This window comes from Entelurus aequoreus, linkage group LG24 (assembly GCF_033978785.1).
Source record: "Entelurus aequoreus isolate RoL-2023_Sb linkage group LG24, RoL_Eaeq_v1.1, whole genome shotgun sequence".
Lineage (NCBI taxonomy): Eukaryota > Metazoa > Chordata > Actinopteri > Syngnathiformes > Syngnathidae > Entelurus > Entelurus aequoreus.
Window position 1 is genome coordinate 793143 of NC_084754.1, and position 72089 is coordinate 865231.

General features: G+C 38.4%; 4 protein-coding genes across 6 annotated transcripts in view; 2 read left to right on the forward strand and 2 right to left on the reverse strand.

Moving 5' to 3' along the window:
• parp16 (poly (ADP-ribose) polymerase family, member 16) overlaps positions 1-801 on the reverse strand; it is a 22263-nt gene extending 21462 nt beyond the window's left edge. The window contains exon 1 of the mRNA XM_062036038.1: positions 717-801. The gene's annotated coding sequence lies outside the window, so the exon portion shown is untranslated. The remainder of the gene's footprint in view (positions 1-716) is intronic.
• Positions 802-3861: 3060 nt separating this feature from the next.
• scamp5a (secretory carrier membrane protein 5a) lies at positions 3862-19385 on the forward strand. The gene is made up of 7 exons (XM_062035757.1): positions 3862-4027; positions 9893-9966; positions 10036-10155; positions 13739-13895; positions 13954-14055; positions 18638-18755; positions 18829-19385. The coding sequence occupies exons 2-7, from the start codon at positions 9960-9962 to the stop codon at positions 19015-19017; spliced, it is 693 nt and encodes a 230-aa protein (XP_061891741.1). The 5' UTR covers positions 3862-4027; positions 9893-9959; the 3' UTR covers positions 19018-19385.
• A 21396-nt stretch (positions 19386-40781) lies between these two features.
• On the reverse strand, positions 40782-59514 carry LOC133641973 (ubiquitin-conjugating enzyme E2 Q2-like). Of its 2 annotated transcripts, none has more exons than XM_062036147.1 (13): positions 59201-59514; positions 56066-56170; positions 51876-51998; positions 51749-51805; positions 51510-51659; positions 46794-46878; positions 45100-45160; positions 44928-45018; positions 44794-44852; positions 44680-44728; positions 44491-44586; positions 41977-42043; positions 40782-41891 (listed from the first exon to the last, which is right to left on the reverse strand). In XM_062036147.1, exons 1-13 carry the CDS (start codon positions 59357-59359, stop codon positions 41860-41862), a joined length of 1134 nt encoding a protein of 377 aa, XP_061892131.1. In that variant the 5' UTR covers positions 59360-59514; the 3' UTR covers positions 40782-41859. The 2 variants fall into 2 exon arrangements, with proteins under 2 accessions (XP_061892131.1, XP_061892130.1); XM_062036146.1 differs by having other exon boundaries at positions 51510-51662; positions 59201-59511.
• A 9751-nt stretch (positions 59515-69265) lies between these two features.
• Positions 69266-72089, forward strand: part of LOC133641485 (UDP-glucuronosyltransferase 2C1-like) — a 6225-nt gene continuing 3401 nt past the window's right edge. The window contains exon 1 of one of the 2 annotated variants that reach the window (XM_062035243.1): positions 69266-69386. The gene's annotated coding sequence lies outside the window, so the exon portion shown is untranslated. The remainder of the gene's footprint in view (positions 69387-72089) is intronic. The other variant, XM_062035242.1, reaches the window with a different exon arrangement.

Sequence of the window (72089 nt, forward strand, 5' to 3'; positions counted from 1 at the left end):
CCCGCTGTTTCAGACATCTACAAAGCAATTAGCTACCTGCTGCCACCTACTGATATGGAAGAGTATTACACGGTTACTCTGCCAAGCCCTAGACAGCACCGACACTCAACCACAACACATCATTTGCAGACTATAATGACTGGTTTGCAAAAAATATTTTTAACCCAAATAGGTGAAATTAGATAATTTCCCACGGCACACCAGACTGTATCTCACCGCACACTAGTGTGCCGCGGCACAGTGGTTGAAAAACACTGGGTTACATTAAAACAATGCGCCTTATAAGGTAATACTGTCATTAGAAAATACATTTAGCTATACTCATTTAGCAGCTATGAACATAAACTGTCTATTTGTAACAACCATGTTGTGTTATGATAAAGCAGTCCAGTTTGCTAACAACTGTTTCCTCCATCACACCACTTTTTTACGAGCAGCTGACCCTACTGTTAATACACAACAGAGCTCGGTATACACATATATACACATTATATACATACATACACATTATATTTGGGTTAACTCACACTTTGGATCCATCCATGTCATGTTTAGAGTGATATTGGGTTAGCTTACAGCTAATGCTAACTACCGCGACAAGTGACTCGCTGCTAATCTAAAAGCTGCCTAAACAACGACTACTACTGGAATGCTGTTACAATGCGGCACCTCGATTTGTTCTCGCCGACAAAGAAAAGTTATTTCGTCCGCCTTACCTTAAGTTTGCTCAACTCATGGTAACGAAGGGGAAAACAAACGTCAGCCAAAGGCACTGCTGCGTTCAAAGGCGATCTGAAAAATATGCACTCGCGTAATACATCGTACATTTGAAACTTTTGTATTGATACTACATGTATAGTTGTCATAATAAGTGAAGTAATTTGTATGTATTTTGAATATTTATTGTTAAAAATACTTGGTTTACAATGACTCGTTTTTTCTCCGCTTATACAATGTACAAATCTTCTGAAATCCTACTTAGAAAGCATAAACGCAACCCGAATGTCCAGTAGCCTAAACAACATTTTCTTTCTGAACGTTGGAATTGTTATTTGACGATGACAGTGGCCTATCTAATAAATAAACAACATTTATTAGATTTTTGCTGGATTCAGACAACTTCTATTGCAGACTGGTCAAACTAACCAGCGTAACTGATTGATACACTTTTTTTTTTTACTAACTTCCGTTTAAAAGTAAGGCCTACATTTCCTAATTGGCTTAATGGTTTACAATTGTCAATCAAATCTTGGAGAATTATTAAAAGTAAAAAAGCCCTTAAATTGATATCTCTGTTAAAAACATTTAAAGTGATTTAGGTAGCCCTTTTCGTCTTTTTTTGTTGTTGTCATATCATGTAGTATTATTATTTTTTATTATATTTAATACTCTATCTGTATTTGATTTTGTTTTCTTTCCTTGATGTTGAAAGTGCCTAGACTTTTGTGTGAATTATAAATGTATGTTTGTTGTTCAATAAAAAAAAAAAAAAAATAAAAAAAAAATACTAACTTCCGTTTATTTTCCGCTTCACTACACAACTCATTACGCGATCATGTTGCTCCGTTGTATTTTAATGACAATATTTTGGTTTAATTGCAACTCAGTAATAATGTCATGACTACTTCAGTCAGATAATATGTTAATTTAGCTAATGTCATTGTTACAAATACAAACAAATAAGTTTTTCCTCCTTATTTTATGGCGGGTCGCAACTAACGTTAGTAGGTACATACCGCCACCTGCTGTAGTGGCGTGTATATACAGAGCAAGACATGTATTTACAAAAAAAAACTACAGCTTTCGTATTAAACATGTGGCCTTAAGATATCATATAAGAGCGTTGTTGCATTACTTAGTTGTTGTTTTTTAAATTTCAACCTTTTTATAAATAAAAAAAAACAGCATATACGACAATATACAAACAAACCAAGGCACTTCCAATACATCTCAATGTTACATGTATTCACTAGGTTGGTTGAGCAATGAATATCTTTCTACAAACAAAAAGTTTACAAAAAGTAAAGAAAGGAACAGTATACAAAAATAAAAAAGACAAATACAAAATAATAATATAATAATTATTAATTTAATTTATTAATAATATAATAATATTTTAAAAAGTGAGCTTATCTAAAACAACTTAAATTCATCCAATAAAGACAATAACTTAAGAGCTTTTCTATTTTTAACCATTTTCCAAGATGTGGGTTTTCCTTTCGGAAATCGACTTTTATTCATAAAAATGTTGCTACATTCTTTATTGTTGAAACCATAGACAATTTATAAGTAGATGCAGCATTGGCTGCTGTGACGCGAGAAATTGGGCCGCCATCTTGAAGTGGTGATGAGGAGCCGGCGAGCAGCCTAAACTGACAGTTGACAGGTAGAAAACAAAGATGGTTTTCCTGCTCAAATGAGCGGACTGTTGAAAATAGCAATCGGGGGATTACTTTTCACAAGTAAGATTTAACATTAACGTACTATTGGTTGTATTTTGTGAAAAGAATATTACCACAGAGTTGAGAAGGCGCAAGATCTTCAATAGTACTGAAATCGTAGCCGCTAGCAAACAAGAGTATGACCATAATAGAATTGCTTGTCAATGAAATGAATTACATTTTAAAATGTCATACTTGAATAACATAAAGTTGAAATAGATGATGAAGATAAAGATTGTAAAAGTTAGGACCACAGTCCAGATTGTGTAGGGGGGATATAAAGATATAAAGACTTTCAGGTGTTTATATATGTTTATGTTTAAGTATTTGGCAGACGCTTTTATACAAAGCGACGTACATAAAAAATACATATGAAACAATCACTGTAAACATGATCATTTAAGGGAAGAATGTAATACAAAATATCAATACAAGTGGTTAAGACAGAATAAACTCTCTGCTGCTGCAGCAACAGAGATACAGTCTATAGGTCCCTAAGATATATAGATATCTAATGTATTCATACATTGTTTATGTAGGATATATGCATGTATATATAACCTAATCATATTGTTTCTTCAATATAAAAATAGTTGACCGTTTTTTTCCTCCTTCTCTGTGATTATATTCCCAGTTTTGATCTCGGACGTCTGGTCACTTATAGCAGTGGTCCCCAACCTTTTTGTAGCTGGGGGCCGGTCAACGCTTGAAAATTTGTCCCACGGACCGGGGGGGGTTTTTTTCTTTTTTTTTTTCATAAAGAAATACAATCATGTGTGCTTACGGACTGTATCCCTGCAGACGGTATTGATTTATATTGACATACACATACACAATATGTATATATTGTGTTTTTTATCTTGATTTAATTAAAAAAAAAAAAAAAAAAATTTTATTGCGCGGCCCGGTACCAATCGGTCCGCAGACCGGTAGTTGAAGACCACTGACTTATAGCATATAAGAATATTCTATTACTGTTAAGCAAACTATGAATAATAAAACATGTGTCCTTTATCATAGCTACACGTATGAGAAAAAAGCGCGTGAAAATCAGTGGCATTCAGTGAGGTCAAATGAATTGAATTTGCTCCTGCCAAATGAATTGCACTGAGTGGAGCGGATCACCACTCCAAGATGGCGGCCCCGCGTCCCGTCAGCGCAAGTAGGCTGTAGCGCTCGATGCTGCGTGCCCTTACAACATGTCTATGGTTGAAACAAATGAGTGAGCTTGCTAGCCAGCTCGACCAAAGATTTGCTGGACTTGCAGCAGTGACGTCACCGGCTAGCGTTCAGTCCGATTGGATTGTGTAACCATCGCCAGCAGTTGAGCATCCTGGCTTGTGATTGGTTGATTCCGTCCAGCAGCAAATCCAGTGTCCAGTAGCCCCGCCCACGCGAGTGAAAACCCATTCGCGAAAAAAACAGAGCCTTCCATCACGTGACCGCCTCTTCCTCCCCGAACCCATCATTCGAAGACCGACGGTGCATTTTGTCTTTGTGGCGGAATCGCTCCGTTCCATGAAGATTCATCTCAAAAATGCTTTTTTGAACAATCCGCCGGTTTTTAGCCACGCACTACACGCCAGGTAAGATCTCTTTCATTCATCCGCCCTGACAAATCAAACCGGACTCCATCGCGGCGGGGAAGCGCCGATGGAGCCGTGACGTGACGTGACGTGACGGCTGAAGGACGCCAGATACTGCACAGGGGAAAAAACACATTTAGGACACATTTGTGCGAAAATGAGCCTTGTAGGCGGGTTCATCCTGCACGAATAATAGCTTCAATTGGAGAGGCGTAATAATGTCCTTCGAGGCTGTGCCCTCTAAAACGGTCACGTGACGTAAATAACGCTTCAAATTAAATGTCGCATTTGTGCGAGTGGTTCAATAGCTGCACGATATAATATAATATATGTCATCCGTGTTGCGGCTCCAATGCGCAAGGCCACACTGCCGCCATCTGTCTCCATTGTACATGCTTATTCATCATCTGCACGAATAACAAGGAAATAGGATTTATTAGGGACAGAGGACCAAATAGTATTTCTAGCCTTTTATTATCATACCGCCGCCTCTTTGAGCTGTAATTTGACCCCCTTAAAGGCCTACTGAAGTGATTTTTTTTTAAATTTAAACGGGGATAGCAGATCCATTCTATGTGTCATACTTGATCATTTCGCGATATTGCCATATTTTTGCTGAAAGGATTTAGTAGAGAACATCGACGATAAAGTTCGCAACTTTTGGTCGCTGATAAAAAAAAGCCTTGCCTGTAGCGGAAGTAGCGTGACGTCACAGGTTGAAAAGCTCCTCACATCTGCACATTGTTTACACCAGCAGCAAGAGCGATTCGGACCGAGAAAGCGACAATTACTCCATTAATTTGAGCGAGGATGAAAGATTCGTGGATGAGGAACGTGAGAGTGACGGACTAGAGTGCAGTGCAGGACGTATCTTTTTTCGCTCTGACCGTAACTTAGGTACAAGCTGGCTCATTGGATTCCACACTTTCTCCTTTTTCTATTGTGGATCACGGATTTGTATTTTAAACCACCTGGGATACTATATCCTCTTGAAAATGAGAGTCGAGAACGCGAAATGGACATTCACAGTGACTTTTATCTCCACGACAATACATCGGCAAAGCTCTTTAGCTACGGAGCTAACGTGATAGCATCTGGCTTAACTGCAGATAGAAACAAAAGAAATAAACCCCTGACTGGAAGGATAGACAGAAGATCAACAATACTACCAAACACTGGACATGTAAATACACGGTTAATGCTTTCCAGCCTGGCGAAGCTTAACAATGCTGTTGCTAACGACGCCATTGAAGCTAACTTAGCTACGGGACCTCATAGAGCTATGCTAAAAACATTAGCTATCCACTTACGCCAGCCCTCATCTGCTCATCAACACCCGTGCTCACCTGCGTTCCAGCGATCGACGGAGCGACGAAGGACTTCACCTGATCATAGATGCGGTCGGCAGCTAGCGTTGGATAGCGCGTCTGCTATCCAACTCAAAGTCCTCCTGGTTGTGTTGCTGCAGCCAGCCGCTAATACACCGATCCCACCTACAACTTTCTTCTTTGCAGTCTCCATTGTTCATTAAACAAATTGCAAAAGATTCACCAACACAGATGTCCAGAATACTGTGGAATTATGAGATGAAAACAGAGCTTTTTTGTTTTGGATACAATGGTGTCCGAAATACTTCCGTTTCAACCATTGACGTCACGCGCATACGTCATCATACATAGACGTTTTCAACCGGAAGTTTAGCGGGAAATGTAAAATGTCACTTTATAAGTTAACCCGGCCGTATTGGCATGTGTTGCAATGTTAAGATTTCATCATTGATATATAAACTATCAGACTGCGTGGTCGCTAGTAGTGGCTTTCAGTAGGCCTTTAACATGCTTCAAAACTCACCAAATTGGACACACACATCAGGACTGGCGAAAATTGCGATCTAATAAAAAAAAACAAAAAAAACCCGAAACTCAAAATAGCGCTCTAGCGCCCCCTAGGAAAAAAAGACAGACAAAACTGCCTGTAACTCCCAGTAGGAATGTCGTAGAGACATGAAACAAAAACCTCTATGTAGGTCTCACTTAGACCTATATTTCATACACTGACAACCCACAGCAAAAAATCAACAGGAAGTTTGCAATTCCCCCTTCAAAACAAAAGTTGTGTAAAAACAGTCACCTTTTTTTAAACATGATCTCCTCTGAGCGTGTTTGTCGTGTCGGCTTCAAATTAGCACAGGAGAGAGATTGAACCCTTCTGATTAAAAGTTGATGAAAGAGTTTTAATTACTGCTCCGGTTTGGATTTTATGAGCCCTCAAAGTCGGTCCCGTCCATCGCTGCTTGCAGCTTTAATTGATATTATTATTATTGTTGTCATACAAAGTCCAAGACCAGTGAAGTTGTCACGTTGTGTAAATGGTAAATAAAAACAGAATACAATGATTTGCAAATCCTTTTCAACTTATATTCTATAGAATAGACTGCAAAGACAACATATTTCATGTTCACACTGAGAAACTTGTTTTTTTGTGTGCAAAAAATCATGGACTTAGAATTTAATGGCAGCAACACATTGCAAAAAACGTTGTCACTGGGGCATTTTTACCACTGTGTTACATGGCCTTTCCTTTTAACAACACTCAGTAAAGGTTTGGAATCTGAGGAGACATTTTTGAAGCTTCTCAGGTGGAATTCTTTCCAATTCTTGCTTAAGTTGTTCAACAGTCTCCGTTGTGCTATTTTATACTTCATAATGCGCCACACATTTTCAATGGGAGACAGGTCTGGACTGCAGGCAGGCCAGTCTAGTACCCGCACTCTTTTACTACGAAGCCACGCTGTTGTAACACGTGGCTTGGCATTGTCTTGCTGAAATAAGCAGGGGCGTCCATGATAACGTTGCTTGGATGGCAACATATGTTGCTCTAAAGCAGTGGTTCTTAACCTGGGTTGGATGGAACACTAGGGGTTCGGTGAGTCGGCCTCAGGGGTTCGGCGGAGGTCAAGACACACCCGACTCATCGTGTAAATACAAACTTCTCCCTATCGGCGTATTACGGATACGACAACAGCAGACTGGTTTGCAGGTGTGTCATTTGTTGTGAGTTCATGCACTTTGTTGTTTGAACAAGGTGATGTTCATGCACGCTTCATCAAGTGCACCAGTAATAAAACATGGTAACACTTTAGTATGGGGAACATATTCACCATTAATTAGTTGCTTATTAACATGCAAATTAGTAACATATTGGCTCTTAACTAGTCATTGTTAAGTACTTATTAATGCCTTATTCGGCATGGCCTTATTATAACTGTAGCGGTAAAGTCCTATACTCTACTGCTACATGGTTGGCGAATATAAATGAAGCTAGTTCCGACGTGTGCAGCCGGCTAATAATCCATGTCCAGAATGATTTCTGTGTTTAACCAAAATATTTATTAACAGACAGTCATGTAAATTATACTCACTTTGTAACAAAAATGGAAAATAAACGTCAGCAAACAAATCATAGTCTGACACAGTCAAAAACTGTTGCGCCTCCACTCAGCAACACCTTAGCAAGATCCCAGCCCCTCCCTAAGTAGACTGGCCCTTGGCCTTGAGGCAAACCCCTTTAGTGACGTCAAATTGATGACGGACAGAAAGAGTAAATGGCTCTAACAATAACCCTGACCCTAACCAAAAACTCTAAATTAAGTCTTTGTTACTAAGAATATGTTCGTCTAGTGTCCAAATAACTCTAAATTAAGTATTTGTTACTTACAATATGTTCCCCATACTAAAGTGTTACCAAAAATGTTGAGTATTAAACTCTGCGACTGGTTTTTTCGGATATTGACCATGTTGGGGTTCCGGTCAGAGAACACACAGTCATCATTTGGACTCCTCCAACTTTAATGGTGCATATTGGTGTAGGTTCATTTAGTTAGTTAGTTAGTATCTGTAAACCACAAGCAAACACCCATCAACATTTATGTCATTTAACTAAACAACAATATATATATATATGCCTATATATATGCTCAAAGTAAAATACTAGAGACATAATATATTGCATTTCCACAATGGCATATGAGCTAGCCACATTAGCAGCAGCAATGCTATCCTTAACAGGGAGATGTTAGCTCGTAGCATTCTGACAACACAGCATCAATAATATTATTAAAACACCCCTAAATGTTACACAAACACAGTGATGTCTATTAATAAACTAAATTAGTCTTATATAATAATCAACATACTCACATCGTCAAAGACTAGAGCACCGATTAAACGTAGCAGAGAAAACAAGTCAGCACACATTAACACACGTCAAAAGGGAAGCGGAAGTGACCCCTACAGGAAGGAAGCGGAAGTGACACGGTCATGAAATGCTTCAAAATAAAGTATCTGAAACGTAGATAACAAGGGGAATTCTTAACAAAAAACATATAACTTTGTCTTGAAATTGAAAAAAAAAATTGAAAATTGTGTTAGTTTTTGCAAATATTAGCTCATTTGGAATTTGATGCCTGCAACATGTTTCAAAAAAGCTGGCACAAGTGGCAAAAAAGACTGAGAACGTAAGGAATGCTCATCAAACACTTATTTGGAACATCCCACAGGTGAACAAGTTAATTGGGAACAGGTGGGTGCCATGATTGGGTATAAAAGCAGCTTCCATGAAATGCTCAGTCATTCACAAACAAGGATGGGGCGAGGGTCACCACTTTGTCAACAAATGCCTGAGCAAACTGTTTAAGAACAACATTTCTCAAGCAGCTATTGCAAGGAATTTAGGGATTTCACCATCTACGCTCCGTAATATCATCAAAGGGTTCAGAGAATCTGGAGAAATCACTGCACGTAAGCAGCTAAGCCTGTGACCTTCCATCCCTCAGGCGGTACTGCATCAAAGAGCGACATCAGTGTATAAAGGATATCACCACATGGGCTCAGGAACACGTCAGAAACCCACTGTCAGTAACTACAGTTGGTCGCTACATCTGTAAGTGCAAGTTAAAACTCTACTATGCAAAGTGAAAGCCATTTATCAACAACACCCAGAAACGCCGCCGGCTTTGCTGGGCCTGAGCTCATCTAAGATGGACTGATGCAAAGTGGAAAAGTGTTCTGTGGTCTGACGAGTCCACATTTCAAATTGTTTTTGGAAACTGTGGACGTCGTGTCCTTCGGAATAAAGAGGAAAAGAACCATCCAGATTTTTATAGGCGCAAAGTGTAAAAGGCAGCATGTGTGATGGTATGGGGGTGTATTAGTGGCCAAGACATGGGTAACTTACACATTTGTGAAGGCACCATTAATGCTGAAAGGTACATACAGCTTTTGGAGCAACATATGTTGCCATCCAAGCAACGTTATCATGGACGCCCCTGCTTATTTCAGCAAGACAAGTAAAAGAGCTTCATAGTTAGAGAATGTAGTCCAGACATTGAAAATGTGTGGCACCTGCAATGTGAGAAGGGAGACCCCCGGACTGTTGAACAACTTAAGCTGTACATCAAGCAAGAATGGGAAAGAATTCCACTTCAAAAATGTGTCTCCTCACTTCCCAAACCAAAACTGAGTGTTGTTCAAAGGAAAGGCCATGTAACACAGTGGTAAAAATGCCCCTGTGACAACTTTTTTGCAATGTGTTGTTGCCATTAAATTCTAAGTTCATGATTACTTGCAACAAAAAAAAAGAAGTTTCTCAGAGTGAACATGAAATATCTTGTCTTTGCAGTCTATTCAATTGAATATAAGTTGAAAAGGATTTGTTGTATTCTCTTTTTATTTACCATTTACACAACGTGACAACTTCACTGCTTTTGTGTTTTGTAAGTGGATGCACTGATATGACATCTCATAAAAATAAAAAGTGTGTTACAAGAAGGCCATTAAAACTGGAATGTTCTTTCCTGTTTTGCAGTTTTTCCGCCACAAGGCACTGCAACTATTTCTGACAGGGAAGGAAAAGACAAACTGTATCTCTCATCATGGCAGGTAACATATTTACCATGCAGGGTTAATGTTGCTTAGTCTTCATTTGGTTCCTTTATTTGTCTGAGGCAGAAAACAACTTCCCTCCGCTGCCTGGATTCATCCCCCTCAGGCCTTGCTTCTACCAAGACTTCAATGAGATCCCGGACCAGCGCCGCACAATGTGCAAGCGCCTCTACTACTTGTGGATCTGTGAGTCTTCCTGGCATGTCCTCAGTTTGTTGTGCACAAAACATGGTGGTGCAATACCAGAGTGACTCCGCTATGGTGGTGCAATACCAGAGTGACTCCGCTATGGTGGTGCAATACCAGAGTGACTCCGCTATGGTGGTGCAAAACCAGAGTGACTGGTCTCACTGTGGCACTGGACCTGCTAAATAAATGTGTGAACGCTACAATCATTCACACATTTATGCTTCTCTACACCAAAATTCATCTATTTATTCTTATTCTTCTTCTCCAGATTTTGGCGCTCTCTGCCTGCCACATTTTTCACCCCATTCAAAGCGTTCCAACATCAAACTGTTCAGCCTATTCGGGAATCGCGGGCTTTGCCTCGACAAATTCCAAAAATTCCCAGATTTCCCAGAATTCCAGGTTTTCCGGGACATTTTTCCCGTTTAAAATGAATTGGCCATTTTTCAAACTTCCACCATTTCCACATTTTTCAACCAATCCAAATCACACCTGCTTGGATTTCTTTTATTAGTTTTTTTTACCGTTGTAAGGTTTATTTTTCTGTGATACGGATCCCCCTGGGTTTGAAATACAGGGTGACTACCACTACATTCCACCTTCAACATCTTCCCCTCATTCTGCACATTCAAACCATCATTTTTCATAGTTCAAAAGAAATTCCAGGAATTCCCTTTTTTTCAAACCCTTTTTTCTAACCCACATTTTTTAACCCACTCCTACCATTCATCTTAATCAGGACAAAAAACAAAGTTGTTTTTTAAACTGGAAAAATTCCCGGTTTTCCCAAAATCCCAGGAACTCCTTTATACCATTCCTCAATTAAAAATGTTACTACTTCAACATTTCTCGACCGTTTTGAAAAAAAATTCCAACACCAACCATTTCAACTCAATCACAACATTCGAGTCTTTTAGCATTTTCTGAAAAAGTCCCGCTTTTCCAGAAATTCCCAAATTTCCATTGAAATGAATGGGACATTTTTCAAAGTTCCACAATTCCCCACATTTTTCATCCGATTCAAGCCCTTTCCAACTCCAAAATATTCAACCTGTTCAGGAATTGTCTGCTCTACTTCAACAATTGAAAAAAAACCTCCCACATTTCCAAGAATTCCCAGTTTTCAGGGAAATTTTCCCCATTCAAAATGAATTGTCAAATGTTTTAACTTCCACAATTCCCACATCTTTCAACCTATTCAAACCATTCCACCTTCAACTCATCCTGGACATTCAAACTAACACTTTCCCAAGTTCCAAACCAAATTCTGTTATTCCTGGAAATTCAAACCGTTCCAACTACATTCTGTCAGCATTTGACTTCAACTTCAGCATTGGAGCATTCACACGCAATTGCCTCACCTAGTTCCATTTGTTATATGTTGTAAACATCAATATTAGGAATGATGACGCCACACCAATGACCCAATAACTTAAAAAAAACCTCTGATAACCGATTTGAAAAAAACAACAACAACAAAAAACCGCTCAAATGAGGCGAGATTACCCATACTGAGCTGTTGGTGGGTTAAGGTGAACAAATGAAGCGCTCCTACCTCGTAGCATGTTCCAAACTCACCAGACCTAGCAGTGTAAACAAGGGGTGTCAAACGAACGGGTACGGCCCACGAACAGGTTTATTATGGCCCACGGCCCGGAAGAACAGTTTGCTAAATATAACTAGATGAAGGAATTGCGTGTGAACTCTCCAATGCTGAAGTTGAAGTGAAATGCTGACAGAATGTACTTTATTTTTCGGAGTATAAGTCGCTCCGGAGTATAAGTCGCACCGGCCGAAAATGCATAATAACAAGAACTCAAGGAGTCCAAAACTAACAGAAAACACAAAAACATGATCCGGACCACGAATCATGACAAAAGGGTGAAAAGAGGGTTTGGAAAACCGGAAATTTTGGGAATTCCTGGAATTGTTTTATTGCGCCATTACTAGGGAAGGTTGTCTGGATTTGGTCATATAAGTAGGGCTGCAACTAACAACTGATTTGATCATCGATTAATCTGTCAATTATTACTTCAATTAATTGATTGATAATCGGATAAAAGAGACAAATTAAATTTCTATCCTTTCCAGTATTTTATTGGAAAAAAAACAACAGCATACTTATTTGGATGATTGTTTCTCAGCTGTTTGTACATGTTGCAGTTTATAAATAAAGCTTTATAAAAAAATTAAAAAAAATAAAAAATAAAAAGTAGCCTCTGCGCATAGCATAGATCCAAGAATCGATGACTAAATTAATCGCCAACTATTTTTATAATCGATTTAAATCGATTTAATCGATTAGTTGTTGCAGCCCTAGTTGGAATGTTGAAATGGTTTGAATGTTGAAGAGTTTGAATTTCCAGGAAAAGGGGAATTTGGTTTGGAACTTGGGAAAGTGTTAGTTGGATGAGTGGAATGTGTTGATGTTGAAGTAGTTTGAATAGGTTGAAAAATGTGCAAGAAAAATGTCCCATTCATTTCAATAGGAACACCCTGGAAATTTGGGAATTTTGGGAAAAGCGGGTTTAAAAAAAAAAAAAAAGGATTAGGAGCATGAATGTCCTGAATGAGTTGAATTGGTTGCTGTTGGAATTGTTGAAGTACTAACAGTTTTTTAATTAAAAAATCGGAAAAAACAAGAATTTTTCAAGTTCTTAAATTAACTTGATTTTTTTGTCCTGACTAAGGGGAATGTTTTGACAGTGGAACGGTTAAAGTAGGTTGGAAAATGTAGGAGGAATAGTCGACAGAAAAAAGGGTGAAAATAGGGTTTGGAATTGTTTTAATGCGCCATTACTAGGGAAGGTTGTCTGGATTTGGTCATATAAGTAGGGCTGCAACTAACAACTAATTTGATCATCGATTAATCTGTCAATTATTACTTCGATTAATCGATTAATAATCGGATAAAAGAGACAAACTACATTTCTATCCTTTCCAGTATTTTATTGAAAAAAAACCCAGCATACTTATTTGGATGATTGTTTCTCAGCTGTTTGTACATGTTGCAGTTTATAAATAAAGCTTTATAAAAAATAAAAAGTAGCCTCTGCGCATAGCATAGATCCAAGAATCGATGACTAAATTAATCGCAAACTATTTTTATAATCGATTTAAATCTGCAGTCTACCTTGTCTGTATGCACATGTGTTATGTGAGCAAGTTTTAATGTTGTAAATGTGATGTTTGATGTATTTGTTTACTGTTTTTAATGTAACCTTGCTGCTGCCCTCTTGGCCAGGTCTCCCTTGGAAAAGAGATCTTTGATCTCGATGGGATTTGACCTGGTTTTAACTGGAAATTTTGGCAATTCCTGGAATTGTTTTAACGCGCCATTACTAGGGAAGGTTGTCTAGATTTGGTCATATAAGTAAGTGCTGTTTTCACTCCAAAATCAAAATTCATGGTCATTGACCTGATTCTCTTGAGCACATGAGCAGGAACTACTTGGGTGAGAGGTGTAACGTCTGAACCGTACGGTCGGGTTAGGGTTAGGGTTAGGGTTAGGGTTAGGGTTGCAGTCTCCTTTGAAAAGAGTGTGAAATAGACTGAAAGGTGATGATGCTCTCTGTGACAGTGAATAGTGCCACGCTGGCTGTTAACCTGATCGGCTGCCTGGCGTGGATGTGTGGCGGAGGCGGAGCCGCCAACTTCGGCATGGCCTTCCTGTGGCTGATCCTCTTCACGCCTTGCTCCTACGTGTGCTGGTTCCGGCCCATCTACAAGGCCTTCAAGTAAGCCACGTTCTCCTGACAAATGTCTTCCTGTGTGACCCTCAAATGTTCTCCTCAGGACCGACAGCTCCTTCAACTTCATGGCGTTCTTCTTCGTCTTCATGGCTCAGGTGGTGATCAGTATTATCCAGTCCGTCGGCATTCCTGGTTGGGGGGTATGGTAAGTCGGTCCACTTTTCATCCAACAAGGCCCTGAAAGAAAGTTCAGCTGGCTTTTAGGGTCAGAAAGGTACTGATTCAGTAATGGTCGCCGTGGTTTACCGTTTGCCATCATTTCAAAGAAGTCTCAGATAGGGATGTCCGATAATAGCTTTTTGCCGATATTGACCAAACCCTTAATTACCGATACCGATATCAACTGATACCGATGTCTGTGATACGGATCCCCCTGGGTGTGAAATAAAATGACTACCACTACATTCCACCTTCAACATATTCCCCTCATTCTGCACATTCAAACCATCATTTTTCATAGTTCAAAAGAAATTCCAGGAATTCCCTTTTTTCCCAAACCCTTTTTTCTAACCCACATTTTTTAACCCACTCCATCTTAATCAGGACATAAAACAAAGTTGTTTTTTTAACTGGAAAAATTCCCGGTTTTCCCGAAATTCCGTAATACCATTCCTCAATTAAAAATAGGGATGTCCGATAATGGCTTTTTGCAGATATCCGATATTCTGATATTGTCCAACTCTTAATTACCGACACCGATATCAACCGATACCGATGTATACAGTCGTGGGATTAACACGTTATTATGCCTAATTTGGACAACCAGGTATGGTGAAGATAAGGTCCTTTTTAAAAAAAATAAGATAAATAAATTAAAAACATTTTCTTGAATCAAAAAGAAAGTAAAACAATATAAAAACAGTTACATAGAAACTAGTAATTAATAAAATGAGTAAAATGAAGTGTTAAAGGTTAGTACTATTAGTGGAGCAGCAGCACGCACAATCATGTGTGCTTACGGACTGTATCCCTTGCAGACTGTATTGATATATATTGATATATAATGTAGGAAGCAGAATATTAATAACAGAAAGAAACAACCCTTTTGTGTGAATGAGTGTAAATGGGGGAGGGGGGTTTTTTGGGTTGGTGCACTAATTGTAAGTGTATCTTGTGTTTTTTATGTTGATTTAATTGAAAAAAAACAAAAAAAAACAAACGATACCGATAATTTCCGATATTACATTTTAAAGCATTTATCGGCCATGTATCGACATCTCTAGTCTCAGAGCATACTGTTCGAAAATACGGGAGGAAAATAAAGCTCCGAGAAACACTTTTCTACTTTTTACTCTAACTGGTTCTGTGACGGAGCTTTTAACTCAAAACATCCATCCATCCATTTTCTACCGCTTATTCCCTTCGGGGTCGCGGGGGGCGCTGGAGCCTATCCCAGCTACAAACAGTCGTATCTCAAATCAACGTCGCTAATAGAAATTCATTCAAATGAACTTAACGGGGTCTTGAACCTCCCAAGTTAGGGACGTGCCCATCCGTCGTCCACCGAGCAGTATCGGACGATCTTCATTAAAAAGTACAGCAAATGTTGATTCCCTCTGGCTGACACTGTATTTACTCGTTGTCGATACCGCACAACCCTACAACCCCGATACTAGCATAGTACCGGGGTTGTGATAATGAATCATATTTGGTACTATACCGCCTCAAAAAAGTCCCGGGTCCCTCCTGACCCCCCCTTTTTTTAACAAGTATGGCGGCGCGTCAACGTCACGTCATGACATTGCTGCTTTTACGAGCAGAGGAGCATGTTCGGCAGCGCGCACACACGGAGTACTTACAAGCAGACACAGTGTGTAGACAGAAAAGGGAGAATGGATGCATTTTGGCCTAAAAAGTAAAGATAAAGGTGAAGTTATAACACTGAAACGCCCTCAGGAAGACGTGCTTTAAGACATGGCTAGCTGGTTAGCGGCTAAATCACTAATCCTCGCCTCCATGGCGACAAATAATGTAAGTTTCTTACATGTATCATTATCACTGGAGGACGAGGAATAGCTAAACATGCTTCACTACACACCGTAGGAGGATACAATAGCTCACCAGCGTCACAATGTAAACAACCGCCATGGGTGGATATTCACTGTAATGATACCAAGTACGATACAAATCTAGTCGATACTATGATTACATTAAAAAAACCAATCCTTTTTTAAAAATGTATATTATGTTTATAAAGTCTTGAAATACGTCCCTGGACACATGAGGACTTTGAATATGACCAATGTATGATCCTGGAACTACTTGGTATCAAATACCTAAATGTGTGGTATCATCCAAAACTAATGTCAAGTATCAAACAACAGAAGAATAAGTGATTATTACATTTGAACAGAAGTGTAGATAGAACATGTTGAAACAGAAAATAAGCAGATATTAACAGTAAATAAGTAGATTAATAATACATTTTTACAGCTTGTCCTTTATAATGTGTACAAAATAATAGGTGTATAAATGACACAATATGTTACTGCATACGACTAATTAGGAGTCTTTGTTTGTTTACTTCCTACTAAAAGACAAGTTGTCTAGTATGTTCAACATTTTATTGAAGGACAAAATGACAATAATAAACATAAGTTTCATGTACACTAAGACTGTTTGTTCAAATTAAGCCAATAATGCCATTTTTTGTGGTCCCCTTTATTTACAAAATTATCGAAATACATGTTGGTACCGGCACCAGTACCAACATATTGGTATCGACACAACCCTAATACACAGTGTGGAGCCCACACCCAGAGTCAGGGTGTCAAACTGGAGTTTACTGAGGGTCACATGGCAGTTATGAAGCTTTTACCAGTGATTAATACTGTAAATTAATACAATTGTACAAACCCCGTTTCCATAGGAGTTGGGAAATGGTGTTAGATGTAAATATAAACAGAATACAATGATTTGCAAATCCTTTTCAAGCCATATTCAGTTGAATATGCTACAAAGACAACATATTTCATGTTCAAACTCATAAACTTTATTAACTTAGAATTTCATGGCTGCAACACGTGACAAAGTAGTTGTGAAAGGGCATGTTCACCACTGTGTTACATGGCCTTTCCTTTTAACAACACTCAGTAAAGGTTTGGGAAGTGAGGAGACACATTTTTGAAGTGGAATTGTTTCCCATTCTTGCTTGATGTACAGCTTAAGTTGTTCAACAGTCCGGGGGTCTCCCTTCTGCTATTTTAGGTGCCACACATTTTCAATGTCTGGACTACAGGCAGGCCAGTCTAGTACCTGTACTCTTTTACTATGAAGCCACGTTGATGTAACACGTGGCTTGGCATTGTCTTGCTGAAATAAGCAGGGGCGTCCATGGTAACGTTGCTTGGTTGGCAACATATGTTGCTCCAAAAGCTGTATGTACCTTTCAGCATTAATGGTGCCTTCACAGATGTGTAAGTTACCCATGTCTTGGCCACTAATACACCCCCATACCATCACACATGCTGCCTTTTACACTTTCACCCTAGAACAATCCAGATGGTTCTTTTCCTCTTTGGTCCGGAGGACACGACGTCCACAGTTTCCAAAAACAATTTGAAATGTGGACTCGTCAGACCACAGAACACTTTTCCACTTTGTATCAGTCCATCTTAGATGAGCTCAGGCCCAGCGAAGCAGACGGCATTTCTGGGTGTTGTTGATAAACGGTTTTCGCCTTGCATAGGAGAGTTTTAACTTGCACTTACAGATGTAGCCACCAACTGTAGTTACTGACAGTGGCTTTCTGAAGTGTTCCATGTGGTGATATCCTTTACACACTGATGTGGCTTGTTGATGCAGTACAGCCTGAGGGATGGAAGGTCACGGGCTTAGCTGCTTACCTGCAGTGATTTCTCCACATTCCCTGAACCCTTTGATGATATTACGGAGCGTAGATGGTGAAATCCCTAAATTCCTTGCAATAGCTGCTTGAGAAAGGTTGTTCTTAAACTGTTCAACAATTTGCTCAGGCATTTGTTGACAAAGTGGTGACCCTCGCCCCATCCTTGTTTGTGAATGACTGAGCATTTCATGGAATCTACTTTTATAGCCAATCATGGCACCCACCTGTTCCCAATTTGCCTGTTCACCTGTGGGATGTTCCAAATAAGTCTTTGATGAGCATTCCTCAACTTTATCAGTATTTATTGCCACCTTTCCCAACTTCTTTGTCACGTGTTGCTGCCATCAAATTATAAAGTTAATGATTATTTGTAAACAAAAATGGTTTTTATGAGTTTGAACATGAAATATGTTGTCTTTGTAGCATATTCAACTGAATATGGCTTGAAAAGGATTTGCAAATCATTGTATTCACTTTATATTTACATCTAACACCATTTCCCAACTCATATGGAAACGGGGTTTGTACAATGATTCACCTCATCAAAGAGTAAATTATACAATTGCATATGGATTTGATCATTATATATTTTTTGTTGATATATTCTCTCATTTTATCGTAGAATATGTTTTTTTCACAGCATATTACTGTAGATGGAGAAATGTTAGCATAGTAGAATTGTGCTGTCTAGTTCTTACTGGTTAGAAGGGTCTAACTGATGTCTCCCCCCGTCATGTCTCCCCCGTCATGTCTCCCCCCGTCATGTCTCCCCCCGTCATGTCTCCCCCCCGTCATGTCTCCCCCCGTCATGTCTCCCCCCCGTCATGTCTCCCCCCGTCATGTCTCCCCCCGTCATGTCTCCCCCCGTCATGTCTCCCAGCGGCTGGCTGGCGACCATCACCTTCTTCAGCACCAACATCGGCTCAGCCGTGGTGATGCTGATCCCGACCATCATGTTCACCGCCGTGGCGGTGCTCTCCTTCATTGCCCTGTCAAAGGTCACACACGCCGGCCCACACCACCACCGCCCTCGTTCGTGGAGTTCAACAACGCCCCCGCCCTCTCTTCCAGGTGCACAACTTCTACCGCGGCAGCGGCGGCAGCCTGGGTAAGGCCCAGGAGGAGTGGGCCACGGGGGCCTGGAAAAACCCCCACGTGCAGCAGGCGGCGCAGCAGGCGGCCATGGGCGCCGCCCAGGGAGCCGTGCAGCAGAACCAGTACTCTGCGGCGCCCACCTACAACTACGACGACCCCATGTAGGACGGAGCACGGGAGCAAGACACCGAAAGGGATCCACGGAGAACACAGTTGATGATTAGGTATCACTGAGGAGGAGAACAACGTTGGGTTCTAAGTGTTTGGTGCAAATCTGTCCATTCATTTTTGTTCCGCCTCGTGTCACAGTAGCAACACTGGCATTTCTTATCCATCCCAAACTGCCATGACCTTGTTTTGGTTTTTATTTGCCTTGAAGTTAGGAGGTCCTCAAGCATCGCAACACCTTTTTTGTCATTGATTGATTGAAACTTTTATTAGTACCGTATTTTTCAGAGTATAAGCCGCACCGGAGTATAAGTCGCACCGGACGAAAATGCTTAATAAAGAAGGGAAAAAACATATATAAGTGGCACTGGAGTATAAGTCGCATTTTTTGGGGAAATGTATTTGATAAAAGCCAACAGCAAGAATAGACATTTGAAAGGCAATTTAAAATGTCTAAAGAATAGTGAACAACAGGCTGAATAAGTGTACGTTATATGAGGCATAAATAACCAACTTAACGTAACATATTATGGTAAGAGTCATTCAAATAACTATAACATATAGAACATGCTATACGTTTACCAAACAATCTGTCACTCCTAATCGCTAAATCCCATGAAATCTTATACGTCTAGTCCAGGGGTCGGCAACCCAAAATGTTGAAAGAGCCATATTGGACCAAAAAAACACAAACAAATCTGTCTGGAGCCGCAAAAAATTAAAAGCCATATTACATGTGTCATGAGATATACATTTAATTAAGAGGACTTAAAGGAAACTAAATGAGCTCAAATATAGCTACAAATGAGGCATAATGATGCAATATGTACATATAGCTAGCTTAAATAGCATGTTAGCATCGATTAGCTTGCAGTCATGCAGTGACCAAATATGTCTGATTAGCACTCCACACAAGTCAATAACATCAACAAAACTCACCTTTGTGCATTCACGCACAACGTTAAAAGTGTGGTGGACAAAATGAGACAGAAAAAGAAGTAACATAAAACACGTCCTAGGAAGTCGGAGAAAGTTATACATGTAACAACTAAGGTGAGTTCAAGGACCGCCAAAATAAGTAGGACAAAACGGCGCTTGCCAAATACTCGCATGTTTAATACAAACAGTGTGATTTATAACAATTAGGGAGGTTTGTGTCATGTTTGTCCTCATACACAAACCATACTAAAACAAAAAAATTGATTTTTTTTTCCCCTCATCTTTTTCCATTCTTCATACATTTTTGAAAAATCTCCAGAGAGCCACTAGGGCGGCGCTAAAGAGCCGCATGCGGCTCTAGAGCCGCGGGTTGCCGACCCCTGGACTAGTCTCTTACGTCAATGACATCAATAATATTATTGGATATTTTACGCTAATGTGTTCATCATTTCACACATAAGTCGCTCCTGACTATAAGTCGCACCCCCGGCCAAACTATGGAAAAAACTGCCACTTATAGTCCGTAAAATACGGTAGATTGCACAGTACAGTGCATATTCCGTACAATTGACCACTAAATGGTAGGGGTGTAACGGTACACAAAAATTTCGGTTCGGTACGTACCTCGGTTTAGAGGTCACGGTTCGGTCCATTTTCGGTATAGTAAGAAAAAAACAAAATATACATTTGTAAACAATGGCATAACATACATATACACACACACATAACAATAACATACATATACACACACACACATAACAATAACATACATATACACACACACATAACAATAACATACATATACACACACACATAACAATAACATACATATACACACACATAACAATAACATACATATACACACACACATAACAATAACATACATATACACACACACATAACAATAACATACATATACACACACACATAACAATAACATACATATACACACACATAACAATAACATACATATACACACACACATAACAATAACATACATATACACACACATAACAATAACATACATATACACACACACATAACAATAACATACATATACACATACATAACAATAACATACATATACACACACACACAACAATAACATACATATACACACACACATAACAATAACATACATATACACACACACACATAATAACATACATATACACACACACACATAATAATAACATACATATACACACACACATAACAATAACATACATATACACACACACACATAATAACATACATATACACACACACACATAATAATAACATACATATACACACACACACATAATAATAACATACATATACACACACACACATAATAATAACATACATATACACACACACACATAATAATAACATACATATACACACACACATAACAATAACATACATATACACACACACACATAATAACATACATATACACACACACACATAATAATAACATACATATACACACACACACATAATAATAACATACATATACACACACACACATAATAATAACATACATATACACACACACACATAATAATAACATACATATACACACACACACATAATAATAACATACATATACACACACACACATAATAATAACATACATATACACACACACACATAATAATAACATACATATACACACACACACATAATAACATACATATACACACACACACATAATAATAACATACATATACACACACACACATAACAATAACATACATATACACACACACACATAATAACATACCGGTACATATACACACACACACATAATAATAACATACATACACACACACACATAATAATAACATACATATACACACACACACATAATAATAACATACATATACACACACACACATAATAATAACATACATATACACACACACACATAATAATAACATACATATACACACACACACATAATAACATACATATACACACACACACATAATAATAACATACATATACACACACACACATAACAATAACATACATATACACACACACACATAATAACATACCGGTACATATACACACACACACATAATAATAACATACATACACACACAGAGTCCATTGCCAGGGTCAATGTGGTCAACATATATGAAATAAAAACTAAATAAGATAATGCTCAGAATGGTTTCTTAACAAAACCTTTCTATATATAAAATACTTTTTTTGATTGATTGATTGAGACTTTTATTAGTAGATTGCACAGTACAGTACATATTTATTAGTAGATTGCACAGTACAGTACATATTTACTAGTAGATTGCACAGTACAGTACATATTTATTAGTAGATTGCACAGTACAGTACATATTTATTAGTAGATTGCACAGTACAGTACATATTTATTAGTAGATTGCACAGTACAGTACATATTCCCTACAATTGACCACTAAATGGTAACACCCCAACTTGTTTAAGTCGGGGTCCACGTTAATCAACATTAAACTGCCTCAAGTTGTTGCTCAGATTAAATAAAATGACAACACTTTTCTTCTACATCTAAAAAGTGCAACATTAAACAGTTTCAAGTCAACTCAAAATCTAGTTTCTAATGCAATATGGTCTTAAATCTGCTGCTATAAAAACATTTGTTCTTGCTTTAGCCCTGCCTGACTCGCCGAGGAGAGGCTGCTTGAATGCGGTGGTGACGCTTTGTGGTGGACGGTCCGAATATTAAACAGCAACAAAAGTGAATTTAGTACAAAAGTTTTATTTACTCATAATCAAATGGTACAAGGTTGGATTGACTGGTCATGCAACAGACAATGTCCTCCGGAGACGTGGGATGAATGGAGAATCCCACATAGACTGGGTCTACTTGGCCATTTATGTGTTTCTCTCATGTGTTCGTTGTTTTGGACCTGTTTATTCTGCAACCTCCTTCAATGCTTTAGCCATAACAAACAATCAAAACATTTAGTAGAATGGTCAGGCCGACCACTCGTTCAACTGTAACCCACATATGCCAGAGTGTTCCCAAACGGGAGATGTTAACGAGGCAGGAGGGTCTTCCAGCTCTGGCTTTTACATGTTGTCCTAGCCCGCTCGCTGCTAGCATGCCGTGTGTTGTGCCTCCGTGTGCATTGTTGACACAACGTACTTAATATGTCCGTGTGGAAACTCGTTCGATACACCGGAACCCCCGTACCGAAACGGTTCAATACAAATACACGTACCGTTACACCCCTACTAAATGGTAACACCCGAATACGTTTTTCAACTTGTTTAAGTCCACGTTAATCAATTCCTGGTACAAATATATACTATCAGCATAATGCAGTCATCACCAGAGTATATACATTGAATTATTTACAATCCATCTTCAAGCAAAAATGGTAACACGACACTGCGCACGTTCTTCCACAAATACACGTTATTACAGTCCGAACTCATGTCAACTGTACAGAGTATAGACCCGAATATAAGACACTTTTTGTTTCTTAGAACGGTCAGGTGGTTTAGAAGCACACGCACGGAGAGCGCAGAGAGTCTTTCTTTTATATATATATATATATATATATATATATATATATATATATATATATATATATATATATATATATATATATATATATATATATATATATATATATATATATATATATATATATATATATATATATATATATATATATATATATATATATATATATATATATATATATATATATATATATATATATATATATATATATATATATATATATATATATATATACATACAGTACAGGCCAAAAGTTTGGACACACCTTCTCATTCAATCTTTATTTTCATGACTATTTACATTGTAGATTGTCACATCAAAACTATGAATGAAGACACGTGGAGTTATGTACTTAACAAAAAAATGACTGAAAACAAGTTTTATATTCTAGTTTCTTCAAAATAGCCACCCTTTACAAACCCCAGTAGACAAAAAAACATTCAATATTTTTTTTACAGTGCCTACTGAGCTAGAATGAGAGAGAAAGCAGACAGGACTTGCTTGAGTTTTATTATTATTTACACAAGTCCTAGCTTAGCGGTTAGCACACCTGCTCCTGCTTGCCCTCAGTGTGTAACATGTTTTTGCCTCGTCCCCTAGTGGTAACGATACCATGTCTACGAGGAAGAATATCCCACTGTGACTACTCCCACATGATCTATTTAACCTCTTAAGGTCCAAGCTGTTTGTTTACATGCTTTTTTTTTATTTCTCTTTGCTATTTGGCTTATTGGACCCTAATTAGAATAAAAACTAAGAATCATCTTTTGATATGATGTACTTAGTCCATAAGTACACAAATGTGTACATCATGTTTAGTGACATGCTAAGTATTATTTTTACACTTTTTTTTTCCAAATTCCATTGTATGTTATACTCTTCTGACACCACCAGATGGCAGTATAAGTGTCCACATAAGCGGCCATAAGACCCCAATTCAGTAGTGTACACCATTTTGGAAATAAGAGCTAAAAGGTGCTGTCCACACATGTGGCCACTAAGCCTTTAGAGGTTTTAATGTAACAATACCTCAGTGTGTAACATGTTTTTGCCTCGTCCCCTAGTGGTAACGATACCATGTCTACGAGGAAGAATATCCCACGGTGACTACTCCCACATGATCTATTAATGTAACAATACAATAACCGTACCCACTCGGCATCCATTGCAGCTGGTCACCAAGAGCGGGGTCCAGACATCTGCGGTACTTTACCAAGTCCTTAAAAATATATTATAATATTATTTATAACTACCCCAACATCATTTTCATTGCATTTTAGAGGCCTAATGGCAGTTGAACTCATTTATGCTCATCAAAGCTCTATGAATTCTTTTTTTTGTTTCCATCTGGTGGTTAAGGGGCGCGATTACACTAAAATAAATATTTTTATATTTTCAAATGCCAAGAATGAGATTAATTTATTATTGGCGTTTGAAAATATAAAAAATGTTGTCAATGATGCCAAAATAGTTCTTAGGAGAAAGTGTGTGTACTTTTTTATATCCCATTCTAACAATAAAAACAGGATTCCATTTGAATAAATAAATAAAACACCTGTGCACAAGTTAACTGGTATTCCACAATACAGGACAGGCCAAAAGTTTGGACACACCTTCTCATTCAATCTTTATTTTCATGACTATTTACATTGTAGATTGTCACACCACAACTATGAATAAACACATGTGGAGTTATGTACTTAACACAAAAATAACTGAAAACATGTTTTATATTCTACTTTCTTCAAAATAGCCACCCTTTGCTTTGATTACTGCTTTGCACACTCTTGGCATTCTCTCCATGAGCTTCAAGAGGTAGTCACCTGAAATGGTGACTACCATATCAGGGTTGATTAGTGGAATGTCTTGCTTTACCAACGGGGTTGGGACCATCAGTTGTGTTGTGAATGAGAAGGCGTGTCCAGACTTTTGGCCTGTGTTGTGTGTTATCTTAGAATATTTAGTCAGGTTTGTCTTATATTCGAAGTCAACAAGATAATATTGTATGAAAACGGTTTGTCCGATTATTCAGCAATGTAACATCCAAATCACTACATTTCCCGTTCTGTCAAGCGAGTTGAAGAAGCGAGTGCTCGCTACTTCTTGCAGTCGTCTTGTAGCAGACCAACATGCACTTTTCATCTGTGCACTCATCAAAAGCTGTAGAGCAGACCTGGGCAAATGAAGGCCCGGGGGCCACATGCGGCCCGTGAAGGTTGTCAATCTGGCCCGGCGGACATTCCCAAATCATTTTTTTAGATCTTTAAGATGTAAAGTGTAGCTGCCATTATGATGTGCACTCATCTTTTCTAATGAGCGGAAGTCTTCAACTATACTAAGTCTTTCAATGCTTGGAATATGTGCTTTTGCATGATATACTAGTTACTATGGTCATCTAATTAGTTACTATGGTCATCTAATTAGTTACTATGGTCATCTAATTAGTAACTATGGTCATCTAATTAGTTACTATGATCATCTAATTAGTTACTATGGTCATCTAATTAGTTACTATGGTCATCTAATGAGTTACTATGGTCATCTAATTAGTTACTATGGTCATCTAATTAGTTACTATGATCATCTAATGAGTTACTATGGTCATCTAATTAGTTACTATGATAATCTAATTAGTTACTATGATCATCTAATTAGTAACTATGGTCATCTAATTAGTTACTATGGTCATCTAATTAGTAACTATGGTCATCTAATTAGTAACTATGGTCATCTAATGAGTTACTATGGTCATCTAATGAGTTACTATGGTCATCTAATTAGTAACTATGGTCATCTAATTAGTAACTATGGTCATCTAATTAGTTACTATGGTCATCTAATGAGTTACTATGGTCATCTAATGAGTTACTATGGTCATCTAATTAGTTACTATGGTCATCTAATTAGTAACTATGGTCATCTAATTAGTTACTATGATCATCTAATTAGTTACTATGGTCATCTAATTAGTTACTATGGTCATCTAATGAGTTACTATGGTCATCTAATTAGTTACTATGGTCATCTAATTAGTTACTATGATCATCTAATGAGTTACTATGGTCATCTAATTAGTTACTATGATAATCTAATTAGTTACTATGATCATCTAATTAGTAACTATGGTCATCTAATTAGTTACTATGGTCATCTAATTAGTAACTATGGTCATCTAATTAGTAACTATGGTCATCTAATGAGTTACTATGGTCATCTAATGAGTTACTATGGTCATCTAATTAGTAACTATGGTCATCTAATTAGTAACTATGGTCATCTAATTAGTTACTATGGTCATCTAATGAGTTACTATGGTCATCTAATGAGTTACTATGGTCATCTAATTAGTTACTATGGTAATGTGAGTCACAGCAGCTCAGAGGAGGCACCAAGCAGTGTGGGTGGGGAGTGTTTCCACAGAGTGTTTCCACAGAGTGTTTCCACAGAGGCTGTAATGTGGGTGTCAGGGTCAGACGCGGAAGGAGATTTTTACAACAAAGTTCTACAGCTTAGTGATTTCTCAGATGTATCAGATTGTAGGTGTTTTTTGGTTTTTTTAACCCTTCGCGTTCATATTTCGCCGTGTTTATTGCAGTTTTGTTGCGTTTCGCTTGATTTAGAAATATGTGGCTGGAGAGGGGGTGTTACGTTCATATGTTGTCAATATTCAGTGTTTTATCCTTCATAGTTAATATTGTAAATCCCACATTCTTTATTTTCATGTACATTCTGGGTGTCTCATTCAGTAAAAAAAAATGTAAAATTCCATTAAGTTTTTTAAAGGCGGTCTGTCATAACATTTTTAGCATTCAATCAGACATTATTGGGAGGTTTTGTATTAGTGTTCCTAAAAATAGGACCCAAGCACACATACTGTACAGCAGATTTTAGGGCTGCAACAACTAATCGATTAAATAGATTATAAAAATAGTTAGCGATTAATTCAGTCATCGATTCGTTGGATCTATGCTATACGCATGTTTTTTTTAAATAAACCTTTATTTATAAACTGCAACATGTACAAACAGCTGAGAAACAATAATCAAAATAAGTATGGTGCCAGTATGCTGTTTTTTCTCTCTCAATAAAATACTGGAAAGGATAGAAATGTAGTTTGTCTCTTTTATCCGATTATTAATCGATTAATCGAAGTAAAAATCGACAGATTAATCGATTATCAAATTAATTGTTAGTTGCAGCCCTAATATATATATATGTATATATATATATATATATATGTGTGTATATATATGTATGTATATATATATATATATATACATACATATATATATATACACATATATATATACATACATATATATATATATATATGTATATATATATATATACATACATATATACACATATATATATATATATATGTATGTATATATATATATATATACATACATATATACACATATATATACATACATATATATATATACACACACATATATACACATATATATATATACATACATACATATATACACATATATATACATACATATATATAAACACATACATATATATATATATATACATACATATATATATACATACATATATATATATATATATATATATATATATATATATATATATATATATATATATATATATACACACGTCAGGTCAGGAAAAACCACACAGGCTATATCATCCCTACAAGCCTATTTCGCATGTTTCCTTGCTCGTCAGGGGATTTTATTGAAGTGTCTGTGGTTGTTCCATGTACATGTATATATAGGGTACATTACATGGGGGTGTGGCCATTGTTACACAATATGCACACAATATAATGTACCCTATATATACATGTACATGGAACAACCACAGACACTTTGTATAGTTGAAGACTTATGATCATTAGAAACCTGCAGAACAGGCTTGTAGGGATGATATAGCCTCTTGTTTTTTCCTGACCTAACGTATATATTCCGCTGTACCCCGGTATTGAGCACTGTATAACGGATAAACCACAGAAACCTTGAATATATACTGTATATATATGTATACATGCATAGATAGATAGATATACCGGCCCCCAGACACATTTTTTTCTCTAAATTTGGCCCCCCGCAGTCAAAATAATTGTCCAGGCCTGCTCTTGAGGCACAAACAAGGAGTGCTAATTTGTTGTCAAACGTCCCAAAGATCATACCATCAATATGTACCCAAAATGTAGATCTTTGTCTACTCATTTGTTTTTATGCTCTGTGCGGACGAACCTTTCCACTCTCTGTTCTTCTTTTGGTGTTTACTGCATCCGTTATCAGGTTTCACTCGGTCTATCTCCGTGTTGCAGGCGGGGGGTGTGTCAGCCCAGACATTATGTCGGTTACATTACTCCTTGCAGCCTGAGGTAAACAATCGGTTTTCAAAGTGTGCTGCATATTTACCGGGGAAACATCCAAAGTCAGTGTTGTGAAGGAGTAACAAGTGGACGTTGTAGAGCAGTGGTGTGGTTTTACTTTCTCCTCGTGTAAAGACTTGTACTTGTCCCTTCCTTCCGCTCCTCTGGATTTCACGGTCCTTACGTGGCTGTCGGTGTTCTCCCACCAAGTGTAGGTGTCCATAGGTGTGACCATAATATGAAGAAAATACAATGTGAGGTTTAAGCGAAAGCGGCCATTTTTGTGTGTGTGTCGTCGTGTCCGTTGGAGGTTGATTCTGTACAGGATTATAGCAGCCACACAATGTTAGACTTGAAAGAAATATACAAAAAATATGTAACGGACTGCTTGTTATTTCCAAAAATGTGAGTTGTGTTGTCTGACTGTGATGACGTGCTATTCTATATGCAGGTAGTTGACCTTTCAGTTGCTCTTTGTGCACATTCATGTGTATTTCTTTTGGTTGAGCACATGTACTTTGTATCTTTTTTCTCCATTTTTATTTCATTAAGAATTTTAGGGCCATTCTACAAAATCGGTGCAATTTGCTTGTTGTAACTCTCACAATAAACGAAAAGTTCTGTCTTTTTTTTAAACTCTGAATCCTATAATGGACGTATGGAACTCCACAAAGTGGGCCACTTTATTTCATTTTTGACGGTCCCTAAGCTAAAGATGAGAGAGCACCAGGACTGACAGTTAATACAGTAGGAAGGGATTCACATGGCCTCATTCCTGGGTGGATCCAAGGTGAGAGGAAGGAATGTGGTCGCTGAAAATGATGGAAAGCGCCACTCGACATAGCAATTGTCGCTGTGGTCACAGTTGGAACTGCCACAAAACACATTTTAGGACATTCAACACTCTACTGCCACCTGGCGGCTAAAGTGGATGGTGCACCAACCAAGTTTGTCACGTTTCATGTGTCAGGTAAGCCGTGACGAATGGGGCCATATAAATCCCCTTCTTACTGTAGGTGAAATATCGCCTGTTGACATTATATTACAGTGATTCCACAAGAATATTCTCTTTTTTAAAAGATTTTAACCCCTGAGTAATAGTTGAAATCTCATCAAATTAATGAACTTACTTTTGGTCTTGCCGTGGCTTGAAGGATCTGAGAAGGAAACCTAGTGACATGACTTAAGTGTACAATTTAAGAAAATAATCTTATTCATACAAACCCCGTTTCCATATGAGTTGGGAAATGGTGTTAGATGTAAATATAAAGTGAATACAATGATTTGCAAATCCTTTTCAAGCCATATTCAGTTGAATATGCTACAAAGACAACATATTTCATGTTCAAACTCATAAACTTTATTTTTTTTTGCAAATAATAATTAACTTAGAATTTCATGGCTGCAACACGTGCCAAAGTAGTTGGGAAAGGGCATGTTCACCACTGTGTTACATGGCCTTTCCTTTGAACAACACTCAGTAAAGGATTGGGAACTGAGGAAACTAATTGTTGAAGCTTTGAAAGTGGAATTCTTTCCCATTCTTGTTTGATGTACAGCTTAAGTTGTTCAACAGTCTGGGGGTCTCCCTTCTGCTATTTTAGGCTTCATGATGCGCCACACATTTTTGATGGGAGACAGGTCTGGACTGCAGGCGGGCCAGGAAAGTACCCGCGCTCTTTTTTTACGAAGCCACGCTGTTGTAACACGTGCTGAATGTGGCTTGGCATTGTCTTGCTGAAATAAGCAGGGGCGTCCATGAAAAAGACGGCGCTTAGATGGCAGCATATGTTCCCAATTAGCCTGCACACCTGTGGGATGTTCCAAATAAGTGTTTGATGAGCATTCCTCAACCTTATCAGTATTTATTGCCACCTTTCACAACTACTTTGGCACGTGTTGCTGCCATGAAATTCTAAAGTTAATGATTATTTGCACAAAAAAAAAAAGTTTATGAGTTTGAACATGAAATATGTTGTCTTTGTAGCATATTCAACTGAATATGGCTTGAAAAGGATTTGCAAATCATTGTATTCCGTTTATATTTACATCTAACACCATTTCCCAACTCATATGGAAAGTAGTTGGGGTGAGGAGTGGCAAATATGTAAAAACATACTATTTATGAAGGATTGAAATGAACTTCATGGTAAAGTCTAATTTTAGGAAAAGGGGACAAGCAACAAATGCTATTTTCCAGTGTTCAAAGTAGCTCAAATGTGTTTAATATTGATGACACAAACTTACTCTTAAGGTCCAAAAGTGTCATAAGTCAGGAACAAATTTATATTTTGTTTACTTTCAATGTTTGAAACCTTTTAACAGCTTCTATCTATTGAAAAAGTGGTCTTTTTTATGGCCTTTTTGTCAAAAATAACTTATTTTCAAGGGGAAAATGCCAAATATGTAATAGTACTAAAAATAAGTTGCAGAGTGGAATATTTGAGGCTGCCTAATAACATCTTTGAATAGGTCCAAATTCACGATAACATTGATATTGATACTAGACAAGATTATTTTTGCAGTCCCTACTGAGCTAAAAGAGATATAAGCAGGCAGGACTTTGTTGTCTTTTATAAATATCTGCCCTAGATCGTTTGTGTACTGCATTTCAACTGTTTAATGGCAGTTTAACCTATTCCCGCTTATCAAAGCTTTAAGACATGCTGGTTGTATGTTTGCATCTGGTGGTGAAGGGGTGTAATTACACCAAAACAATATTTACTTGTTTTTCAATTGGCAAGAATGAGATTCATTAGTTTTTTCAAATAAAATCATCGTAATATACCAGTTTTACAGTCTGCTAAAAAATAGCACTTATAATGCGAGTCAATAGGGCCGAATGAGATTTTAAGAGAAAATGTGTTTATATCTAATTCTGACAACGTTATAATCAAAGACACAATGCAATTTAATTCGACCAAAAAATAAAAACTCCCTGGTGAATTTTATAAGGAGTGAAATATGTAATAGTTGTAAAAATAAGTTGCAGAGTGGAATATTTGAGGCTGGGTAATTACAATCTTAAAAATGTCAAAATCCACGCTAACATTGATTTTGATACAGTAGACAAGATTATGTTTGCTGTCCCTTCTGAGCTAAGAGAGATATAAGCAAGCACGTCTTTTATAAATATGTGCTATGTTCTTTATAGTAGCCCTTGATCGTTAGCGTACTGCATTTCCACGTTTAATGGCAGTTTAACCCTTTTCCGCTTCTCAAAGCTCTGAGATCTATGCTAATTGTTTGTTTGCATCTGGTGGTTAAGGGGCGTAATTACACCAAAACAGTATTTACTTATTTTTTAATTGGCAAGAATGAGATTCTTTCGTTTTTTTGTAAATAAAAAAATAATCTAATATACTAGGATTACAGTCTGCTAAAAAAAATAGCACTTAGAAAGCGAGTCAATAGGGCCGAATGAGATTTTAAGAGAAAATGTGTTTATATCTTATTGTAACAACGTCATAACCACAAATACAATGCAATTTAATTTGACAAAAAAATGAAAAGTCCCTGGTGAATTTTATAAGGAGTGAAATATGTAATAGTTGTAAAAATAGGTTGCAGAGTGGAATATTTGAGGCTGGGTAATTACAACCTTGAAAAGGTCAAAATTCACATTGACAAGATTATGTTTGCAGTCCTTACTGAGCTAAAAGAGATATAAGCAGGCATATATAGCTGCCCTATATTGTTTGTGTATTGCATTTCAACTGTTTAATGGCAGCTTAACCTACTTCCGCTTATCAAAGCTCTAAGATTTACACTAATTGTGTGTTTGCATCTGGTGGTGAAGGGGCGTATTTACACTAAAACAATATTTACTTGTTTTTCAATTGGCAAAAATTAGATTCATTCGGTTTTTTTAATAAATAAAAAAATCATGGTAATATACCAGGATTACAGAGTGCTAAAAGAAATAGCACTTAGAATGAGAGTCAATAGGGCCGAATGAGATTTAAAAAGAAATGACAAAAAAAATAAAAACTTTTTGGGGAATTTTCAGCCCCCTAACCTGCAAACTGAATAAACATATGATCTCACACTGAAGACGTGTAATGCTCCTTTTGGGCCCTCGGGGTGCGCAAGGGTTAGATCGTATTTCTTGAATAGACAATTAGATCAATGTGTAGGACATTTACCTTCCTTAAAAAAGTGTATTTCAGTTTATTTGATGGTGCATTTAGACATTTCCGATTCGGTGGAACGGCCTTTGAGCTGCATATGGACACAGGTGACGGGTGGAAAACAAAACTGTCCATGAATCGGAGAAAAATGTCTGCAGACGCGGAAAATGACGTGTTTGGAGCGACATCTGTATTTAGAAAATGACTGCTCACGGGGGCTCAGCGGTAGAGCGGGTCGTCCAGCAACCAGAAGGTGGGCGGTTTGAACCCACCCACGATGTTGTGTCCTTGAGCAAGGCACTTGGGTCCATATTGCAGCCATCAGTTTTACACCAGGGCAGCCGTGTGACTACAAATGTGGAGTGAATGAATAATAATGGCTTTCAGTGTAAAATTGTTATTATTGCTCTGTGAATTGTGCTACCATGTCATTCCGTGTGCACCAGTAAGGAAATTGTACGTGCTGAGATCTGAATCAGGCCACGCTTGAACTGGTCAGCTGACACGCTGCATTTCCTAGTGCTGTTTATCAAAGCTTCTAAAAGCCATGTCCTTCCAACGTGTACTCCACAATATTATAACTCAATGAAGTACTTGGGATGAGAACTACATTGGTCGTGGAATCTGAGGAGATCTCCTTGAGGGAGATGCAATACATGAAGACTACATTTTTTTTGTGAATTACTTTTGTATGAATTGGTCCTTCCATCATGGATATTAAAGGCCTACTGAAAGCCACTACTAGCGACCACGCAGTCTGATAGTTTATATATCAATGATGACATCTTAACATTGCAACACATGCCAATACGGCCGGGTTAACTTATAAAGTGACATTTTACATTTCCCGCCACACTTCCGCTTGAAAACGTCTATGTATGATGACGTATGCGCGTGACGTCAATGGTTGATACGGAAGTATTGGGACACATTGTATCCAATACAAAACGCTCTGTTTTCATCCCAAAATTCCACAGTATTCTGGACATCTGTGCTGGTGAATCTTTTGCAATTTGTTTAATGAACAATGGAGGCCGCAAAGAAGAAAACTGTAGGTGCTATCGGTGTATTAGCGGCTGGCTGCAGCAACACAACCAGGAGGACTTTGAGTTGGATAGCAGACGCGCTACCGTGAGTACAGCTTTGGCTTCCAAACATTTGATGGCTTGCCCGTACGTGCATGTCGCTATGTGCATGTCACGTACGTAACTTTGGGGAAATATATGTTTCTTGCCGACTCGGATGGCGGCCGGGGTGTCGTCAAAAGCTACAACGCCCGCCGCTGCCGTCGTCCCGTAGCTAAGTTAGCTTCAATGGCGTCGTTAGCAACAGTATTGTTAAGCTTCGCCAAGCTGGAAATTATTAACCGTGTATTTACATGTCCATGGTTTAATAGTATTGTTGATCTTCTGTCTATCCTTCCAGTCAGGGGTTTATTTATTTTGTTTCTATCTGCATTTGAGCCCGATGCTATCACGTTAGCTCAGTAGCTAAAGAGCTTTGCCGATGTATTGTTGTGGAGATAAAAGTCACTGTGAATGTCCATTTAGCGTTCTCGACTCTCATTTTCAAGAGGATATAGTATCCCAGGTGGTTTAAAATACAAATCCGTGATCCACAATAGAAAAGGGAGAAAGTGTGGAATCCAATGAACCAGCTTGTACCTAAGTTACGGTCAGAGCGAAAAAAGATACGTCCTGCACTGCACTCTAGTCCTTCACTCTCACTTTCCTCATCCACGAATCTTTCATCCTCGCTCAAATTAATGGGGTAATCGTCACTTTCTCGGTCCGAATCTCTCTCGCTGCTGGTGTAAACAATGTGGAAATGTGAGGAGTCCTTCCTCCTGTGACGTCACGCTACTTCCGGTACAGGCAAGGCTTTTTTTTATCAGCGACCAAAAGTTGCCAACTTTATCGTCGATGTTCTCTACTAAATCCTTTCAGCAAAAATATGGCAATATCGCGAAATGATCAAGTATGACACATAGAATGGATCTGCTATCCCCGTTTAAATAAAAAAAAGTCATTTCAGTAGGCCTTTAAAGTTGTTGCTGCAGTTTTCTGACTATTCCTTTGAGCGTGTCTTCTATGGAGACTTCCAATGTTTTGTCTATTAAATGAGCATGTTGGAAAAGATTTGGGGCTCCGTGGATTAATTATCCAGACTCAATAAATTGTTGCTTTGTTTTGTTAGTAATCCTTTCCTAAATGCATCGTATGAAAACATAAATAAAAAAAACAATGTACAGTCATCCCTCGTCTATCGCGCTCGATTGCGAAACATGACCGAATCATTAGGAATCATTAATCTGTATCATACAGTACAGGCCTAAAGTTTGGACACGCCTTCTCATTCATGTGTTCATTTTCTTTATTTTCATGACTATTTACATTGTAGATTGTCACATCAAAACTATGAATGAACACATGTGGAGTTATGTACTTAACAAAAAAAGGTGATATAACTGAAAACATGTTTTATATTCAAGTTTCTTCAAAATAGCCATCCTTTGCTCTGATTACTTTTTTTGCACACTCTTGGCATTCTCTCGATGCGCTTCAAGAGGTAGTCACCTGAAATGCTTTTCACCTTACAGGTGTCAGTTTTGATGGCTTCAGTGACAATCTACAATGTAAATAGTCATGAAAATAAAGAAAATGCATTGAATGAGAAGGTGTGTCCAAACTTTTGGCCTGTACTATATTTGTGGCAGCATCAGACAACAGTTGTGTTCAAATGTTTCACTTTTGCATAATATAGCACATAATTGGAGTGCATTCAAGGATCCCTAATTAAAGTTTGAAACGAGGCGTCACAAGTTTTTAAAGACACCTAGTGGATGCACTAATAATAATCAATGCTTAACTACAATTAAGGAAAAGTGAAGTGAATATTACATTGCGTGGACATCGGGGGCGGTACCTCTGGATTGGCAGACCGGGGTGGTGGTTCCTCTCTTTAAGAAGGGGAACTGGAGGGTGTCTTCCAACTATCGTGGGATCACACTCCTCAGCCTTCCCGGTAAGGTCTATTCATGTGTACTGGAGAGGAGGCTACGCTGGATAGTTGAACATCGGATTCAGGAGGAACAGTGTGGTTTTCGTCCTGGTCGTGGAACTGTGGACCAGCTCTATACTCTCGGCAGGGTCCTGGAGGGTGCACGGGAGTTTGCCCAACCAGTTAACATGTGTTTTGTGGACTTGGAGAAGGCATTGGACCGTGTGCCTCGGGAAGTCCTGTGGGGAGTGCTCAGAGAGTAGGCGGTATTGGACCTTCTGATTGTGGCGGTCTGCTCCCTGTATGATCAGTGTCAGAGCTTGGTCCACATTGCCAGCAGTAAGTCGGACACGTTTCCAGTGAGGATTGGACTCCGCCAAGGCTGCCCTTTGTCACCCATTCTGTTCATAGCTTTTATGGACAGAATTTCTAGGCGCAGTCAAGGCGTTGAGGGGATCCGGTTTGGCGGCTGCAGGATTAGGTCTCTGCTTTTTGCAGATGATGTGGTCCTGATGGCTTCATCTGGCCAGGATCTTCAGCTCTCACTGGATCGGTTCGCAGCCGAGTGTGAAGCGACTGGGATGGGAATCAGCACCTCCAAGTCCGAGTCCATGGTTCTCACCCGGGAAAGGGTGGAGTGCCATCTCCGGGTTGGGGAGGAGACCCTGCCCCAAGTGGAGGAGTTCAAGTACCTCGGAGTCTTGTTCACGAGTGAGGGAAGAGTGGATAAGAGATCGACAGGCGGATCGGTGAAGCGTCTTCAGTAATGCGGTCACTGTATTGATCCGTTGTGGTGAAGAAGGAGCTGAGCCGGAAGGCAAAGCTCTCAATTTACCGGTCGATCTACGTTCCTATCCTCACCTATGGTCATGAGCTTTGGGTTATGACCGAAAGGACAAGATCACGGGTACAAGCGGCCCAAATGAGCTTCCTCCGCCGGGTGTCGGGTCTCTCCCTTAGAGATAGGGTGAATATTACAAAAACTAAACAAAAATATTGCAGACATTACAAACTGCATGCAAACAACCCTACAAAAAGGTCCAAACTTTTAGCCTGTATAGTATATTTTGTAACTGTGGTATTTAAATCCAATAAAAAAGCAGTTGTGGTCTAAACGACCACATAGTGTTTATGCCATGGGCCGACTCCGGGTGTAACTTACAATTTGCAATAATTGTCAGTGAAACTTTGGCATGAGCTCACATCAGAAGGTATTTCCAGGGTGCAGTTAGACTGACAACACGGCACAGCAATCCCTACAAAACGACACAAAGGTTAGTTGTCACTGGCTTGTTCATTGACACAAATATTTACTTTTGATGGAAGGATTTTGAGCAAAAGTACAAAAGAGAAAATCGGTTAAAGCAGCAATAATCTTAAAATTCTTTATTCATAAACTTGATGCAAGTTTACAAATTACTGTACATGGTCAAAATGTCTTCAAATGGAAAAGAAGAAAAGGAACAACTGAAAAGCAAACCAAGCAAATAGTGCCAGACGTGGTGTTGGTTGACAGTCCAGTTTAGAGAAGTGTGCGTGGCCATTCACTGCTGCCTGACTTTGTCTGTCAATCCACTATTTTCACCCCTCAAAGTAGACTTGTGGCAACTGCAGGTATGCTCCCACACGCAGTGCATTGTAGTCTTTGGGTTGTGCACACTTTGGATGTTACACAAAATTAGACAATCACAAAATGCTGCCTGACCATAACCGCAGTCGAGCGCTTCAGAGGAAGACGTCCCCCAGGTCTACTTTCATCACAACCAGACTTTCGTGAGCACCCCTCCTTTGGCCAGGCTTTAGGCTGAAATACGTTTCAGAAAGGTTCTCAGAAGGCCAGGGAATATTAGGGAGCAATAATCACCTTCAATCTGTTTAAATAGTCACTTCAAAAAGGTTGTATTTTACATAAGGTTTGATTCAATATATCTGCTGCCGAATGGGAAAAGTTATATGTATATACACATACATTATATATATATATATATATATATATATATATATATATATATATGTGTATATATACACATATATATACTGTACATGTATATATACATACATATATATATACACATATATATTTATATATATACATATATATATACACACACATGTATGTATATATATATATATATATATATATATATATATATATATATATATACACACACATACACACACACACATATGTATGTATATATATACGTATATATACGTACGTATATATATGTATATATATATATATATATATATATATATATATATATATATATATATATATATATATATATATATATATATATATATATATATATATATATACATACATATATATACACATACACTACCGTTCAAAAGTTTGGGGTCACCCAAACAACTTTGTGGAATAGCCTTCATTTCTAAGAACAAGAATAGACTGTGGAGTTTCAGATGAAAGTTCTCTTTTTCTGGCCATTTTGAGCGTTTAATTGAGCCCACAAATGTGATGCTCCAGAAACTCAATCTGCTCAAAGGAAGGTCAGTTTTGTAGCTTCTGTAACGAGCTAAAGTGTTTTCAGATGTGTGAACATGATTGCACAAGGGTTTTCTAATCATCAATTAGCCTTCTGAGCCAATGAGCAAACACATTGTACCATTAGAACACTGGAGTGATAGTTGCTGGAAATGGGCCTCTATACACCTATGTAGATATTGCACCAAAAAGCAGACATTTGCAGCTAGAATAGTCATTTACCACATTAGCAATGTATAGAGTGTATTTCTTTCAAGTTAAGACAAGTTTAAAGTTATCTTCATTGAAAAGTACAGTGCTTTTCCTTCAAAAATAAGGACATTTACATGTGACCCCAAACTTTTGAACAGTAGTGTACACTTGGTATATAAACACATACATATGTATATATACACATACATAAATACATGCATACGTATATATATACTATTTGGCAAGCCAAAATCCACACAGAAGCGTAGTTTCAGTACATGTACAGTGGGGTAAATAAGTATTTGATCCCCTGCTGACTTTTTACAAAGATAAACAGTCCAGAATTGCATTGGTATTTTTACTGGAAAAGAGAGACAAAGTAAAATAAAATCCTGAATATATATATATAGAAAATTAGTAAATGCAATAAATTAGTTTGTATTTTCCTGGAGGGAAATAAGTATTTGAGCCCAATGTCACTGGGTGGAGAAAACCTTGTCAGCAGCACAGAGGTCAGACCTTTCTTGTACTTGGTCACCAGGTTTGTAAACATCTCATAATTCGGATTAGAATGTTACCGTGGACATGATCCAATTACGTGTATTTTCATGTATCACACCTTCAATCGGAGTGCTTTACCCTGACATGCGCAGCACAAACCGTAGCTGGAAGTAGAAGAAGCAGCAGTGACTTCCGCTGTAAACAAACATGGCGCTCTGTGTTTCCAACGACGTCACATTATTTATTTATTCATTTCTCTTTCTGTTCGATACTTTTGTTTTACCTCTCGTTTGAAACGTGATATGTATGCGTATACGACGCTCGCCAGGGATGATGTTACTGTTGTGTTGTTTGCTACAAATAGAATAATAAGGTATTCGTTCGGCAAGGCAAAACTGTCGTCTTTTTTACGAGTCAAGTCATTGCCGTCACAGACGCCCACCTCAAGACGTTCTATGGTGTTGCCGTTGAGCAGCCGTTATGTTTCTCGAAGGGCAGTTTGCTTCTGCTCCTCTGTAAGAACAGAATAAACTGTTTGTGGTTCACTTTACGACAACTACCCTTATCAAGTGATTGTGCGCGGATTCGCGGGATCTCATAAAAGTCCACGCTACTTCGTTGCACGACAGAGCCGCAACGTGCACATCAAGCGGCGCTGGGGACCGGCGGACAGCGGAGACCTTCCGTGGCGGCGCCGTTCAGCAGCCGTTTTGCATCCAGTGGAAATCCGGGGTAAGTGTTGTAAAGGAGCCCAGAATAGTGTTATTTATGTTGATGGGAGTATAACAGGGTTCCTGGCTAAGAAGCCTTTTAGCAAGGCTGCTTGCTGTGTGTGTGATGGAGTGAATAGTCAGCACTTGTGCAGCCCTTTGAGACACTAGTGATTTAGGGTTATACAAGTAAACATTGATGGATTGATTGATAAACATTGAATAGCGCACTAGTCACTGACAAACTCTTGCAATACAAGGGACATGAGTTTGATCCTACCTCAGACATTCTTTTTTTAAATTTAACGGTGATTTATGATTGTCTGTATTCCGTGGAATTCTTAATATTTTGAAATACAAATGTTGACAGGTATGCTAGCGGGCACGGCAGAATGTTACTAAAGCTTTTCCTGGTGACAGTGCTGCCAACTCTCTTGAGATCATAAACCTGCTCCTCCCCTTCAATCATCTTACACCACCTGGTGAATATTCTGAGCTATTTTGAATATTCTGAGTTATTTTGAATATTCAAAATAACAACCGCAAGGGCAGTTGTTATTTTGTATTTCTTCCATTTATGAATTAATGCGCCATTGGTGGTCCCTTTCTAAAAAAGCCTGTTGCTGATAGTCTTGTAGTCCAATCCAGTCTTGTGCAGGTCTACGTCGGTCTTTTGACATTTGATCTTGATGGAACAGTTTGAATGGAGGAGATCTTTTCTGTGACAGATGTACTAGCCAAAGAACGAGTTGAGATTAGGAATATTTTCTAAAGGGGATGGGGCTAATTTGTGTACTTCATGGGCAGAAGGCTTAATGATTGTTCGGGGATCAAATGCTTATTTCCAACAATCAAATACAAAATATTGTATAGCCTAAATGTTATTTATTCTGGATTTTTTTTTTTTTTTTTTTTTACTAAGTGTCTCTCTCCATTACAATAAACCTACCATAACATTATGGACTGTTCATAACTTTGTAATTGAGTTCATTTACAAAATCAACATTGGATTATTTTTTTCCCAATTGTATGCTTATTTACAGCAGCAGGTAAATTCATCTGAAAAGGTAAGTCATATAACCGGATTGTGGGAAGGTGCAAATCACTACAATCAAAGTAGGTCGGTACTCACAAACCGCATTAGTATCAACCCCGGACATCCTGTTGAATTACTCTTTAAAGTCAATTCAGCGGCATTCTACTCAAGAGGGATGCAATCTCCACTGACAGCCACGAGTGAGTGTTGCACTACCACCATGAACCACATCAACAGTGTTGCTAGAAGTAACCAATAGAAAGCCACTTAATGCAGGGATGCCAGAAATAAGGCAAAGGGCGCATGGTTATTTCTGCTGAAACATTCTGAAATAACACGTCATGATGCTCATTTCAAATCTCACATCATATGACCACTGAAGTGCCTATTTGAATTTTTTTTTTTTTTACAAGTTCTCTCACGACAACCCATAGTTCATCTGGACCCAAACGCTGCATATTTTTCGAAGATAGAGCAGTATGTCATTTCCTTTTGAACATAACCATCCAAGCTATGACAACTGGCTCATTTATTGTCTAGGATGCTCATAATATAATAAAAAAAACATTTGCTAGAACAATGTGTGTACCTGTTAATAATAATAATAATAATATTTAAAAAAAAAGCTCAATAAAAACACGTGAGGTGTCGTGCCATTTTGAGGGCTTCGGTACGACTTTCAGAGTTCCCATTTAAAGTCCATTTTGTCAAAGCAGCTAAAGAAGAAACGTTTCCTCCACGTTCGAACTGGAGAAAAGACAATCGGAGATATATGAACAGGGCAGGGAACGCCCTCACATCATACGAAGGATACTTGTCAGGTGAACCAACCAGGCAAGAAATGTGATGCACTCCCAACAAGTCAGACGGGGGGAAATACTCCAAAGAAAATGAGACACTTTGACCCATGTTCCCAGTGCATAGTAGTCGGATGTCCTTATCCATCCTCTTTAGGGGGTGTGTACCAGCCTAATACAGTAAGAAGGGAAAAAAGACTTAAGTCATGTAACTGGGCATGTACTGATCCCAAATCAGTGACAAGTGTACCACGTACCATTCTTTTCATGAATCTGCACAAGGGATTTGTATGACTGTTGTGCTCTGGCAAGATTGTACTGGTTCTTTGGGACAAAAACACACAATTAGATGAATGCAATGACTTGATAATTGACATCAACCAACAGCTGAGTAGCACAACAAACATGTTCAAGAGCAAGCAGAGGTACATACAGTACAGGCCAAAAGTTTGGACACATCTTCTCATTCAATGCGTTTTCTTTATTTTCATGACTATTTACATTGTAGATTGTCACTGAAGGCATGAAAACTATGACACCTGTCATACAGAATAGTGCTGCTAGGATCCTGATGAGAGTGCGCAAATATGGCCATATCACACTCAAATCCCTTCACTGGCTTCCTGTTCCACTCAGGATGGAATACAAAGTCTCCCTACTAACCCACCAGTGCCTCCATGGAAATGCCGCCCTCTACCTCAAAGAACTACTCACCCCCAAATCCTCCACATGACACCTCCGCTCCGGACAGGCTAACCTCCTCCAACCTCTGAGGACAAAGCTACGAACAATGGGAGACCGGGCTTTCTGCTCCGACGCTCCTAGTCTGTGGAACGCTCTCCCTGACCACCTGAGGGCACCCCAGACTGTGGATGCTTTTAAAAAGGGCTTAAAAACCCTTTTTTTTAGATATATGCATACTAGTTGTAGTTATTAGGCTGTTCTAGTTTTTATCTTTATTTATTTTTATTATCTTTTTCTTTTTTTTAATACACTGTAGCACTTTGAGGTTGTTTACTCATGTACAGTGCTTTTTTTTACAAATAAAATCTATTATTATTATTATAAGTGAAAACCATTTCAGAATATAAAACATGTTTTCAGTTATTTCACCTTTTTTAGTTAAGTACATAACTCCACATGTGTTCATTCATAGTTTTGATGTGACAATTTACAATGTAAATAGTCATGAAAATAAAGAAAACGCATTGAATGAGAAGGTGTGTCCAAACTTTTGGCCAGTACTGTATGCCTGTTGGCAGATACTAAGAAAGCAGCTACTGCCATCTCATTAGGAGGTTGCAGTTAGGCAGTTAATACAGTGAAACCTGGATTTACAAACTTAACGGGTTTGTAAATCAAAACGCTTGTATAGTGAAGCAAATGTCTCTTTCACCTGCTCAGCCCCTCATCTTTGGAACTCATTACCACCAGACATTCGTAACTTACAGACTCAATATCCCTCTTCAAATCAAGACTCAAAACACACCTATTCCTGACTGCTTATTTATTGTAAATCTTACTGATCTTTGTTGTTGTTTTTATACAATTGATTTTATTGTTTTGATTTTGTACGGTGTCCTTGAGTGCCCAGAAAAGCACCTTATAAGTCAATTGTATTATTATTATTATTACTATATTATAGTGAAACAAATGTGTCTTTCAGAAACAATGTAAACATCAATAATGGGTTCCAGCCTCGACAAAAGTTCATATCATAAAGTTTATATCATATATTTAAAAATATTGACTTAATTCAGCTTCTGTATGTTTACATTGTATGAAAGTTCCCCCCCACTGGCTTATTTTTCTTCATTTGGTGAATATTTAGTAAAGAGCGGCGTGTTGGTCCTCCACGGAGATTGGCGCACTAATAACGCTCACATGCCAGAGAAAACTGTTTTCCAATCGCGTAATCTAGGTGTGCTAATCCGATTTTTTCAAAAGCCAAAGACGATCAGATAGGGTGTTTCCATGTGTTTAAGAAAGCTAATTTTGAGCAGAATTATTTGAAAATTTTAAATAATTCATTGCATAGAAACATACATGCACCATGGCCAAATATGCAAGTGTGTCGATCACATAATCTTCCACCACAAATAGATAGAAACCCTGATTAACACTTATTTTTCCAACGTTTTCGGTTCAACTGTAGGTATGACACAATTTAAAGATCAGAAAATTGCTAAAAGCTTGCATCCTAAATAATACTAAATGTGATGCAATGTACCGGTAGTTCTACGCCATTGTAAACCACAACAATAAACATACAGTACAGGCCAAAAGTTTGGATACACCTTTTCATTCAATGCGTTTTCTTTATTTTCACAACTATTTGCATTGTCGATTGTCACTGAAGGCATCAAAACTATGAATGATCACATGTGGAGTTATGTAAAAAGTGAAATAACTAAAAACATGTTTTATATTCTAGTTTCTTCAAAAGAGCCACCCTTTGCTCTGATTACTGCTTTGCACACTCTTGAAATTCTCACGATGAGCTTCAAGAGGTAGTCACCTGAAATGGTTTTCGCTTCACAGGTGTGCCTTATCAGGGTTGATTAGTGGAATTTCTTGCTTTATCAATGGGGTTGGGACCATCAGTTGTGTTGTGAATGAGAAGGTGTGTCCAAACTTTTGGCCTGTGCTATAGTTAAACTCAAAGCTCTCTAGCATCAAAACTGATCAAGTCAAGTCTATTGCATTGCAATAGACTTGACTCAAGATTAAACACGAATAGTGGCAATCCATTAATACATAGAATGTGTCACCTTATTGGCCCCAAACTGAACCCTGGCCTTTCCTTTCACTAGAGTTGCATTTATCTGCATAATGACAGATTCTATGGAATAGGCACTGCTCCACCCCTGCAAAATACAAAAGAAAATACAGTCCCAGCAATTTTTTAATAAATGGTTTGGAAATCACTGTCATGTAGTAAGCTAACCTTATTAACCCACCTGTTTTGTGAGAAGTTCCATACACAATGCTCCTCCTCCAAGAACATAACTGGAAAATAAATGTGACAATTATTCCTGGAAACAAATGTGTATTCAAACAGGGCACTCACTCACCCTCCAGAGAGCACAGGAGAGACAACTCGCACAAAAGGTGGGTCAAAAGGAAAATTATCCTGTCATAACAAGGAAAATAAATATTTGAGTCTTTAGTGCAGAAACAGAAGTTGATAGTGAAAAAGATAACTCACTTTATAAGAGAAATTGAGCAAAATGTAGTCCACCCCTTCCTTTTCTTTTAAGACCTGCAAATCACTATGCAGTGGACTATCTGGGTCTACCCTAGAAAGAAACAGGTCAAATGGAACAGAAATCACACAAGCTGGAAAAACTTTGGAAATCAACAGAGTTCTCGCCACTTACGTCCTTAACTTGACATGCCAATCATAAAGGCTGTCGTTGACTAGTTCCACTGAATAAATACCTGTGAAATGACACGTACCCACACAAGTTATACATGGTTACTACAGACATGACATTAGGAGTGGGCCATATGACCTACAAATTATTCTAAATTATAATTTTTCCTTCAGATTGTGATAGCCATAATTGTATTCATTGTTGAGCGTGTTATATGAATACATATGTTTGTTGATGTTGTGCATTAAGAGTGTTTACAATTCCAGATTTAATTTATGTTGTGTGCCAAGTGAGAGCTGGTCTTATGTGCTGTTGTGACTAATATTAGGACGTTTCTATAATAAATCAGATTTGAAAACATTGCACATGTTAAGAGTTTTAGATGAATTAGACAACACGCACGCACGCAATAATAAACTAATAAACTAGTGAGCCACTTAGTAAAGTCATGGATGTAAGATTGCATTCATGCATTCATTCTGCTACAATTTGTTTGTTTATGCAATTCTGACATTGAGCTTTTCATTACATGTAATCTTCATATCATCATGATTATACTTTATAGGCAACTTTGGCCATGCAGCACTTGATCTAGTACAAGTTAGTGGGTTTAGTATTTGCCACAAGCATATATCCTGCTTTGCCAATTATATGATTAAAAACTGGCCCAATTCCAACAGGTTTTACCTCCCGTGCCAACACTTTTGTCCCTGTGCTTCCCAAAAACACTTCCTCATTCTCCGCCAATCCGCTTTCAGGCACAGACGGTATGTTTGCAAACATGGGAAACATGAACATCAGATCAAAACCACACAAACATAAAACTTTACCACCAGCCAGGTCGTTACAGTATGAATGGATATTTATAGCCTATTATTTACGCACTACTGATGCAGCCGAAACCGGATGATATGACGAAGTTAACAAGACGCACACATTTGCCTGGAGCGTAGTCAGCATGTCTGCAACGTAACTATAATGTATCCCAGATATTCCCGCGTGCAGCGATCTACAAAATGTACAAATATTAAGAGGACAGTGGCGGCTTTCAAGAAGACAAAATCCAACTGGAACATCAGCAGGAAGCAAGTGTGACGTCATGCTTGCTGCAGCTCGCCTCTTTTGTCGGGGACATTGAGGAACAGACGTAGAGTCTCTAAACACAAGTGCAGTCTATAATAACACCAGAAAAAGATGCTACATTTGTTGCTAGTCCTTTTTAATAAAGAAAAAGTCCCTAAAAGTCTCTAGACATTTGAACAATTCTCAACAGAGCAAATAAACAGCAACAATTGAAAATATAGCAAAACGATATAATATAAAGAAAATATGTTAATACTAATTAATACCACAGATATGGTTTTAAATGTATCCATACATTATTGGAGCCCTTTTAAACAAAATCATATCATAGCAAACTATGCAAATTATACAATGATGCCATTGTGACCACGCCCCTAGCCACAGGTATCGACTTGGCAATCTAGGGAAAACCTAAAGTTTAAAGCTTCGTTTTCAAATGTTCTAATTTTCAGGCTGAAAAACCAACGAAGGGTTAAAACAATCTTGTTTCTAACTCCATGTGTATTAGCCAATGCTTGTCAACAAGACCCGAACATTTACTCTTTAATTAATATTGCTGCATGAGTATGGGGAAACTGGACCACTTTTGGTAAAGAAAATGAGTCTTTAGTCACCTGTCTTGTAACTCTGTGATCTGTAGATCTCCCTGAGTTCCTTCATGAGGCGGTCCGAGGCCTGCACAGAGCCAGAAACTGCGCCCTGAAAAATGCAGAACTAGATTACATCATTGTATTACTCCTTAAAGGGGAACTGCACTTTTTTTTGGAGTTTTGCCTATCGTCCACAATCATTATGAAAGACATGACGGATGGATTTTTTTTTAATGCATTCTAAATATTAAATAAACTAAAATGATTAAATATTAAAAAAACATCCAAACACCTCCATTAGGGTTTTATATAGATGTAGTGCAATGTAGTAACGGAAACATTTATAATACCATTTTATATTTACGTAGTTTGATCATTTTAAACGTAACAAAAAAAGGTAAAATAACTGAAAACATGTTTTATATTCTATTTTCTTCAAAATAGCCACCCTTTGCTCTGAGTACGGCTTTGCACACTCTTGGCATTCTCTCGATGAGCTGCAAGAGGTAGTCACCTGAAATGGTTTTCACTTCACAGGTGTCATAGTTTTGATGCCTTTAGTGACAATCTAAAATGTAAATAGTCATGAAGAAAAAGAAAACTCAATGAAATGAGAAGGTGTGTCCAAACTTTTGGCCTGTAACTGTACATTTGTGTTAAAATACGAAACTTCGACTATAGTAATGTTGAGCGTCCTCCGTGCTCTTTGCCACTCTTTACCCCGACGGACAGACATATATACGGCCATTGCAGACAGCTAAGTGCCCGGAGCTTTTTTTCCAACGTTTGAAAGTGAAGCCTAACATCTTTTAATTTACCTTTTTAGACCTCAATAAGTTGACTTAATTATGTTATACTAATGTGTAGCCAGAATAATGAAGTATTGTAAACGTGTGCATCAATGTACCGATATTAGTTATTGCTGTTTTTTGTGTACATTTGCAAGGTATTTGAAAATGTTTACTTCTATCAATTATTATTTTGATCTTGTGTTTAACTTTTCTGTTTTTGTTGCTGTGCATAATAATCAAGGAGGAGCATTTGGACAACAACAGAGCAACAAGAAATGACACAAAACATGTACAGTATATACCAGTTTGGATTATCATTTAAAAACAAAGTATTTTTATAACATGTACAAATTAATAAACTCATGTGCTGAAACTGTAGTTGTTGTAATTTATTTCCTTTGCCTTCATTGCAAATAATATTATGCTATCCCAATATTTACTATTACTGGCTGTAATGCAACCAAATGGACAAGATTAGAAAAGTTAATCAATTGTGAATGACGTATTAATAAAGTAAGATTGTGTGGTGTTGTATGGATGAGACCCTTTCCGGGACATCTTCTGGATTGTCTGCGTGTTTTTAAAAAGGTACATGTCCCACTACAACAAGCATAAAAATAAATCCATCATTAACTAATAATTAGCAATAACAGCTTTAGAACACTTGTCAACACGTGACACATCTCCATGACAACCACAGTGTTTCCCACACATTCATTTATTTGTGGCGGCCCACCACGAAAGAATTACGTCCGCCACAAATTAAAAATTTTTTATTTTTTAATTAATAATTTTTTTTTAATTTTTTTTATTTTTTGTCCTGTCCAGCTTCTCAGGCAAATCATATAGTTGATGTAGATGCCCATATAGGCTGTTCACATTTACTTTACAAAAGAGAAGTGCAGGATACTTCTCTTGTTGCCTTATTTGTATTTGACCACTACTGTTTTCTGTTTATTTGTTACTGACTGTGGCAGGACACCTCTGCCTCTGTTTCACTTTATGTTGCTGGTAAATAATATGGTTGTAATAGTAGGCTAAAGTTAAATTATTTAGTATGCACTAATTAAAGGGGCAGAGCTTTAAGAGACATTTTAGCTTTTATATTTTATAAGATATGTTTTTTGTAAGAACCACAATTAACAAATATATTTCAGTGAATAACTTATTGTTCAAATTTGTATATAAATATGTACATAAAGTGTTGTAATTATATTGTAAAATGGATGGATGGACGTTTAAAACAAAACTGTTATTATTAATTAGTAATTATAAATTTTTTGAGCCTTTTTAGAGAAAATCATATCATTGTAGTAAATTATGCAAATTACTCAATGATGTCATGGTGACCACGCCCATAGTCACGCCCCCACCGCCACAGGTATCTTGGCAGTTTATGGGAAACACTGAACCATCTACCATGATTGGTTGGCTCTAATCAGAAGGCGACAGTAGCTTTTAGTAGCTTCATCTAAAATAAGGTAAACAACCAAGACAACACTAAAAACGATTCAACATTCTTCTCTTAAGTTTGTTAATATTCAACCCCGCGCGACTGAGCAGAAAATACGTGACGTAAATGTAAGGGCGGGTACAACAGACGTAACCAGGAAGTGTCCCGTAGGCTAGACCGTCTCTATTCATATCGCTCCAGCCGCTGCTGGAGGACTCTTGCCAGGACCCCCACTCTGTCGACCGCATAGGCTGGGTCCTTGGAAGGATGCTGCCCACGAATTGAGACACAGCTTGTATCAGAAGAATTGAGCCTCGCCTACGATAGGATAACACTTCAGATAAATGAAGCTGCACCGGAAACAGATGGACATGTTAGGACACCAAAACCGGAACAACTCTCCAGAGTAACAATGCTTTTGAGAGAAAAACGACAGAAAATGAAAAGAGAATGGACAGACAGACAACACATTGAGTACACTGAGATCTCTATGACCAAAATATTTAGAAAGGCACAATAAATCTCTGACTTTAATGAACAAGAGAAACTAAGAGCCCTCAAAGAAAACAAAAAGGTACAAAGTCTGCAGTGCTTTGGAAGGAAGGATATCATTCCCTAAAAGAAGAAGATGGGACTCCCATTCATGACCTAGAAAGAATCATAGCAAGATGCGAAGAGTTCTGTGCAAACCTTTATGCCACCAAACACCCAGGACAAACTAGGCAATTGCTCAAACACAGCTACGGAACAACGTCCACCCATTCTTCTGTCCGAGGTCAGAGCAGCTTTTAAGCAGCTGAAGTGTAACAATGCCCCAGTGGAAGATGGTGTTACAAGAGAAATACTAAAACATGGTGGTGAACCTATCGTCAAGACGTTTACAATGCTCTTTAACAAGTGCTTCTCTAGTGAGAGTCCCAGATGGATGAAAAAATGCATCAGTCATACTCAAAGAGAAGGGAGACACTAGAGGTATAAAAACTATAGACCTGTCAGTCTTCTACCTGTGACGTATAAGGTGTTCTCACAGGTTTTATTGAGACGGGTGCTTGGAGCCATAGAACGACATCAACCATGAGAACAAACTGGATTCAGGGTGGACATTTCTACTATTGACCACATCCAGGCTGTCAGTCAACTACAAGAGAAAGCTAGTGAATATAATATCTAGAGGTGGGAATCTTTGGGCACCACACGATTTGATTACGATTACGATTCAGTAGCTATTATTAAATTAAAAATGTATTATTGCGGCATCTTTAATTCATGTTTATTGATGCCGTTTTACATTTATTTTTGTTTCACTAAATAAGTGTTTATTACTTAGAACTTAAAAAAATGCACTTCGAATAAGAAAAGTTAAATGAATTGTCACGTTTATTAAATTAATGAAAACGTGTGAAAAACTGGACCATAGGTGTCCGATAGTAAAGGAGCTGATCTGATCTCTCTGTGAGGGGGCTCGCTACAGTCAGACACATTTTTACAACTGTCTGCATTAATTTATGTACAAGAAATAAATCAATTATCACTTATTGACGTTTACTCATCGATTCTATAATGAGGAACGTTTTTATAATATTTGAGCTGTTTTCTCAAACTTATTATAGTCGATTGTACGTAAATAATAGACTATATACCGTTATATCCATTCATGCAATATATCATTTAAATTTGTTTTCATGTGGAAAAAAATGTAAAAATATTTTGATGGTGTGGCGGCACAGAGAAAGACGGAGAGAATCTTGCTTGGCATCACGCTAAAGGACAAAAAACACCTTTTGGCTTTGTTCTATTTATCTCATTCCTATATGTTGTGTTGGAGACAATGTTTTTTGAATTTTAATAAATCATATTCAGAATGTTTGAGTTGCTTGTTGTTAATTCATTGAAAAGTTAAAATATCAATGAATGGCATCATTTATTTGCTCTACGCAATGATTCTAATTGTTTGCATGGGTCAAAATTATAATAGGAAGTGTATTTCTACTCAAATTATAGTCAAGTAAAGAAGTATTTGTTCACATTATCCTTATCCCTACACTAGAGTTGTATATTTTTATTAGATTATATGGACTTTGGGCGAAAATTTATTAAAATTAAAAATTATTTTGCAAATGTCCATTATCGTGCATCCCCAGTTAGTAGGGGATCATATACTTACTTTACACAATGAAATGCAAATATTTTTTCCAAAACATGACTCCCTTTTACATATTAAGTCTCTCACTGTTAATATAAACCTAGCATTAAAGGTTTAGAACCTTTATTTGTTTCTCAGTGGGCGATTTCCCAAATCAGTGAGGAATCAAATATTTATATAGGTAAAAGTGGATGGAGTGCAGAATAGCACTTCTTGGAGTCACACTGTTAGAGATAGGCGTTGACCACCACAGCCGATTTGCATTTCGACTACACGCACAAAACAGCAAGATGTTATTTTAAATGTACAATATGGGATTTTTAATACACTGTTATTTAGGAAAAAAAACTTACATTTAAGTGGTCCTGTCTCTGGTTTTTACGAATCTTCTCCAAGATGGCAAGATTTTCTTTTTCGATTCCGTCATCTTCTGACTTTTTGCCTTCTACCGGCTCTTCTTCTTTCATGTCGTAATGGTCCAAGTCTTGGTCCAAGTCAATGTCCTGCTGCCACAGTGAATCAGTGGTATTTAGATAAGAGGTCATAAAAAATAATAACAACACATTACCCCAGAAGTCAAATACATTACTACCTCTCCCATTTCTTCCTCTTCTTCCTCCTCAGATGTCACCTCATCAGATGGCCCGTGCTGAAGTGTGGTAAAACAACATAAGTCATCCAAAATGACAAAATAAACTGTTATTGCATTTAGCACATACTTTTCGTTCTTGAATAATGGGGCCAGCAGGTAGAGGCTGGTCGAGCATCTCTACATCTGGATGCTGAGGCAGGTTGTAAAGCCGACAGAGGTCACAAATGAGACGCTTTAACTGCTGAAGAAGCTGCACAGAGTGTTGACAGAAAAGAACATTAAAAATGGATTATGTCACCGGCTCAAAATTTTAAAAAAATGTTCCGAATCAAAAAAAAAAAAAAAGAACTCAATAGTAGTTTGACAAAACAGATTTACAAATACATGTACAGTACAGTTCAAAAGTTTGGACACACCTTCTCATTCAATGTGTTTTCTTTATTTTCATGACTATTTACATTGTAGATTGTCACATCAAAACTATGAATGAACACATGTGGAGTTATGTACTTAACAAAAAAAGGTGAAATAACTGTCCCAGTGCCACCCACACTGGTTTAAATGTAACTTAGATATTGGGTTTCACTATGTAAAGCGCTTTGAGTCACTAGAGAAAAGCGCTATATAAATATAATTCACTTCACTTATTTCCATGACTATTTACATTGTAGATTGTCACATCAAAACTATGAATGAACACATGTGGAGTTATGTACTTAACAAAAAAAGGTGAAATAACTGAAAACATGTTTTATATTCTAGTTTCTTCAAAATAGCCACCCTTTGCTCTGATTACTGCTTTGCACACTCTTGGCATTCTCTCCATGAGCTTCAAGAGGTAGTCACCTGAAATGGTTTTCACTTCACAGGTGTGCTTGAAGCTCATGGAGAGAATGCCAAGAGTGTGCAAAGCAGCAATCAGAGCAAAGGGTGGCTATTTTGAAGAAACTTGAATATAAAAACATGTTTTCAGTTATTTCACCTTTTTTTGTTAAGTACATAACTCCACATGTGTTCATTCATAGTTTTGATGTGACAATCTACAATGTAAATAGTCATGAAAATAAAGAAAACACTTTGAATGAGAAGGTGTGTCCAAACTTTTGGCCTGTACTGAATATATTTGCCACAACTAAGGTTGAACTTTATTAAAAAAATGCTATTTGGGCCGAATAAATTGACTAGCATTCAAGCTGTCAATCACAGCATGACAATTGCACATACACAAAAGAGATCTTCAAAATGATTTAAAACAGATGTTGCAGTGGTTGCTATATTCTTGTTGAACCGGTGAGTGAAATCATACGTTTTTCCAAACACTGCATTTGTGCATAATATTAGAGATCGACCGGTACGTTTTTTTCAGGGCCGATGCCGATTATTAGTAGTCAAGGAGGCTGATAATCGATATTTGGAGTCGATATTCATTTGCAATAAAAGTTATTTAAACATGAATAGGATGTCAGTAAACAAGGCTTTAAGTTGCTTTTTTAAACATTCTTTTTGAGGAAACGTCAGACCAGTAGTGACATAATGTTTAATGCGGCGCTAATGCTGTTTTTGATTTAGCACCAAACAACATCAGACGATTTCACAAAGACATTATGGCCGATATGGGCATATATATCAACAATATGATTTGCCTGAGAAGCTGGACAGGACAAAAAAAATAAAAAGAATAAAATAAAATAAAATGACCAAAATATGGTAAATATTGTATATTTTACATATTGTAATGAACATGTTTGTTACTACATTTAATATATACATATATTCTTGCAGTGTGTATATAAAACGATGATGGAGGGTTTTAAGGTTGTTTTTAGGGCTGCGAATCTTTGGGTGTCCCACGATTCGATTCAATATCGATTCTTGGGGTCACGATTCCATTATAAAAACGATTCAACGCGATTCTCCATTCAAAAACGATATTTTTCCGATTCAAAAGGATTGTCTATTCATGGAATTCATAGATTTCAGCAGGATCTACCCCAGTCTGCTGACATGCAAGCAGAGTAGTAGATTTTTGTAACAAGCTTTTATAATTGTAAAGGACAATGTTTTATCAACTGATTGCAATAATGTACATTTGTTTTAACTATTAAATGAAGCAAAAATATGACTTATTTTATCTTTGTGCAAATATTGGACACAGTGTGTTGTCAAGCTTATGAGATGTGATGCAAGTGTAAGCCACTGTGACACTATTGTTCTTTTTAATTTTTTTATAAATGTCTAATGATAATGTCAATGAGGGATTTTTAATCACTGCTATGTTGAAATTGTAACTAATATTGATACTTTTGTTGATAATATTCATTTTTGTTTCACTACTTTTGGTTTGTTGTGTGTGGTGTTTGTGTCTCCTCTCAATTGTTGTGTGTGGTGTTTGTGTCTCCTCTCAATTGTTGTGTGTGGTGTTTGTGTCTCCTCTCAATTGTTGTGTGTGGTGTTTGTGTCTCCTCTCAATTGTTGTGTGTGGTGTTTGTGTCTCCTCTCAATTGTTGTGTGTGGTGTTTGTGTCTCCTCTCAGTTGTTGTGTGTGGTGTTTGTGTCTCCCCTCAATTGTTGTGTGTGGTGTTTGTGTCTCCTCTCAATTGTTGTGTGTGGTGTTTGTGTCTCCTCTCAATTGTTGTGTGTGGTGTTTGTGTCTCCCCTCAATTGTTGTGTGTGGTGTTTGTGTCTCCTCTCAATTGTTGTGTGTGGTGTTTGTGTCTCCCCTCAATTGTTGTGTGTGGTGTTTGTGTCTCCTCTCAATTGTTGTGTGTGGTGTTTGTGTCTCCTCTCAATTGTTGTGTGTGGTGTTTGTGTCTCCTCTCAATTGTTGTGTGTGGTGTTTGTGTCTCCTCTCAATTGTTGTGTGTGGTGTTTGTGTCTCCTCTCAATTGTTGTGTGTGGTGTTTGTGTCTCCTCTCAATTGTTGTGTGTGGTGTTTGTGTCTCCTCTCAATTGTTGTGTGTGGTGTTTGTGTCTCCTCTCAATTGTTGTGTGTGGTGTTTGTGTCTCCTCTCAATTGTTGTGTGTGGTGTTTGTGTCTCCTCTCAATTGTTGTGTGTGGTGTTTGTGTCTCCTCTCAATTGTTGTGTGTGGTGTTTGTGTCTCCTCTCAATTGTTGTGTGTGGTGTTTGTGTCTCCTCTCAATTGTTGTGTGTGGTGTTTGTGTCTCCTCTCAATTGTTGTGTGTGGTGTTTGTGTCTCCTCTCAATTGTTGTGTGTGGTGTTTGTGTCTCCTCTCAATTGCTGTGTGTGGTGTTTGTGTCTCCTCTCAATTGTTGTGTGTGGTGTTTGTGTCTCCTCTCAATTGTTGTGTGTGGTGTTTGTGTCTCCTCTCAATTGTTGTGTGTGGTGTTTGTGTCTCCTCTCAATTGTTGTGTGTGGTGTTTGTGTCTCCTCTCAATTGCTCTGTTTATTGCACTTCTGAGTGTTGCTGGGTCGGGTTTGGTTTTGGAATTGGATTGCATTGTTATGGTATTGCTGTGTATTGTTTTGTTGGATTGATTAATTTAAAAAAAAAAAAAATTAATTAAAAAAAAGAAAGAAAGAAAGAAAAAAAAAAGAAAAAAAATCGATTTTTGAAAAATGAGAATCGATACTTAATTGCACAACGTGAGAATCGCGATTTGAATTCGAATCGATTTTTTCCCACACCCATAGTTGTTTTAGAGCGCCTTGAAGGCTACAATGGTGACTCTCATTAGCCACATCTTGCAAGCGGTTTTTTTGTGTTGAGAATCCTAAAAAAAAAAAAAAAGACATGTGTTCTTGTCTCTCATAGAGATTGTGAATGACAGGCAACATTTTTAAAAAGTGCAGTTCCCCTATAAAAAAACATGACTATTTGCCAGGTAGCGACAGGTGTGGCTCGTCACTTAGGAAACTTATGGAGGAACTAGAAAAAACCGCAACAAAACAACATACAAAATAGTAAACAACAAAAACACAGGAACGGAACATGACAATATAGTAAAGGAAACTTTATAGTTAGCTGTCTCTTCAATTTAGTTGTCAAAATATGTTTGTGGCTCTAAATAAGCGTTGATTTCGTGGCAACTGGCCCAAATGGCTATTACGATGCAAAAGGTTGCTGATCCCTGCTTTAGTCAAGTACGATCATCTTGAGTCTTTTCGCCTTTTTCTGTGTAAAAGATCCTAAATGACATCTTTTCATCTGTGTGGATCCCCATGTGCTCTTAAAAAAAAACAACTTTCAAGTTAATGCATCCATTATGGGGAAATCTAAAGAATCAGATTTTATTATGAAAATCCTTTAGTCAAAGAGCTCTAGCCTGTGAACTGGATCCATGTGGGTAAACTTACCAATGTTCTGCCTCTGCGGACATCTTCTAAGCGCTCCAACACTTCTGCCAGACTTGGATCATCGGAGTCTACAAACCATATTGGGGGTGTTGAGGGATAAGACTCCTGCAAGAAAACAGAAAATGGCAATGAAGACGGCGTGTTGATTGAGGCTCCTGGAAACTATAAACTGGACTGGTCAATATATAGATGACAGGCCAAAAGTTTGGACACACCTTCTCATTCAATAAGTTTTCTTTATTTTCATGACTATTTACATTGTAGATTGTCACTGAAGGCATCGAAACTATGAATGAACACGTGGAGTTATGTACTTAACAAAAAAAAGGTGAAATAACTGAAAACATGTTTTGCATTCTAGTTTCTTCAAAATAGCCACCCTTTACTCTGATTACTGCTTTGCACACTCTTGGCATTCTCTCCATGAGCCTCAAGAGGTAGTCACCTGAAATGGTTCTCACTTCACAGGTGTCAGTTTTGATGCCTTCAGTGACAATGTACAATGTAAATAGTCATGAAAATAAAGAAAATGCATTAAATGAGAAGGTGTTATATTATATATTGGTAAATACATGTATTTACGTGCTTAACAATGCGTGTGATCAGGTACTATGATTTTGACAGAGACTCTAGAGTCCTTTCTTGTGTTACTTTATCTCAAGATCAATATCTTGTTTTTGTTTTCTCTATTGGACATGTGCAAAGTGATGTGGAAAGGGTAGGCATAATAAGCTTTTAGCTTCAGCCTATACCTTTTTGGTCAGGAAATGTAAACCGATACTTTTATTTATTTATCTGCTATGCACTTGAAATGTACCGTTTACATGAACTGATGACCAAATAAAAACCACAGAATTGAAAAAAAAAAAGGATTGAGAACAGACGCTGGCTTGACAACCACGCATATTTAATGACCGGGTCATTTAAAACCTAGCAATATGGTGGATGTCGCGCCACATAAATAAGACAAAACAGGACAGCTTTGTGGCAGCCAATCATCTCCGCGAGTCCATCTTTGCTAAACCTGTCACCGGGCTGAGTCCATCTTCCGGTGGCCAACCACGCAACCGGGTCTCTTCTTTCCAAACGCCTATCAAATGTCCAGCTCCATCTTTTGGTTGCCCAATCACAGCGTGAATGCAAACATTTTGGCCCGCCCCTCCATAGCGATCATTTGAGCTTTTTGCATGTCTCGTAGTGGCAGCTCTTTGTAGTCTTTTAGGCATTGGAGCCTATCTCAGCTACAATCAGGCAGAAGGCAGCGTACACCCTGGACAAGTCGCCACCTCATCGCAGGGCCAACACAGATAGAGAGACAACATTCACACTCACATTCACACACTAGGGACCATTTTAGTGTTGCCAATCAACCTATCCCCAGGTGCATGTCTTTGGAGGTGGGAGAGGCCTATCCCCAGGTGCATGTCTTTGGAGGTGGGAGGGGCCTATCCCCAGGTGCATGTCTTTGGAGGTGGGAGGGGCCTATCCCCAGGTGCATGTCTTTGGCGGTGGGAGAGGCCTATCCCCAGGTGCATGTCTTTGGAGGTGGGAGGAATCTTTTTTAATTTGTTAATTTCTTCTGTTATTATTTGCATTAGCTTCTCTGTGTTCGCTCCAGAACAAAACGCAGTTGTGTCATTCGCGAATAATACTAACTTTATGGTTCGGGCATCTGGTCAGGATGACACCCGAACGCCTCCCTAGGGAGGTGTTTAGGGCACGTCCGACCAGTAGGAGACCACGGGGAAGACCCAGGACATGTTGGGAAGACTACCGTATTTTTCGGAGTATAAGTCGCTCCGGAGTATAAGTCGCACCGGCCGAAAATGCATAATAAAGAAGGAAAAAAAACATATATAAGTCGCATTTTTGGGGGAAATTTATTTGATAAAAGCCAACACCAAGAATAGACATTTGAAAGGCAATTTAAAATGTCTAAAGAATAGTGAACAACAGGCTGAATAAGTGTACGTTATATGAGGCATAAATAACCAACTGGTATGTTAACGTAACATATTATGGTAAGAGTCATTCAAATAACTATAACATATAGAACATGCTATACGTTTACCAAACAATCTGTCACTCCTAATCGCTAAATCCCATGAAATCTTATACGTCTAGTCTCTTACGTGAATGAGATCAATATTTTTATTGGATATTTTAGGGTAATGTGTTCATCATTTCACACATAAGTCGCTCCTGAGTATAAGTCGCACCCCCCGGCCAAACTATGAGAAAAACTGTGACTTATAGTCCGAAAAATACGGTATGTCTCCCGGCTGGCCTGGGAAGGCCTCAGGATCCCCCGGGCAGAGCTGGACGAAGTGGCTGGGGAGAGGGAAGTCTGGGCTTCTCTGCCCCGCGACCCGACCTCGGATAAGCGGAAGAAGATGGATTATTGATATATTTCTTGCTATTTTATGTTGTGTATTTTTTACATGACATTTCCAGTTCAATTTGTCATCAATCGTTATACCTAGAAATGTGGTTTCATTTACTCTTTCAATTTGTATTCCGTCTATTTGTATTTAGACTAAGATTTCCTTTTATTGTCATTCAAAATTGAACTTTACAGTACAGATAAGAACGAAATGTCGTTGCATTAGCTCACGGTAGGATAAAAGAGCAATAAGGTGCAGATATAACCTATTTGTGTTGGACTTTCTCTTCTACTGTTACCAAATAACATTATTTTAGTCTTCCTGGAATTCAAAGATAGTCTGTTTTGGTCAAAACATCTTTTTTAATGTGTTAGTTTCTTCTGTTATTATTTGCATTAGCTTCCCTGTGTTCGCTCCAGAACAAAACGCCGTTGTGTCATCCGCGAATAATACTCACTTTAAATATTTTGTAACTTTACAAATGTCATTTTATATAGAGAGTGAAGCAAATATTTGGCTAGCATGCATGCTAACGTTACTTCCAGTCGGTAGCAGCTAGCGAAGCTACCGCCGCGTCGTTACTATTATTATATTATTCGACGTTTGGACGGGATCGCTTCCTGAAAGTTCACTCGGCACAAAAGCGGTCTTTTGTGGCGTTGACATGGAGCACATTCGAACGGGTGCGCAGGCAGGACGAGGCCGACTGCAAAGTAAAGTGTGAGTTAGCTCGCTGGCCTCCCGGACCCACCGTGATGTTGCAGTGGATGATCAGCAGCTTCTCCCCGCTCACGTTGAACTGACAATTCAGTTCGTCCGGTTTCCAGTCTATGATGCGGAACCTTTCGTGGTTTGGGTCAAAGATTGACTCGAGAAACTTCAATTCGGCCTTCAGCCCCGACACAGACATCTTGTACTCATCTCCGGACGAGCAGGCCGCTGGCGGAGGGGAACTCGGGGCGGAATGCGGTCGAGTCGGCTGAGCTCTGCGGATCTCGCATGTTAGCGTGAGAACGACAACAAAAGGGGCTGCGGGGGGAACGTCGGCCAGGGGGTGGAGATAAAAGATGCCAACGTTCTCCAAAATGCGTGCATCATAGAGTTAACGCATTCAACTCACAACTAATAACCCATTCATAGAAAGACTATTCATTCATATATTAAGAAAGGGACAAGCGGTAGGAAATGGATGGATATTAAGAAAGAGAAGTTGAATCGGGTCCCTTTGATTTTTTTTTTAGCATGCTAGATTGTAATATTTTGATGACACAGTTGCCAAATATCCATCCATCCATTTTCTTCCGCTTATCCAAGGTCGGGTCGCGGGGGCAGCAGCCTAAGCAGAGAAGCCCAGACTTCCCTCTCCCCAGCCACTTCGTCCAGCTCTTCCCGTGGGGATCCCGAGGCATTCCCAGCTCCAGCCGGGAGACATAGTCTTCCCAACGTGTCCTGGGTCTTCCCCGTGGCCCCCTGCCGGTCGGACGTGCCCTAAACACCTCTCTCGGGTGGCATCCTGACCAGATGCCCGAACCATAAAGTTAGTATTATTCGCATATGACGCAACAGCGTTTTGTTCTGGAGAGAACACAGAGAAGCTAATGCAAATAATAACAGAAGAAATGAATAAATTAAAAAAGATGGTTGGACAAAAACAGACTTTGAATTTTATCTTTGAATCTGAGTAAGACTAAAATAATGCTATTTGGTAACAGTAGAAGAGAAAGTCCAACACAAATACAGATAGACGGAATATTGAAAGAGTAAATGAAACCAAATTTTTTTGATTGATTGATTGAGACTTTTATTAGTAGGTTGCACAGTGAAGTACATATTCCGTACAATTGACCACTAAATGGTAACACCCCAATAAGTTTTTACACTAGTTTAAGTCGGGGTCCACTTAGATTGATTCATGATACAGATATATACTATCATATATACTATCATCATAATACAGTCATCACACAAGATAATCACATTGAATTATTTACATTATTTACAATCAGGGGTGTGGAGGAGGGGGTAGGATATGGACATCAAGTAGTGGACATAGAGAGAGAGAGAGTGAGAGAGAGAGAGAGATCAGAAGGCATAAGAAAAAGTATCTGCATTTGATTGTTTACATTTGATTATTAGCAATCCGGGGAAGGTGTTAGTTTAGGGTTGTAGCTGCCTGGAGGTATTCTAGGTATTGGATTGGTGATAAATTGAACTGGATATATCATGTAAAAAATATACAACATAAAATAGCAAGAAATATATCAATAATCCATCCATCCATCTTCTTCCGCGTATCCGAGGTCGGGTCGCGGGGGCAGCAGCCTAAGCAGAGAAGCCCAGACTTCCCTCTCCCCAGCCACTTCGTCCAGCTCTTCCCGTGGGGATCCCGAGGCATTCCCAGGCCAGCCGGGAGACATATAGTCTTCCCAACGTGTCCTGGGCCTTCCCCGTGGCCCCCTGCCAGTCGGACGTGCCCTAAACACTTCCCTGGGGAGGGAAGTCTGGGCTTCTCTGCTTAGGCTGCTGCCCCCGCGACCCGCCCTCTGATAAGCAGAAGAAAATGGATGGATGGATGGATAAGAAAACACAAAGTTGAATAAATATACACTTCCTTTTATTTTAATTCAAATTTGAACTTTGCAGTACAGATAAGAACGAAATTTCGTTGCATTAGCTCATGGTACACTGTAAAAAAACAGTCATCTACTGGCAGCTACGGCTGCCAAACGAAAACCATAAAAGTAAAGTAAAACATTGTAAACCAAATAATGATCAAAAACATTATATTTACAGAAATTTTCATGAAACGTTTCGCGGAAAAGTATCGTAATTTTACAGATTTTTACTAAATTATTAAGATCAACCACCTTTAATAAAGTGACGATGCAAACGGTTCTGCAGAAAAATACCTTTATTCTCCAGAGTTTTTCCAAATTATTACGATCAAACACCTTTAATGAAGTGGCAATGCTGGCAGTTCCACAGAAAAATACCATTATTTTACAGATTTTTTCTGAATTGTTAAGATCAACCACCTTTGCAGCACTAACTCTTCCAGGACGCTACAAGGTGTGTGTTTGTGGGGGAGAGGTTTGGTGGTAGCGGGGGTGTATTTTGTAGCGTCCCGGAAGAGTTAGTGCTGCAAAGGATTCTGGGTATTTGTTCTGTTGTTTATGTTGTGTTACGGTGCGTATGTTCTCCCGAAATGTGTTTGTCATTCTTGTTTGGTGTGGATTTACAGTGTGGCGTATATTTCTAACAGTGTTAAAGTTTTTTATACTGTCACCCTCAGTGTAACCTGTATCGCTGTTGATGAAGTATGCGTTGCATTCGCTCGTGTGTGCGTTCAGAAGCCGCACATATCTTGTGACTGGGTCTGAACGATGTTAAAATAGATGAAAAGCGGACGTGACGATAGCTCGTAGAGTACATTAAAGGTTGATTTGTTCAAGGCTTTGTTCAGTTTCAAATTTTGGCCCACTCTGTATTTGAGTTTGACACCCCTGTGTTAGATTGTTAGTATGGACATTGACTTTTATATAACAAGCTACATACCAAAGACTATAACAATGGGACCCATAACCTCCCTGCTTGGCACTCAGCAACAAAGGGTTGGAGTTGGGGGTTAAATCACCAAAATGATTCCCGGGCGCGGCGCCACTGCTGCCCACTGCTCCCCAAGGGGATGGGACAAAGGCAGAGGACAAATTTCACCACATCTAGTGTGTGTGTGACAATCATTGGTACTTTAATCTTTAATTTAATGATAGATAATTACTGTAATTTTACATGAATTTGAAAGTAATTTAAAAAAACAGAAAATGCTATGTATAATTAATTTGGAATTTTTCTGTAAAAAAATAGAATTATACATAGTTTGTCATTACTGGCATATTACTTAAAATAACAGGCGGATTGTTTATTTACAGATAATGTCTTCAATTGTACAGTTTTATAAACTCTTTAAAAAAAATAGAAAAATTACAGTAGAAATTTAGAGTAAATCAACCATAAAAATAGGATTATTTTTTTTACAGTGTAGTGCAGGATAAAAGAGCAGTAAGGTGCATATATAAATAAATAGATTACTGTACAGATAAATATATTGCACTTTTGAACATGCATCCACGTTTATGGATGTGTGATATATTGTCTTTATATTCCAGCGAGTTAATCCATTTTTGGGGGGAAGTGAGGGGATTATTTTGATGCGTTCAAGAGACTTACGGCCTGAGGGAAGAACCTGTTACAGAACCTGGATGTTCTGCTACGGAGGCTGCGGCACCTCTTTCTAGAGTCCAGCAGTGAAAACAGTCCTTGGTGGGGGTGGGAGGAGTCTTTGCAGATTTTCTGAGCCCTGGTCAGGCAGCGGCTTTTTGCAATCTCCTTGATAGGAGGAAGAGGAGTCCTGATGATCTTTTCCGCCGTCCTCACCACTCTCTGGAGAGACTTCCAGTCTGAGGCACTGCAGGCTCCAGTCCAGATAGAGATGCAGTTGGTCAGTAGGCTCTCTATAGTGCCTCTGTAGCTGTGCTCTTTTCATGCGACGCAAAAAGTGCATGCGCTGCTGAGCTCTTTTTACAAGAGCTCCGGTGTCATATTGTGAGTTATCTGCACCCCCAGGAACTTGGTGCTGCCTACCATCTCCAAAGCTGTGCCGTTGATGAAGAGTGGAGTGTGGCTGGACTGGTGCTTCCGGAAGTCGACGATGAGCTCCTTGGTCTTGTCGACGCTTTGTTGTTTCTGCACCAGTCAACCAGATGTTTTCACCTCCTCCCTGTAGTCCATGTCGTTGTTGTCACGGATGAGGCCCACTACTTCACAATGTGGTTAGTAGTGGACCTGGCGCAGCAGTCATGGGTCATCAACGTGAACATCAGCGGACTCAGGAATTAGCATCACAGATAGATGGTCTGAGGAGCCGAGGTGGGGGCGGGGTGCAGATCTGAACGCATGCTTAATATTGCTGCACACCATGTCCAGCGTGCTTCCACCCCTGGTTGCAAAATTCACATATTGATGGAAATGGGGGAACACAGTTTTCATGTTAGCTTGATTAAAGTCCCCTGCCACGATGAAAACTCCCTCTGGATGTGTAGATTGCAGTTCATTGATAGAGCACTACAAAGCATTCAAGGCTTATAAATATAAACAGTGACGTGCGGTGAACTAAACACCAGGTGAGGCATAGTGAGATGAAGTGAATTATATTTATATAGCGCTTTTCTCTAGTGTCTCAAAGCGCTTTACATAGTGAAACCCAATATCTAAGTTACATCTAAACCAGTGTGGGTGGCACTGGGAGCAGGTGGGTAAAGTGTCTTGCCCAAGGACACAACAGAAGTGGCTAGTATGGCAGAAGCTGGGATCGAACCTGGAACCCTCAAGTTGCTGGCACGGCCACTCTACCAACCGAGCTATAAGTATCTATGCTATACTGCACGGATACTTTGGGAGTTTTTTTCCTTCTTTTTTTTGCTTAAATTCACATGTGCGGCTCTAATCATTGTTGATTTAGGTTGCACATTAGAGTAACAGGAAAAAGAAGGGAGTCATCACAGTGGTGTGCCGTCAGGGCCAGCAACGCCTTCTCTGCTGGCTTAACATTACCAGAAATCATGATTAAAATTAAAGATAAATTAGTTTTTTTATTTACTTTCCCTAAATATCTAAAAGTATTCATATTCTCTTCATGTCATATTATGCTCCTTCCAGTGTTGTTGTTTTTAGGTTATAGTTTTTTTTATTCAACCAGAATTCAGGTAGTTTATGTTGCCATGCTGTACCAAATCTGCCCAAAGCCTTCAGAATCAACAATGCATGCGTCCGTGCACTCTAAGTGAATGGACACAAACATTTGACAGACAGTTGCGATAGCCAATCAGTTGACGAGTTGTTGTCAGTAAGGCCTTCTAGATGGCCTAAGGCAGATATATATAGTGATGTTATGAGCTAGGTCAGTGTTTTTCAACCACTAGAGTGCGGTGAGATACAGTCTGGTGTGCCGTGGGAGATTATCTAATTTCACCTATTTGGGTTAAAAATATTTTTTGCAAAGCAGTAATTATAGTCTGCAAATGATGTGTTGTTGTTGAGTGGTCGGTGCTGTTTAGAGCTCGGCAGAGTAACCGTGTAATACTCTTCCATATCAGTAGGTGGCAGCCGCTAGCTAATTGTAGATGTCGGAAACAGCGGGAGGCAGCGTGCAGGTAAAAAGGTATCTAATGCTTAAACCAAAAATAAACAAAAAGTGAGTGCTCCTAAGAAAAGGCATTGAAGCTTAGGGAAGGCTATGCAGAACGAGACTAAAACTGAACTGGCTACAAAGTAAACAGAAACAGAATGCTGGACGAGAGCAAAGACTTACTGTGGAGCAAAGACGGCGTCTACAAAGTACATCCGAACATGACATGACAATCAATAATGTCCCCACAACGAAGGATAAAAACAACGGAAATATTCTTGATTGCTAAAACAAAGTAGATGCGGGAAATATTGCTCAAAGGAAGACATGAAACTGCTACAGGAAAATACCAAAAAGGAGAAAAAGCCACCAAAATAGGAGCGCAAGACAAGAACTAAAACACTACACACAGGAAAACAGCAAAAAACTCCAAATAAGTCAGGGTGTGATGTCACAGGTCGTGACGGTACACCTAATTTGAGACAAGAGCTATAGTGATGCATGCTTGGTTGTGGTTTAAAGTCATATCCAACAATTGCGACAACGACTTTTTACTGTCAACTGAGTTTAGTTTTTTAATCATTTCTGCTGGTGGTGTGCCTCCACATTTTTTCAAAGCAAAAAATGTGCCTAGGCTCAAAAAAGGTTGAAAGACACTGAGCTAGGTAACATAAGAACTCCATTACCCAGCATGTCACAGTAGTGAAGCGCATAAGTGCTGCAGTAGACATGCCGGCAGCTTGATGTTTTTGATGAGCACGCTGTGGAGTAAACTTAAGAGCTCAGCCAACACGCCTCGTCTGCATCTTTTATGATTAGACAAGATAACACATATATTTGCAAGGCCATTTTCAAGAAGGATATTTAAAGAGAAACTACATCTTGTGAGACCACCGGCGATGAAATGTGAGTTCAGATATTTTATTTCATTATTTGTTCCCGTTGAATGTGTTTTTTGCAATTTTATTTTTGACAGTACCACATAAGATATATTTTAATTGCTGATGCGGGTTCGTTGCTTTTCAGCTCCACTCATCCAGCCATCTTTTTCTGCGTTTTTTGATTCATAATGGATTATTTTAGGAACTATTTAAGAACCTTTCCAAAAATCTATTTTGGGAACATGTACGTTTCACCGCTAGATGGAGCCAGTGCATCACCATAGCCACAACCAGGTTTGTCAGATTTTCCCCCCTGGTATTTCCATCAAACTATCCATTTTTCTACTGCTTTAAATAATTTAAAAAAAATAAAGATACAGTTCAATAATAAGGTTGCTTGAATCAAATGAAGAATGTCTAAGACGACCTTCACTCTTAAAACGAATGTGTTGGAAATCAACACATGTTTTGTGTAATGATGATTTCAACAAACTAACTTTTTGGCTATAATAAGACAAGTTAATTACTAGTAAACATACTATGCTCACTCCAACATAACACACAGTCGGTATAGCTACGGTATATTTAATTTAGAAGCAGCAACAAGACAAGAAACAGGTACTTACATGCAGTGCCTTCTTTGCCTGCCTGCCTGCCTTGAGTGATGCTTCCACTTGACTCTCCCGCTTTTTTGAGGGCAACACGTCACAAGTTCCGATGCAAATGTTCACTGTTGATCAGTGTGATTTAAAAAAAAAAATCTACACCTGTGAATTAGCATTAACTCATTAGACCAGGGGTACGCAAACTTTTTGACTCGGGGGCCGCATTGGGTTAAAAAAATTTGGCCGGGGGCCAGGCTGCATATATACACTACCGTTCAAAAGTTTGGGGTCACCCAAACAATTTAGTGGAATAGCCTTCATTTCTAAGAACAAGAATAGACTGTCGAGTTTCAGGTGAAAGTTCTCTTTTTCTGGCCATTTTGAGCGTTTAATTGACCCCACAAATGTGATGCTCCAGAAACTCAATCTGCTCAAAGGAAGGTCCGTTTTGTAGCTTCTGTAACGAGCTAAAGTGTTTTCAGATGTGTGAACATGATTGCACAAGGGTTTTCTAATCATCAATTAGCCTTCTGAGCCAATGAGCAAACACATTGTACCATTAGAACACTGGAGTGATAGTTTCTGGAAATGGGCCTCTATACACCTATGTAGATATTGCACCAAAAAGCAGACATTTGCAGCTAGAATAGTCATTTACCACATTAGCAATGTATAGAGTGTATTTCTTTCAAGTTAAGACTAGTTTAAAGTTATCTTCATTGAAAAGTACAGTGCTTTTCCTTAAAAAATAAGGACATTTCAATGTGACCCCGAACTTTTGAACGGTAGTGTGTGTATATATATATATATATATATATATATATATATATATAAGTATATATATACATATATACATTGTCTTTATAATCCGTTTTGTCATTTAACATCAACATGTTCATCAACATTTAACATTGTCGTGTTATCGATGGGAAAATTCATTTTTAGACAATATGATTTGCCTGAGCAGCTAGGAGACACCAAGAGTAACAAGCGGTAGAAAATGGATTAGAAAGGAAAGATTAAAAAAAAATCAAATCAAATAAAATAAAATGAAAAAATAATTTACTTGGGACTTCCTGTGGGCCGGATTTTGGATGCTGGGGGGCTGGATCCGGCCCGCGGGCCGTAGTTTGGGGACCCCTGCATTAGACAAAATAAGACTGCCATTGTTAAAATAAATCAAAAGAGTGTCATTTTTTGAACACTCAACACCCTTCAACACCAACACTAATAATTCAACACTTTTGAATGTGCTATGTAACAATATGGCTAGCTGTACGTCAGCAGTTCATTTGCACATGCAAAATTTTACATCTTGTCAGTAGGTTACAGTCACAAATTCCCAGCAAAACTACCACTATTACACCCTTTGGGATACAACAACGTGCAAGTAGACTGGAATATGCTTACCTTCATTAAGAAATTTGGACTGATACAGTCGCAGATCCACGAAAAGGGGGGACGGGCGGGCAAACGTCGAGTTTGATGTAGCTGACTTTTTTTTTGTTTAGTTTTTTTCAAAACATATGGCATTCCAGCTGATTGGCCAAAGCTCATGACACAATGTTGTGTAGAATGTAGAATGTCTGTGTAACTTTCCCCTCAGGAAAATCCTGTGACTTAACACATTTGTTGAAATCATCATTACACAAAACATGCGTTGACTTCCAACACATTTGTTTTAAGAGTGTGGTCTGAGAAGTAAAAGAGGAGATATGTTCATATGTTGTTAATATTCAGTGTTTTATTGTTCATAGTTAATATTGAAAATCCCACTTTCTTCATTTTAATGCACATTTTGGGTGTCCCATTTTCAGTAAAATACTGTAAAATTATATTCCGTTTTTTTTAAATGACCGTAAGTCTTGAACTATACAAAGTATTTCAATGGTTGAAATCTGCGCTTTTGAGTGTGATAGGAGTTATTACGGTAAACTAGGTCACAGCAGCTCAGACCAGGAACAAAGCAAAGTGGGCGGGGTTTGTTTTCAGGGCAGCCAGCCCGAAAACACATGTGTCAGAAAGAGATGCGAAAGCAGATTTTTACAACAAAGTTCTGCATAAAAGTGATAATACCGTATTTCCTTGAGTTGCCACCGGGTGTATAGTGTGCGCATGCCTCAATTAACCGCAGGGTCAAACTCGTTTCGCAAAATAATTAGCGCATGCCTAGAATTACCGCCGGGTAAGTCACGTACCTACTACGTTTTTAGCGTTATCCGGCAGTTCGCGGTATTGCAAATGTTCATTCAGCGTATTTTTTGCACTGGTATACAGTACAAAACGAGTGACACGTCACACGTCACGAGTGACACGTCACCTTTCAAGGCATCATTTTCAAAATGGAGGAGGCTAATTTCAATAATTTAAAATAGCATAAAGGGAAGAAGAAAAATAAATTTAAATTTATTGCGGCATTAAGTGATGTCATGATTATCCTTACATCACACTGAAATTTATAAGCGCATGCCTGAATTTACCACATGCCTTTGGTAAGCGCCGGAGAGAAAAGAGGTTTTAAATTAATTACAGCCGGTGCGCTAATTCAAGGAAATAGGGTATATCATATTGTAGGTGTTTATTACACTTTGCATTCATATTTTGCTGTTTGTTACATTTTCGTCGCGTTTTGCTTGATTGTAAAAGATGTCTATGGAGGAGTGATATTCATATGTTGTTAAAATTCAGTGTTTTATTGTTCATAGTTAATATCTTATCCCACTTTCTTTATTTTTATGTACATTTTGGGTGTCCCATTCAGTAAAAAACTGTAAAATTCTGTTCCGTTTTTTTTTTGAGGTGGTCTTTTTTTAGAACTCTTTTAGACATTGTGACTTTTGGTATTAGTGTTCCTGGAAAAAAGGGACCCAAACACACATACTGTACAGCACATTTTTACAGCTAAATGTGTATATATCATTTATCATACACATTGGCCCCCGAGACATTTTTTTCTCTCAATGTGGCCCCCGAGTCAAAATATTTGCCCAGCTTTGATGTATATGGACACTAAATAGCACAAAAGATGAATCTTTTAAAATCTATTGAATGCTTATTGAGCATTTTAGGCCACCATAGAGCAAACAAACAAATGTTTTACTGCTACTTTATCTCCATGAGTGCACGCCCTCCCTTACAACAGAGCTTTTTTTTGGCACATACACAGTTGGTGCTAAGGTTCCCTGACATTACACATCTGATCAACATGCTCTTTTCCTTGTCGCACCAAAGGTCATTTTAAAGTTGGATTGATACTTCTGAATTTGGGTAAGTGTCACTGTTTGAAATGAGAAACAACTATAAACGTTTAGATAGAGCAAATGTGAATTTACTGTTTAATGTTGATAGAATGATTACTATTGTATTACAGTATTCAACAAAAGTAATGAAATAAAGCAGAACCTTCAAAAGTGGTACAATTTAGAGTTCAACCAAATGTTCCCTCAAATGTCAAACCGAACAAAACTTAAGGTTCAAACCATCATAACATCAAAACCTCATGCAACTTCAGCTCAGTGAGCATCTACATTACATTTTCATAGAAGATCAATGGCAAAGAGGAAAAGTGTGATGACAACCATAGAACCAGATACTGAATTTATGCAATAAAGGTGAAGGGCCTGACTGGTCAGTACAACATGATCAATACCATTGACTAGTTATCAGTACATTGCTTCCATCAAACATAGAGTATACTATGTTAAACATACTACTTTAGCAGTAAATAACAACAACAAAATGACCAAGCTGTTTATCATGTACTTTTACTGCATTTTAGTTTTGTTTTACAGTGTAGGGTAAGAAAAAGTAAAACATTTTTTCATAATGAAAATTGTGTGACATGACAACTGATTTATTCAGACGATGTCCTAGGTCAGGGGTCTGCAACCCAAAATGATGAAAGAGCCATATTGGACCAAAAATACAAAAATCGAATCTGGTTGGAGCCGCAAAAAATGAAAAGCTGTATATAAGTCTTATACTGAAGGCAACACATCACGTAAGTGTCTATTTTAGCTATAATAGCCTACTATCTAAATGACTACGTGTCGCAGGCTGAAGCAAATCTTGGTTGACAGAAATGTTGAAATGTAATATTTATTCGACACATTTTTACAACATTAGAAACCATTAGTACATCAGAGGCTTCTCAGAAGGTGAGATTACTCCTGGAATTTACTGGCTTTTAATGGCCTAGGGTATAGATGTGTGTGTCCAAGTTAAAGGCCTACAGAAATGAAATTTTCTTATTCAAACGGGGATAGCAGATCCATTCTATGTGTCATACTTGATCATTTCGCGATATTGCCATATTTTTGCTGAAAGGATTTAGTAGAGAACATCGACGATAAAGTTTGCAACTTTTGGTCGCTGATAAAAAAAAGCCTTGCCTGTACCGGAAGTAGCGTGAAGTCGCAGGTTGAAAGGCTCCTCACATTTCCCCATTGTTTACACCAGCAGCGAGAGCGATTCGGACAGAGAAAGCGACGATTACTCCATTAATTTGAGCGAGGATGAAAGATTCGTGGATGAGGTACGTGAGAGTGAAGGACTAGAGTGCAGTGCAGGACGTATCTTTTTTCGCTCTGACCGTAACTTAGGTACAAGCTGGCTCATTGGATTCCACACTTTCTCCTTTTTCTATTGTGGATCACGGATTTGTATTTTAAACCACCTCGGATACTATATCCTCTTGAAAATGAAAGTTGAGAACGCGAAATGGACATTCACAGTAACTTTTATCTCCACGACAATACATCGGCGAAGCACTTTAGCTACGGAGCTAACGTGATAGCATCTTGCTTAAATGCAGATATAAACAAAAGAAATAAGCCCCTGACTAGAAGGATAGACAGAAGATCAACAATACTACCAAACACTGGACATGTAACTACACGGTTAATGCTGTCCAACCTGGCTAAGCCTAGCAATGCTGTTGCTCACGACGCCATTGAAGCTAACTTAGCTACGGGACCTCGACAGAGCTATGCTAAAAACATTAGCTATCCACCTACACCAGCCCTCATCTGCTCATCAACACCCGTGCTCACCTGCGTTCCAGCGATCTACGGCGCGACGAAGGACTTCACCCGATCATCGATGCGGTCGGCGGCTAGCTTCGGATAGCGCGTCTCCTATCCAACTCAAAGTCCTCCTGGTTGTGTTGCTGCAGCCAGCCGCTAATACACCGATCCCACCTACAGCTTTCTTCTTTGCAGTCTCCATTGTTCATTAAACAAATGGCAAAAGATTCACCAACACGGATGTCCAGAATACTGTGGAATTTTGCGATGGAAACAGAGCTGTTTGTATTGAGATACAATGTGTCCGAATACTTCCGCTTCAACCATCGACGTCACGCGCAAACATCATCTTACCTAGACGTTTTCAACCGGAAGTTTCCCGGGAAATTTAAAATGTCACTTTATAAGTTAACCTGGCCGTATTGGCATGTGTTGCAATGTTAAGATTTCATCATTGATATATAAACTATCAGACTGCGTGGTCGCTAGTAGTGGCTTTCAGTAGGCCTTTAAAGGAATAGATTAATTACAATCTTTGGCAAGCTAGGTAATGTTTGCTGTGGTCTGGAACAACGTGGCACACAAACAACTATCTGAAATGCAGCCAATATTACATACAGATAATGTGTCATGAGACATGCAAAACTAAATTATATACAAAGAGGATAGAAGTAAAGGATATTAAATGAGCTCAAATATACCTACAAACGAGGCATAATGATGCAATATGTACATACAGCTCGCTTAAATAGCATGTTAGCATCGATTAGCTTGCAGTCATGCACTGACCAAATATGCCTGATTATAACTCCTACAAGTCAATGACATCAACAAAGCTCACCTTTGTGCATTCACAGTATAAAAAGTTTGATGGACAAAAGGAGACAAACAAGGAGTGGCATAAAACACGTCTTTCTGTGGCAGCGTCGGAGAAAGTTGTACATGT

Coding starts and splice junctions, on each gene's coding strand:
- scamp5a (XM_062035757.1), top strand. Junction 14,056..18,637: donor ATTCCTGGTTGGGGGGTATG/GTAAGTCGGTCC, acceptor CATGTCTCCCAG/CGGCTGGCTGGCGACCATCA. Junction 18,756..18,828: donor CCTTCATTGCCCTGTCAAAG/GTCACACACGCC, acceptor CCTCTCTTCCAG/GTGCACAACTTCTACCGCGG.
- LOC133641973 (XM_062036146.1), bottom strand. CDS start 59,359: ATGTCTGTGTCGGGGCTGAAGGCCGAATTGAAGTTTCTCGAGTCAATC. Junction 45,161..46,793: donor ATCACAGAGTTACAAGACAG/GTGACTAAAGAC, acceptor GTCATTTCACAG/GTATTTATTCAGTGGAACTA. Junction 42,044..44,490: donor TTCAGTTTGGGGCCAATAAG/GTGACACATTCT, acceptor TTTGTCCCAAAG/AACCAGTACAATCTTGCCAG.